General features: G+C 35.1%; 1 long non-coding RNA gene across 7 annotated transcripts; it reads left to right on the top strand.

Annotated features, from left to right (window-relative positions):
* The first annotated feature begins 16429 nt into the window (after nucleotides 1-16429).
* On the top strand, nucleotides 16430-49742 carry LOC149576606 (uncharacterized). 7 transcript variants are annotated; one of them, XR_016361883.1, is made up of 5 exons: nucleotides 16685-16823; nucleotides 17024-17096; nucleotides 48221-48447; nucleotides 48598-48746; nucleotides 49520-49742. It is a non-coding gene; the product is annotated as an uncharacterized LOC149576606 (long non-coding RNA). The 7 variants fall into 7 exon arrangements; XR_016361893.1 differs by lacking the exons at nucleotides 16685-16823; nucleotides 49520-49742 and adding an exon at nucleotides 16430-16612 and having other exon boundaries at nucleotides 48598-49128; XR_016361886.1 differs by lacking the exon at nucleotides 49520-49742 and having other exon boundaries at nucleotides 16591-16823; nucleotides 48598-49128.
* The last annotated feature ends 22347 nt before the right edge of the window (nucleotides 49743-72089 follow it).

The raw sequence follows: 72089 nt of genomic DNA, 5'->3' as shown, positions 1-72089 counted from the left end.
GTTTGGCATATCTCATGCCATCCTAACGGATAATGCCTTGTATTTAAAAAATCAAATAGTTGACAAGTTGTGTGAGAAGTTTCAAATTATACACCATTCATCGTCAATCTATTATCCCAAAGGAGATGGCCAAGAAGAAGCCACCAACAAGACCATCATCAACATTCTGAAGAGAATCATCAATGATATCGGTAGAGACTACCATTTACAACTAAACCATACCCTATGGGCCTACAAAATAAGTGTTCAAACGGCTACGGATGTCACTCCTTTCTCCTTGGTCTATGATAGTGAGTCCATTCTTCATTTAGACGTTGAGATACCATCTTTGCAAATCACCCTCCATGATATCTTATCAAATGAAGACTATAGAGTAGCCCATTTAGAGCAGTTAGAACTCTTAGAAGAATATTAGCATACAACACATGAGCATCTCAAAGTGTATCAGAATAGGTTGTTTAGACACTAAAACAAAAAGGTCAAACCATGTGTCTTAGTCCTCCAAGAAAAGCCTAAGAATCAGGTTGCTAGAGAGAAGAAAGGAAAATGAGAGGCAAATTGGATTGGTCCTTACATTATCATAGAATCCTTTGGGACCGATACCTATAGACTTTTAGATTGTGATGGAAAAGAACTAGCAAAACCCATCAACAACATCCATCTCAAGTAGTTCTATGTCTAGAGCTTTGAGGTAGCACCTCATTACTAAAAAATCCCAAAAAATCAAAAACTAGAAAACATACAAAAATAAATAAATAAAATAAAACAATTTGGTACAAAAGGAATGAGAAATATCACCTTTGGTTTACAAGGAGTGAGAGATAACACCTTTGGACTTCCCTAAACAACACAAGTCCTTTGATGTGACAAATTAATAGGAAATGGCTTAAAAAACCCTCTTGGAGATAAATTTTTCTTATTTGTGGCCTTTCCACTTCATCTCGCCACACTACCTAGTACAATTGAGTTCATTTTACACATACTCAATTGAGAAATACTTGTAGGTCACAGTTTAGTGGTTTCTTGGCATCAAACACAGTTCTTGGTAGCAGAGATGATCAACAAAATAGTAACTAGGGGAAGACAAACAACTCAGAGGCAAACATGGAGTTTGATTAGGTTCCAAAATATCACAGACATGAATTGCAGGAAAATCGGTGCACTTCTCAAATATTTGTCGTAGCCAATAGCTCCCACCATCTATTTTAGTCTTCTTAAAATCCATTTGAAGTCCCAAAAATCCTTTTTCACCTCCATTATCTCAAATGTAGCACTCTGAGTTTCTTTTTAGCCTTCATAGCCCACTTTTGGTCTCCTTGATGCTTCATGCATTCCAACAGTCCCCAGTTATTTCCACATTCCAACAAATCTCGCTCACATCCTCCCTCACCTACCATTGAGTCAAAGATTGTCAAAACCATTCAAAAATTATCAAAAAAAGTTAAATATTGTCAAACATTATCAAAAGCATTAAAAATCTGTCAAAAAAATATCAAAAACATTAAAAATTTGTCAAAAAAAAAGTCAAAAAATCTTGAAAATGTCAAAAACAACCCAAAACTAAGGCCAAAAAATAAAAACCTCATCCTAAATGGGATATTTAATTTTGCATAGATTATTTTTTTATTTTTCAATCCAATGATCCATTGATTTTAAGTCAAGCTGGTGTCCACCTATAATTGTTGCTCCTTTGGGATATGTTTGCGTACCTTGACCAATTTTATATAAAATCAATGGTGAGGCCCACTATATTAAAAAATATTTAAATGTTTTATGGCATATTTTATTGTTGTATCACCTTCGACAAAAACAACAAACAAGAACATCCATTTATTAAGAAGTAGCATGGTTATGTCTTAAAGCATCTCTTTGGGCTTTGGAAAATCTGGCACAATGCAGATAGTGAAAAAGGTTCCGACAAAGTCTCCTTTCTTTCCTCTTATCAAGAATAACACCTCCTAATGGATTTATAGTCTTATTTATGTTGCAGAGACCATAATTAATCCAACAACCTTTCAAAAAATATATCAATGCTATCCTAAAAGGCCCAGATATCCATTAGACTCTTTCGTCGTCATCTCACGGGGGCTTAGAATAAGTAAGTGTACATTTGAGAGACCGCAAGATCCTCAAATGCCCCCAAATGCCTTTCAAGGCCCCATTTTTGCCTTTTTTGGCCCAAATGCCTTTTTGAAGGCCCCATTAGCACCTTCTAGGCCCAAATGCCTTTTTTAAGGCCCAATTTCACCTTTTTAGGCCCAAACTCCTTTTTTGGCCATCAAAGCCTCCCATAGGCCCAAATACCTATTTGAAGGCCCAAACACCCTTGTCGGGCCCTCAAATGCCTTTTTCAAGGCCCTATTTTCGCCTTTTTCTACCCAAATACCTTTTCCAAGGCCTCGTTTGTGTTTTTGAGGCCCAAACACCTTTTTCAAGGCCCCTCTAGTGCCTTTTTTGACCATCAAATCCTCCCATAGGCCCAAACACCTTTTCACAGGCACCATGAGTCTCCATCTCTGCACACACCTAGAGAAAAATTCCCAACTCTAGCCCTAAGCTCATCTGTAAAGGCTATCCATATATATATATATATATATATATATATAATTATGCTTTGTAATTTGTGCTTTAGCACTTCCTTCTTTTTCCACCTTGAGCACCATGACTCTCCAAATGTTACACAAATTTGTACTCATCTTTTATTAAGATCCCACATCGACATTCAGTTCCCACACACAAGTGAAGGTCAATCTTCTTCTACATATCTCATTGTTTCCACTTTCAAGGATATTGACAACCTTTAGGAAATACCAAAAACATCCAAATATTCCCAAAACATCCAAAACATATCCACAAAATGTCGAAAACAAAACTGACAATGTTTATCCAATGTTTTCAATCACATGGTTCATTAACATGAACCCCAATTACCCTTTTGATTGCCACAAAAACAACACACTTTTTTCTTATTATCTTATGATGGCAACAACAATATTACGTTCAAAATAACAATTGGTGAATCATTTATTCTGGCCTCCCTTGGGGAGGTGTCAAGATAGGATGTATGATTAGGGGCATTGTCGCAAACCTAGTCCTAGAGGATGAGACCCCTAGCTTCAATCCTCCTCGCACCCACACAACATCTGTGGGAATTGGAAATCTCCCACCACGCAATTGAGCATTCACTAGTTGTGTAAATTCCTTATCTACAAACTGAATCTCTTTTCACTTCTCATTAGGGAGTGACTAATGATAAAGCCCCATATAATATGCGACCTCCCAGTGCACTTTTGTAGTCTATTGCATATCCACAAACACGTTCTCCATAGCTTGTCTATCCCTGGTACAACAATTGCTCATTGGGCCACATCACACTCCAATTGAATTTGATCAATCACCATTCTCCAGTGCTCCACATCCACTTTTGCTTCACTCAATTGCTATTGTAACTACCTTACCTTTGACTCACTCAATGCTAACCGCTCTTACAACTATAATGATAAGGTGTTCAATTTTGCAATTGTCTCCCTATAAAACTTGGATTTTGCTTGCAATAACACTAGTTCATTCTGCACACTTTCCAAACCCACTTGCATCATTCTTAATGACTTGTGCAGTCTTTGCGCTCATGATCACTCTACCTGCGAACCCACATCATTTCCCTCTGCTCACAATTGTTCCACTCATAGTTCTGCTTCCAATGACTGCACTTGAGCCCATTTTGAATTCACCACCATCTGGAGCCACTTCACTTTTGTTTTTGCTCCATCCTCATGAGCTTTCTCCATTAATCCTAGCAAAAATGCAACTTCTTGTTCAACATTTTCTGCCCAAACTCTCTCCACTGCTAGCATTTCCTACCAATCCTCCACTTTTCTTATCGCTTGAGCTCTACCCTCCACCTTTGGTTGTGGCTCCACCACGCTCAATCCACCCTCCTCCTTTTTCATTGAATTTTGCCTCGAAATATCAAGGCTAATCAATTGAATTACTATGCTTGTCACTTCACCCACATTGACATCTTTTGTCACTCTTTGAGTTTTTCCCATGGTCTTCTCCAGAGAGTCCATCTTCCTTGCATCTGTTACTATTTTTGACACACTCTTCATCACTCCAAGTGGACTATTCTCTACCTATGTCATCAGTTCATCCCCCAACACTGCCTGTAATGCCTATTGTATTGTGCTCCTTAACAACATCATCAATGCTAACAATGATGTTTCTTCCACCTTGACTCTTGAACCCTCAGGTTATGCTTGTGCCAGTCCTGCATGACTTGATTCACCCCGCACATGAATTAATGCTTGAAGTTTAGACTGATACACTAGTTCCTCAAAGGTCCGCTGAATGTGATTTACCCTCCGTCTTTGCCTCACCCATCCTCCCTAGCTAACATCACCCTCATGTTGCGACTAATGTAGTGAGACTGACATGCTTTCAATCATACACTTTCTAGACTTTTCAAAATAACTAAGTAGCTATGTTATCTCCTTCAATGTGCTTCCTTTCATGAACACATTACTCATATATTTATAGTCGTCAGTCACCACACCTTACACTTTGCGTGCATTACTACACATTCACTCTATACATCTTGCCATACCAATACCACATACACTTGCCACTCGGCTTTGACATTCTGACACCCTGATCCCCACCGGCACATATCTTCTACCACAATTTCTAGATCTTGTTGCTAAATTGCCATTAACACACCCCATGCTTTATTACTAGCCTTCTACAACAACTACACCCAGAAAGAATTGAACAAACTTGACACTATTGCACACAATTGTTAGTACTACTAGTTTGCGAATAATAGTTTTTCCATTGTTACGAGCTTCTAGTACCTCAATGATGTACTTGACTAGAGTTACTGGGATGAAGCCATGATATCTTATTTGCCTTTGGTTTTCACTATTTTTCTCCAATGATCCTTTGATTTTGTGCATTATTGGTGTCCACTTGTAAGTTCCTCCTCTCATCCGGAAGGTCATATGTACCTCAACAAGTTTTGCATGATGTATTAGGTGAGGTTCTTTTTCTAACATGTGTTTGTTTACATGCTTGTTTTTATTTACTACGGTTGTATTTTTTTTTCTTAATGGTTGTCCTATCTTTCATGTACATTGTTTTTGGTCATAATTCTCAGTGTGATATGGTATTCATATCACCATAGCTAAGCTAGTGGTGGTTATACTATGTCACTTTTATTTAGGAGCTCAATGATGATATTTAATTTGCATCTCTTTACAAAAAGTGATAATTGGTTGCATTCATCTAGTTTTCATTTCATCTTGGGTACCTAAAAAACAAATGGTTGGCACATAAATCAAGATTACACACAATCATTCAACAAAACAACAACACAATTCAAGACTAGTTATCAAATGACAAACAACAACATCAACATCAAGATGAGCTTTTAACACTCAACTATTGTGGACTTTGCCTCATTACAACACCACCACCATGCATCACACTTCATTATCTTGTAATATTCATTCCACCTATTGCATTGCATAACCTTTGAATCTCAAACAATTTCGATCACTATTTCCTCTTATCACCCAGTGCATTGCATGACCTCCAAATCTCAAACAATTTCGATCACTACCACGCTTCTTTTTCTCCCACTTTTTTCATATTCTATGCATTCACTATTTCACCCTCCTCACTGGGATCTCGAGGTTCCTTGGTGGCTTTCGAATCTCAAATGTGGAGTTACATCTCTTCACATCATTCCACCCCTAACATCATTTTTTTATGACATTTCTCATTGCATCCTCATTTTCATCCATTGCAATTCCTCATTTACATTTCATATTCATTCTTATTCATTTTCATTTTTTGTCTATTTTAATACCATTTCATATATAGTCCATTAGTTCCTTTCTCATTTTTCATTTTCACTTTCTTCTTTCATCACATTCCATCTTTCTCACATATCACACATTAAACACTTGCTTTTTATTTTTATTGTTTCCTTCCATTTTTCACTTTCATTTCACTAGTATCATTTTCACCCTTCTATTTTTTGGTTTTAATTCCATTTCATTATTATTATTTCATTTCATCACATTTTATTTCATTTCATCACATTATCATTTAATTTCATTACATTTCATTTTATTACATTTCATTTCATCAAATTATCATTTTATTTCATTACATTTTATTTTATTATCATTTCATTACATTACATTTTATTTTATTACATTTCATTTTATCACATTATCATTTCATTTCCTTACATTTTATTTTATTACATTTCATTTCATCACATTATCATTTCATTTTATTTTATTACATTACATTTCATCACATTACATTTCAGATCATCACATTTTATTATCATCTATTCTAGTACTTTATTTTTCATATCATGTCATTTGCTTACATTTCATTTATGCATTTCATTATATAATTCCTTCACACATCTTATGATCACATTTCATTCATACATTTCATTTATCTACTTCATTTCTACATTCATTATCTACATATCATGTTAAGCATCTATACACTACATTAATCATCCACATCTACAACTATCATATAAATTAAATCATAAACATCACGTACATTCATCCACCACATTAGATAAATAAAATACATGATATAACAAGTGCACAAGTTTGAACATCAAAAAGCTTAAATATCTCATATATCAACGAAGATCAAATCATCCAAGAGTCAAAAGGTCATCAACAACGACATCAAAAAGTCATTATCACAAATGACATACATGATAAAACAATGAAGAGCAATACCAAATGATACAAAGAATCAACATTGTGTCTCACCACCTGCATCATCTGTCTGTGTTTGATCGTGTAGTCCCTACTCACTGGGGGTACCCCTCTCATCTCGAGGAGCCTACTCTCATAAACATCATGTACATTCATCCACCACATTAGATAAATAAAATACATGATATAACAAGTGCACAAGTTTGAACATCAAAAAGCTCAAATATCTCATATATCAATGAAGATTGAATCATCCAAGAGTCAAAAGGTCATCAACAACAACATCAAAAATTCATTATCAAAAATGACATACATGATAAAACAATGAAGTGCACTACCAAATGATACATAGAATCAACATTGTGTCTCACCACCTGCATCATTTGTCTGTGTTTGATTTGGTAGTCCCTGCTCGCTGGGGGTACCCCTCTCATCTTGAGGAGCCTACTCTATTTTCAATGTCATTGGAATAGTTGTGGTCATTTGACTAGTAGTAGCCCCATTTGTCCTTGGTAGTGGTGGTGGCGTTGAAGGCCTTAGTGTCATCGTAGTTGTAAAAACATGTATCGTACTAGTCAACTCACGCATTTGTACCTCCATAGAACTCATCCGAGCCTATATATCTGATGACCCAACTAGTCTCTCTAGCGGTAGCTGCCCATGTGGTGATATCTGTTGTTGCCCCCGCGGCTATAAACCCTGTGCACCTAGGATCGGGACCTATATACAAGGCCTGTAATGACGAATAAATTGCGCATCATTTGGCAATCTAGCCCTAACCTACTTTGTTCTGCTCTAACCCAAATCGTCTGCTAGTTGCCTAGACTCTGCACCATTGTCTTTACCCCCTCTCATAGCCACCCCACCTTAGCCACAAACCTCTCTAGGTCTCTTTGTTGCAACCTCTCTTGGTCTTTGCACTAGGCCTTGTACAACAATCTGTCATTGTGGTCCTATTATTGCCCGACCTCACCCTCCATATCTCCCCCGTACCCTAGCTCCACCTCTGGCTATTCCTTCAACTTGGCACCTACCTCTACCTCCCCCCCGACTACCCTTATTATCCCCATCCTCTCCTCCACTCGACTACTCCTCAATCCCCAATATCGGCTCAACTGGATCTATATATCTCAGGAATGGATGCTCACGGAACCATCGTGCATAATGTCCCTCCATCCTTGCATCTTCCTCCCCATCTCTCAATGCCCATACTTGCGGTGTCTCTATCATCTACAAAAATTCCTCCCAACAGGCCTCATACTCCAAGGTCGGCCCCTATATTGGCCTCTCTGAATAAACTTGTGCATAATGTGTTGATCCCTGTGGCATGCCCTATTGCTAACCAAATTGACTCACTACCCTCCTAAAGAAAAATCTCTTAATTGCTGAGGGAATTTGGCCAAGCAAAAACTAGAGACAAAAGAAGTATACTAGCTCATCATTATCCTTGACCCATACCTCAATAAACATGTATGACCTCCATACTACCTCATCAATGTCATCCAACATCTGCTGCCAATACTTTGTCTTGCTCAGATGGGGCTAAATGATCACACCAGAGTATGCATATATATATGACATATCCTGTGGTCATTTTCATACACATATCAATCGGGTAATTGGAAGATTCTCCCATGTCCATATCTATAATAAGACCACACCTATTGACAATGATGAGGCATCAAAATACACAACCTGGTGCAAATCATGATATAAATGGGCCAATATGTAGCTGCCCCATGCAAGTCTCTGTAACTGGTCAATCATATCTTGTACAAGGCGACCCCATCCAACTAGACATCCTCATCCTTGTCTATCTAGTAGCAAAAACCCTCCAATTAGTCCAACCAACACAACAAGCAATGGCTTGTACTATAGCATTTGAAACCAAGATACACTATCATCATTGATGCTGTCATTGCCAAATAAATCTTTGAAAGTAATCCCATTTGTAGTCTGATCATAGTACACAAGATCTCCCACTGTAGGGATATGTAAAATCCAATATACATCCTTAGGAGTAATAGTCGTCTCCCCCAAGGGCATGTGGAAGGTGTTGTGGTCTAAGTGCCACCGCTCAGCCACACTTGTCAATAAACCTCTATTCACTCATAACTGAGGCATCTATAAAAGATAAGTGAACCCATATCTGTTGATCACTTGACACTTCACCATAGTTAGTCTTCCTATAGACTCCAAGGGCCATGGGTACAATCCCCTAACCATGAGCTTGCACCCACACACCTGTTCCATCAAACAATCAAACAATAACATCAATTTTTCATTACAAGTGGTTACCCTATATCAATCAACAACAAACATTCAACTATTCAACTAATGGTTCTATCTTGAACATGTTATTTGTCCTACTCTGCATCCTGAGATGGACCCACTAGTTTTCCCTACTCTATATCCTGAGGGGGCACTATTTTCTACCTATCCAACATCAACCAGTAGGTTTTCCATATCACTTGGCAACCATCTCGATTGATCCTAGATTCCTCACTTTCACACCAAGATCCTATCCTAGAATCTGAGCAATGATTACGTACATCTAAACTCAACTAAAGTAATCAAAGGACCCATAACCTAGCCTTGTATGATTCATTAGCGTTACAACAATGTGTTCCACTATTTCATTCAATATAAGTGTTATTAAACCACTTAAAAGTGCTTAGAAAGTCAATTGCACAACTCCATACATCAAATGCGCTCTTAAAATGAGTATAGGTGCTACTAAATAGGTCACATGTGCTACATTGGGTGTAAGCGCTATTTAATCTATTAGAAGCACTACTGAAACCTATGAATGTGCTACATGCTACAAAAACACTATCGAGTTTTACATATGCACTATAACCCATGTATTCAATAGGACATACACCCATGGTTTTGACTCATTTAACCCACAATATTAAATGTGTTATTTCACGCTTCATATACACTAACAGAGCCCTCACATGCACTAAAAGATTCAAATGTACTATGAAAATGTATGGATGCACTATAATTTGCAGTTATGTGTTATTTAGCTACCAAGCTAGGGTTTTGTATGCACTATTTCGCTATGTGGATGCACTATTTTATTAGTCAGAGATGTTAAAATAATTTAAATGCACTAAAACAAACATTAAATGCACTAAAACACCAAATTTACTCTTTCATTCAGCAAATCCACGCAAAAATTCAAAAGTCTGTGTGTAAATTCAAAAATCTTAAAGTACAGAGGATCTTGACAACTCACAGGGGCAACATAGTCTATCAAACACTCAAATCTGTGACCCTTCTCAAACCTAGGCTCTCGCAATGAGACCACCATCCTCGCTAGCTCAACGCTCCAAGTCACTAACAGTAAAATGGAAGTGTAAAAATGAAATGGGTAAAAGGACTTTTTGACCTATTTAAACCTCTTTTAGGGCATTTTATGACATTTGCAAACATTATCAACCCTTTATAAGACCATTTGACCCATTTCCGTGAACAAGGTATTCTTTAAACATTGCCTATGCGACCTACAATTAAATTTCCTATCAAGTGTTTCAGAAATAAAGTTGGACTCTCCATATTTTTCAACATCCAATTATCCAATTTTATTTTTGAGGGGGTAGTATACTCATATCACACCAAGGCATCAATTTATTTTCCAAATATAAAAAACATTCTACTCTAACCAAAATTTTAACATTAAATCAAACTGGGGCATCCAAACAAGTTATCTTAAACAAAGGATTTTAAAACATCATAGTATTAGATCAAACATCAAATTATTGACAATTAGGCACCATATCAATCTCGAGTCAACAAAACACCATTGATCAAATATTTAGTTATTAGAATTTAGCCTAAAATCAGAAAATCAAGATATAATTTGAACTAATATGCTTCGCATATTATCTCAAAGAGGGGCATTTGTAGACACGTAAAAATTGGCAAAGACCTAAATTTTAATCAAACAACACGAATTAAGGATAAAATCAGAAGAAAACAACAAACTTTCAAATCAATTGTTACATCAAGTCATTAGTCAATCAAATCACCTATCAAATAAAAAAGGACTTAAATCACTTTAAAAAGAGGAAAAGCAATTCACAAATCATAAAATGAAATAAAAAAAGGAAAAAGGAAAAGACAAAAGTTGAAAATAAATGGAACATTTAATAAATCAATAAAAGTCATTTATCCTAACAAAAGTGAAAATCCTCCTTTTTACATTTAAAAGAATTGGAAAATCCTCATTTATCCTCACAAACTAAGTGTGTTGGACTCCTCTTGGTGCCTTATGATATATTTACAGTTTCACCATTACCCTCCAGTGAAAAGTGAAATCTTGATCTTTACCCCAACCCCTTATGAAATCCTGTAAATAGGAGGGAAATTCAAGAATAAAAGGGACCCAAGTTTTAGGCATCTACACTATAGACACATTTAGAGTTATCATCTCTTTTAACATTGTTATTATAGCGAATTCATGTCATTTTGACATCATTTTAGCACTCATTTCATGTCATTTAATATCATTTAGGCTTACATATGCACATGTTTCTAGCATTCTAGTGTTGTTATCTTTGCATAATCTACATTTTCATATAGATCTAGCATATACTTTGATAGATTTTCATTCATGGCATACTCTCATTCTAGAATTGTCACTAAGGTGTTGGTCTGAGAGGAATCTTAGTGTTGTAGTTAGGGAAACATGGGATGTTCATGGAGTTCTTGTTTAACAATGATTTCTTGAGTTTAGAATAGGTCATTGTTACTTCGATAACACTCTGCATTAAGGTCTCATGAATACACGATTCCACCATGTACATAGACTATAGTTTAAAACCAAATTAATTGGCTTTTAGATATTTGGTCTAGGCAAACATTTAAATAATTTAGCCAAAATGCTCAGAAGGGGGCTAATAGTCTAAATGACCATTTTTGGGTGATTACAAATATTATATAGTTGCATAAAGACAATTTATAATACTTTATAGTGGTATAAAGACAATGTAGAATTTATTGGAAGTGAAGAAGCAAATTAGGAGGATGAAGTAAATTAACTAGTTATAATCAAAGTTAGAAAATAAATTATATAATGTTTAACCATTTTTTCAATAATTTAAATTTATATAATATTTAATTATAAAATCTAGCTTGAACCTCATCCAAATTGTATTAACAAGACAAAGCTTTTTACATGAAAAAAATACATGCAAAATGTATGTTAATGAAAAATAGATATTGTTTGATATTATGTATTCACAATTTTTCTTAATTTGAAAATCTAACACTTATTATTTCTAAATTAATAATATTCTTAAGCTTATAAACATGATTTTTTCTTTTTTGGTTGAAGGTTGAAAGCACCTCTTCGCCACAATCTAGACTATAAATGGACTTATTCAGAAGCATTCAACTTCACTATCACACCAATGACCCATTGACACAAAATTGAGAATTATAAGTAATTAAAAATTCAAACCAAATTTAAACCCTTTGTATAATAAAGAAAAAATTTAATTTTTTTAATAATAATTACTTATAAAATGTACACACACACATGCAATAAGTAAAATAGTGAGCAATGATTCGTATGCGATTCCATGAGTAACAAGATTGATTCAAATGAAGTGCATAACTTTTTTTATCCCAACACAATCCTTTGGAAATAACTTAAAAATATAAATATGCTCAATTCAAAGTATAAAACTTTGAATTGTGGGGATTGCCAATTAAGAGATTGGAGGGCTTAATATCTCTTTGAACAATCCTCCTGCATCAAAGTTATTTTAATCCTTCCATCACTTGATAAACAAAACCATACCCAAGAACAATTCACACATCCATCCATGTATTCCAAAGTAGACCAAAAGTGCTTCCTCCTCAATGGGAAGATACCTCACATTTCACAATATGTTGTGAGGTGAGAAACCACAATTTGCTTGCAACTATGTTCGTTTGCTACTAGAAATCTATGAAATCAAATTGACCCTCTAAAGCCTCTAAAATGCCATAAACAAGTTAGAAATATCTGAGGCATCACAGTGCACTAAATCCCTTAGCTTTGTTCCACAATCGACTATTTTGCAGGCTAAATTGAAATTATTAACAAATAAAAATTATAAAAAACTTATGAAATGAATAAAAATAGTTCTTCAATAAATAATGTAAACAAAACAAAATTATTCCTTTAATCATAATTATAAAGTCAAATATAATAATTTAAAAGTAAACAAAATTAAATAGTTTTATGAAATAAGATAAAATATATTTATGCTTAATATCATTTTTTATATCAACCTAAATTGAATAATATTAACACTGAAAGTTTAATTGATATAAGCTTGGTCATGAGATCAAAACCCAAGGAAAACACAACTTTGAACAATATAACAAATGTACATGGTAACACAATATAAATACATGGCCTTGTTGCCTTAAAGTGGTTTTATAGGCCAATATAGTAGCTTTCTATGACATGGAAAATGACCCTTAACCTTTGTATCAAAAATTTGGCCATATGGTCATAATAGGTATGGCCCTTGCGAGTGTGTGTTAATTGTAAAACATGTTTAATGTTGGGAGTTTGTAGTTTTGAATGAATTTTCCCTTATAATGGTGTTTGAAAGCATGAGCTTAGAAAAAAGGGGGTCATTAGGGATTCATAAATAACATTAGATGCATCCAAAGTATGATTTGAGGCCTACCAAGTAGCTATAGACAACCAACTCTTGCTTCTTGAAATTTGTACGAATTCTCCTCAAGCCAATGATGTCTCCCATGAAATGTTTCCCCTCACGCTACATAATTGGCTTTTTGCTCCTTTAAAATCTTTTGAATGAACCCCATTCTATGACTCTGATTACCTCATTGTCCTCAATTTGAATCTAGCTTATGCTGGAGATGGAAAAAATTATGACTTATAGTCACAAAAAGAGGAGAACATGAGTATCATAAATGCATGAATGCTAACCATTTGGCCATCAAATTGAAAATTAACGCTTTAGCCAGCCCAAGAGCCATTATTGCTCTTCAAATGATCACTATGAGATGTGTGACCTACTTATTGAGGGAAATGAGAGCCCTCAAAATTATCTTACTTTCTGGATTGTTTGGAGAGTCTATGAGCAAGTTGACGTGTTAGGCCCACACTACATAAATATGTAAAAACAAGTCCAAATGCTAACATGTCATCCATTGCTGCATATAAAGGCATTGTACCAGTGAAAAGGAAACCAAAATTTAGCGGCTATGAATGCTTAAATGCTTGTCTATCCTTTTTCCATCACTACAAGCCCTTGGTCATCCATATTAGGTTGAGCATTTCATATAGGAAATGCTTATAGAGTTGCACATAATTCAAACATAACACATCATTAAAGAAAAGAAAATAAATTGAAAAAAAAACTCTTCATCTTTGTCGACATCAAATGAAACATTAGCCTAAACTTGAGTTGGTGTTGACAAAAACTAGTATGTTGTGATAGGGCTAGAGGGATGACTATCGAGAAAGAGGGACATAGAGAGGATAGGAGAGGGAGGGAAAGATAAAGAAAGTGGGGATGGAATATATAAATATACAAAGAAGAGAGATTGAGAGAGGGAGAGATATAAAGTTAGAGATAAAAAGTTTTATATTAAAAAAAGGTAAAGATGAAGAGATATATAGGGATAGAGAGTGATGGAAAGAATAAGATAGAGGGAGAAGTAGGGGAAATGAATATGAAGATGTACAAATTTAAATGTATTGCATAGATAGATACAAAAGTGAGGTAAAAATCTTGCTTAATTGAACTCCCATATTTCTATGATTGCTCATTACACACTAAGATGCAATTACTAGTTTAAATAGAAATAATATAAAATCCTTAAGAAAATAATCCACTTGAACCATCTCACAAATATAAATATATATATATATATATATATATATATATATATATATATATATATATATATAACATGAATATACAATTTTTATAATAACATATTTACATCTCTAAAATGAAAAGCAATGCGTCATAGTTCCTGTCTAATGCATAATGGTTGTAGATGTGTAGATGAGTGAGTAAAAGGTTAAATACTTCTAAATTAACATTGCGAATGCATTAATTTTTGCCTAGAAATGCACTTGTGATTTGATAGGATGGCTTATATTTTGTTGTTAAATTCTTGTCTTAGAAATGCACTTGTGATCTAATAGGATGGCTCATATTTTGTTGTTAAGTTCTCGTGTTATATTATTATATCTTTGGGTATTTAAGCCCAAGAATAAGAGGCCAAAGTCCCCAATATTGCACTAAGTACTTAGTATCACACTACAATCAATACATATGCTTTAGACAAATTTGCACCTTCTACATTGACAATTTAAAATATGTGCAATGAGGAAAGATATCCATACCAATATTTGAATTATACAACTTGAAGAAGTGATGAAACATTTGGAGTATCACATAATATGTTTAAGCATGTTATGCATGCTAGGAGAGAACCATAAGTAGTTGGAAAAACTCTCCCAGCTATGTATTATTCTCATCTTGATTATCAAATGGAAGTCACACTATTTATAATCATTAGATAGAGATAAATAGAAGTATAGAACAATAACAACATAAACATATATGCAGAGGAAAAAATGATAGATAATATAGAGGAAGAAGATGAAGAGAGATAATATAGTAAGATATAGTTATACCAACATAAGTTGTGCGTGTGAAAGAGAGAGAGAATTAAATATAATTTTTTTTTTTAATAAAACAAATAGTCAAAATAAAATCATGGTTATAATAAAAAATAAAAACATATTATATTTTAATTAATGAAACTAAGAATTTTGTATAAGAAAAAATGAAATGTATTCAAATAATAAAAATATTTTATAAGTAAAACTAATTGTTTAATTTTTACACAAGTAGAGAAGGCTCACTATTTAATGTTTTGTATTTCCAAAATTTTCACAAAATTAAATAATTTTTAATTATGAAATAATATCTATATAATTTAATATGTACATTTGTAAATAATAAATAGATATAATACATATAAATTTGATGTTAATGAATAAATATGATGTAATAAATAAGAAATAGAATATAACTATTTAATTTTAATACATAGTCTATAAAAACTTAATAATAATTTATATATATTTTAGAATTGAATTATTTCTTTTTTGTGGTTATTTTCTTTAGTATATTTTTTTGATGTAAAATATAATTATTAATTTAATATTAAAATATATATTTAAGTTTTAAATATATTTAAACTAAATGATAAACTGTTTAAATACAAAATATTACTAATAATAAATGATATAATTTATAGATTGTAACACTTATCAATTATACATATTACAAACACTATTATAAAATATAATTAGAAAATAATATCGTTTAGTTTATTTTTATAAAAGTAAAATAATAGTAATAATTTAACTATTTTTATTAAAAAATAAAAGTTTTAAAAAAATTAGAAATTCAAATATAAAGATATAACATATTGAAATTATATTGCTATTGAGAATTAATATTGATTAGACATATTGTGTAAGGTGGAAGATAAAATGATTGAAAAAAAAATCTTGTCAATTTGTCATAAATGTAAAAAAAATAATGTTGCAATTAATGCATATATTAATGGTTAGAAAATATTTGTAATTTTGTTGAAAAAAATTAATTTTCTCCTCTACCAAAGTATGCGTATTAATGTGATGTATGAATGCATAAGCATTCCTGGCAGAACTTAAAAACTGTATTTTAAATAGAAATAATGTCAAAGCCTTTCGCTTGGACCATTCCTTCAAGTGAGCGTGATTTGATTAATATATACAAAGCCAAACCTTCTCCACGGGCATGACTCTTAACTTTCGGGTATGATTAATTTTTTGCCATTTTTTTGGGGTCTGGGATAAGTATAGGGGAAAGGCGGCGCTTTCCGTTTTCCTTGGTTTTCAAATTTATAAAAATAATAATAAAATTTTGAGCTTATGCGAGTTCTTGTTTCCCAGGGCTGAAATATCTTACAGATGTTATCTCCCTAGACTTGCTTATGGATTTGCCCTTCAGATAGACATTTTTTTGGGTGAAAACTTTGGAAAAAACATTTTGTCGTGTATATTTTAGATTTTCTTAATCTGCGCTTTAATGTTGTTTGTTAGTTGAAAAAGAGGATGTCAGATATTTGATTTCTTGGTATGGAATGTATCCATATTGTTTGCAGATTTTTTTCAGGTGAGTGCTTATTTAACAGTTTATCAATAATATTGTGGCTCTTTTGTGCAGATGCGTATGGTGGCGAAGTATAAATAATCCCAAGGTCTCATTTTGTGATTGAAGCTCTAGAGTTTTTATTCAGGTGAGGCACTGCAGCGAATGTTCCCGGATTTTAGAGATACTTCTTGTGGTAATGCTTGCTAATGGGATATATGTCCCATTTCCCCCCGAATAATGTGCAATTTGAAAGTATTTGAAATGAAGAACCATTCTTTCTGCAGATCAACCATTTAAAAGATCCTCCCATTCTTTTATTTTTCCATTTTAAAGTTTGAGTCCTGCCGAATCTGTCCATGTTATTTAAAGTATTTGCCAGAATTTCGAAACTTAGAATCATCTAGAGTTCTGTGAAGTTGTTATTTTATATTTGACAGTTTTCATTTTTGGAACTTTACTTATTGCTATTTTATATGCTCATTGAGTGGAGAACTGTCACTTTGTCTGCGATTCCTTTATTATTTGCTTGGATACGGCTTTCTTGCCATGTGTCTTTGAACAATCAGGTTGGGAGTTTTTTAAAAATGTGATATAATCCTTTAGTGATCTTAGGTTTTAAGGATTCTGTCCTGCTTTGGGATCACCCACCAATGTGTATGTGCATGTGGTAGATTAAAGAAGCTTCCCATACATTTTTGGGTGTTTATACTTGCTAGTTGATCTCAAACCAAGCTTTTTTTTAATAAGCAAAGGGGTAGGGAGCTGGTTGGTCTCTAACTGGAGATACTTTTGTTGAGTTACCTACGAAGAACAACTGTTTCATGGCTTTGCAACGTTTTATGTACATATGTCCACAGCTACGTATCAGTGTAGATTGAGCTAGTCGAAGATAGAAAGCCACATGTCTTATTTGAAAGGATCACATGAACAGAATAGACACATTTATAAATTATCCCATATCACTTATGTGATTTTCCCTTTGCATTACTCTTTTAAAGCTCTCTATCATTTGCGAATCCCTTTTAAACATCGCTGCCACAGATAATGTATTTAGGATCTAGCAATTATCTTTTAGATCCAAGATGAATATATAGGGTCTTTTTCCCTTTTGGATACTTTTGGTTGAAGAGTTGACAGAAAGTTGGCAAAGCAAGCTTTTCAACCAGGGTGGTTCTGATCAGAAATTCTGCCAGTTTTAACCAGATATAGTAGGTTGAAGCTGGGTTTTCCATTTTCCTTCTTATAAGCAATAACTTTTTCTCCAGATTTCTATTTTTACAAGCATATACGCATTAGAATCTTGTTGGAGAGAACTACACAGCTCTGCAATCTTATTTTCAGGATTTATGCCATATTTATTTTCGATCAAAATCAAACTTTTGACCATTTTGAGCCTTATCGATTTTGTAATTTGGTAAAAAGCTTTGTAACCACACTAATTATAAAAGATACCAGTGGAAGATGCTGTGGCTTTTTTGTTTTCCTTGCATTTTATATGCTTTTTTTGTGCACTCACAAACAATCTTTTTTATTTTTGTTTGCCTAAAATCGATCAGTTATTCTAATAGCTTACAACTACTTTGAATGGAAAAGTAAAATGGCAATCTACTTGAAAAATCTGTTAATGTTTGCCCCAGAATTAATGATAAACAACAATAAGGAAAAAGTAGAATAAAAAGGCACAAAAGACTCAAGGACTTATCCTGAGAAAACCATTCCACTTGAATGGAAAAACCCAGCCACAATAGAAAAATATCTCTTTTATTGATAACAAATGTTCAAGTACAATGCTTTCCACTTGATGCGTTACCCCTTCACACAAGGCAAGACAAACATGTGTATATATATAGAATTGAAAGATCCTTTGTATCACAACCGAAGGTCTCTTCAATTTCCAAATACAACATCCTTCATATTTCCAAATGCATGATTCTTCGTATGATACATATCTTTTCATATAATATTGTCAAATGTTATCATAAATAGATTCTACAGCTATTGACCCAATAAAAAGGTATTATTTCTATTAGAGACAAATATATTGATCGCAGCTGCAATCTTCAACACTCCCTCTTAGCAAGAGAGAGATCTTTAGTAAGGCGGGCACACATAGCTGCAACCAAAGATGACAAATTTATAACACATGTCATCTCAATATAACATAATTCACCATAGTTACTTCATAAGCACATAAAATTAAAGTCATGGAGTCATACACATGACTTCCACCATGCCTACTTGCAGAGGGTGGTCCAACATACCTACTCGTAGAAGGCGATATGAGGGCTTTCACCTCAAATTTCTTCCAAAGAAGAATGCATTTCCACCATGCCTACTTGTAGAGGGCGGGCCACTATACCTACCACTATACCTACTCGCAGAGGGTGGAATGAAGGCTTTCCTCTCAAACTTCTCCTAGAGAAGAATGCATTTCCACCATGCCTACTTGCAGAGGGCAGCCCGCCATGCCTAGTTATAGAGGGTAGGCCACCATACTTACTTGCAGAGGGTAGAACAAGGGCTTTCACCTCTGACATCTCCTAGAGAAGAATGCATTTCCACCATGCCTACTCATAGAGGGTGGATCCAACATAGCTACTCGTAGAGGGTGGAACAAGGGATTTCACCTTGAACTTCTTTTGCAGAGAACTCATTAACAAGTGTTTAAAATATAGCTCAATCAGAGAATAATATTGAAATCATATCTTTGATATATTTATGTTATTATATATATTTTATTATTTGTACATTTTATATTTAAATTGTGATCTATATATATATATATATATATATATATCAAGTGATCGATTATCCTTTGTGTTTTACAAAGACTGACTAATCATCGTTGGTGTTTAAGGATGTGACTGTTGAGTCACGTCTATCGAACGTGAGTCACCGTCACATATATATGTGCATATCACTCTCTACTTAGAGGTACAGAACACATACAAACTTCTACTGCAATCTTCAACGCCTAGTAGCAGGTTCATAATTTTCTTTTCATCATCAATGGTCAGAACAAAATTATACTAGAGTAATCACAGGCATTTATATTTGCATTTGAGCACCTTTAGATTTCAACAGTGAAACTCAATCTTGTCTTAATTGAATGCTTTGATTACTAATACTACTACATATGCTCTGAGATAAATAGAATTTAAAATCAATTGAAAATGATATCTAAGTCTGATAACTTTAACAACAAGAGATTTCACCTTCTCCTTCACAAAGAAGAACTCATTAGCAACCTGTTTAAGAATGGCTGAGATTGTCTCTCAACAAGGACCCCCTCTCAATAGGGACAACTTTGATCACCAAAATAGGATAGCTGATTCCAATTTGATCAACCAAGGAACTTTAGTAGTTACACTGCCACATAAGAATGTAAAGAATTAGACATTTCCCTTTGTCATGCAACCTCCCTTTGAAGTTAACAAGTCTCCCTCTGAATATAATTTATTCCTCATTTACTTCTATAGTCTGCATGACTTTTGCATATAATCTCTCATCATCTCATTTCTTCTCGATGCGTCTTGCAACCAAGAGAGACTTATAATAACTCATAAAATCAGCCTATCATACTCTAATTAAGATATAATCACATAATACTCATCTCAAAATGCGGACAAATAAAAATTAATAGTGATAATTCATATCATAGAACTTGCTAACACTTATTTCAAAACGTGCACAAATAAGAATTAATAATTATTATTCATATCATAGAACTTGCTAAAACTTATTTCAAAATGCGCACAAATAAGAATTAATAATGATAACTCATATCATAGAACTTGCTAAGCAAAATGCGGCCGTATCAACCAAATCTCCAAGTTATCTTGACATATACATGAAGCCATATGGGACAACCTAGTTAGAAGTCACAAGCTCTTTGCATAATATCAAGTCAGGATATATAATAAATATGTATATATAAATCAGAAAACCAATTAAACTTTATGCTAAAGAAACATACTCGACAAATGCACCTCACTTTAATAAAACATACGTTTAATCTTCATATTCGACACACAAATTATAAATTGTACATCCTTCAGATTTGAATCCACGGAAAGGAAAAAGAATCCAGTCTATCAATAAGGACTTCTACATGTCTGAAATTCGTCTGTCTTAAGTCATAAAACTTACCAAGGAACACAAATCAATCAAATTCAATAATCAAGACTCATTATTAAAGGTAAACCCAATTATTGAAATCAATACTTACCTTGACCTTGATCACTTATGAGCATAGTTTCTTCCAGAACCATACGAGAAGATAAAACATGTCCACTGAAATGGTGACAGTACTTGATGCTGTCAAAAATATGGGAATGGTGTTAGTTGGAGCTTGGCTTAAGGTCATATTAAATGATCTCTACTATTGAACGAAAAAGAGACCTATGTAGACTCATGACAATACTGAATTATCACGTCTGCCATAGTATGGTGACATCGACTGACCCCTTTCATACCATACACATCCTTGTCTATTTTATTTACTCCAAAACATGAATAGTACTAGATATAGTCCCCTCACAGAAATGATGAAAAATAATGCTATTCTTTGGAGCGTTACAAACAAAAATGTGTATCATTGTCACACATATAAAGAGAGAGTGTTGTTTGAGAAAGCTAAGAGAACTGACGCTGCCAAAAATGTGAATTGATGAGGTGGAGAGGATTTCCGACGTGTGTGTCATGTCATACATTGAGTAATCTCTTCCCTTAGACACTGATACCAAACCAGAGTGATCTCCCTTGTATTTACAAAGCTGTTCTGAATTTCTTTAAATGGCCTTGATAGTCCATGAGGCACAAATTGTAGAGAAGGACAATAGTCTCACTATATTGCTGCCAAAATTGATCACCTGTGTCTATGCTGCATCAACAACGAGAGGCAATTTTCAGCAAGAGCTCCCTAGCTAATGAAGGTCCATAACTGACAATTGGATCGAAGTGTAGAAACATCATTGAGAGTTGCAGAGCTTGGATATTACTTGCCTCCCATTAAATTTGAAGGTCGGACTACTCTCCGTAATCAAGACAAGATTTGCTTGCATCAACGGTCAGCCAAACAATTATCCACGATAGTACTGATTGGACACAAAATGAGTCTGTCGTGAGACACTTTTTTTGACTTTTGTTTTGTTTTCCATAAGCCTATTTCATGAAACTTCACGATAATTGAAGAGACTCCTGCAGAATGCCAAGAGACAACAATTACAAGCACGATGATGACTCTTCAATAAATCATTGGTAAGACATAAATGGTGCCCAATCATTACGCACACAATGCCCTTATGTTCTTTCTCAGCGGTAAAGGAGACATACAATAGAAGAATAATATAAGAGGGGAAACCGATCATAATCGAACAAGTCAGTTAAGGTAAGGGAACTTCTCGACTGGGTGGTGATACTAAAGAAACAAGATGAAACACTTTTTGAATAATAGATAGACTATTTTGTTGTGAAATAAAGAATAGAACCACATACATGATAGCATATCCAATTAGGGAGATCATAGACTAGAACTCAATATTCATTGTAATATAGATGAAGAACACTGAAGCATCAAACATAGGTATGAAGTTCTCTTGCTGCTCCTAGATCTTGAATACTCCCTTATTGCTGATACCATGTTAATGTTTTGCTCAGATTTAATGATAAACAACAATAAGGAAAAAGTAGAATAAAAAGGCACGAAAGGCACAAGGACTTATGCTGGGAAAACCCTTCCATTTGAAGGGAAAAGCCCAGCCACACCAAAAAAATCTCTTTTGCTGATAATAAATGTTCAAGTGCAATGCTTTCTACTTGATGCAATACCCTTTCACACAAGGCAATCATGTATACATATAGAATTGGAAGACCCTTCATATTACAACTTAGAAGTTCTCTTTAATTTCCATAAGACTCTTCATATTTCCAAATGCGTGATTCTTCATATGACACGTCTTTTCATATATATTATCTCAAATATTATCATAAATATCTTCTCCAGTTGTTGACAGAATATATAGGTATTATTTCTATGAGAGATAAAGATCTCACTTGCAGCTACAATCTTCAACAAAAGTTAGGGTTGCATAAGGTAACAATGGGACTTGAAACTAAATTTACAGTAGATGCACAAAAGAAGAAAAGAAAACAAGAAAACGGTATAATAAATGATGAGACTTTTTGAACCTTGTATTTGTCAATTTATTCTTTTTATACTGAATCTAATTCTACACCAAATGATGTATGGACCACATTAGAAAATTTCCTTGGTCAGCAAGATGAGTCAAGAGGTCTCCAGCTGGAGAATGAACTCTAATGGTTAGGTCCTATCAGTTTTGATTCTATTCGAGACTTTTTAAACCAAAATGAAAGCCATAATTATATTTGAAACAATGTGGTATTGGGAAAGAAGATAGACAGTTCTCCTTAAAGTTGGCCTAAACTTTCAGTTTTTGTTTCTATATTTTGTGCTATTGAAAGTGCTTTGGGAACTAAAGATAAACAACAATAAATAAAAGAATAACAAAATAGGTACAAAAGACATAACTTATTCTTGGAAAACCCTTCAACTTGAAGGGAAAAACCTAGACATATCAGAAAAAAATGTCGTGTGTTAATATAATAAATCTTCAAGTACAATGCGTTCCACTTGATATAGTATTTTATCACACAAAGCAATCATATATATATATATATATTGAATTGAGAAACTCTTCAATCACAACCCAAGGTCTGTTTAATTTCCAAAAGTAAGACTTCATATTTCCAAATACATGACACTTTGTATGTCACGTCTCTTCTAGCACACTTTGAATGCCGCATTGTGCTCACTTAATTTGATGGAAATATCATAATAAATATCTTCTCTAGTTGTTGTCGCAATACAAAGGTATTGTCCCAATTTCAACATATAGCAAAACTATAGATAAAGATCTCTATCGCATGTATAATCTTCAACACTCCCTTTTAGCAAGAGAGATCTTTAGTATGGCAGGGACACAGCTGCAACCAAAGATGTCAATAATAAATTCTTATCACATAGATTCTCATCAAAACATTGTTATCTTAGCATTACATTATTCACCATAGTTACTTTGTAAGTGCATAAAATTAAAAAAGTTATGGAGTGACACTATGACTTCCACCATGCCGACTTGTAGAGGGTTGATCCACGGTCCCTAGTCGCAGAAGCTGGAACGAGGAATTTCACCTCAAACTTCTTGTAGAGAAGAATGCATTTCCATATGCCTACTTGCAAAGGGTGGTCTACCATACCTATTTGTAGAGGGTGGAATGAGGGATTTCACCTCAGACTTCTCCTAGAGAAGATTGCATTTCCACCATGCCTACTTGTAGAGGGTGGTCCACCAAATCTACTCGCAGAGGTGGAATGAGGGCTTCCACCTCAAACTTCTCCTAGAGAAGAATGTATTTCCACCATGCCTACTTGCAGAAGGTGGGTCCTCCATACCTACTTGCAGAAGATGGAACAAAGGATTTCACCTCGAACTTCTCCATAGAGAAGAACTTGTTAACATGTGCAAGAGTGACTGAAATTATCTCTCAACATAGACTCCCTCTCAACAAGGGTAGCATTTTCATTGTTTTGATTATCATTATGAAATCACTAATTTCAAGGTGACCAAACATGAAACTTTAGCAGTCACACTACCGCACAATCTTGCAGAGAATTGGACATTCTCCCTCTGTCATGCAAACTCCCTCTAAAGCTGAATAGTCTCCCTCTGAATATCATTTGTTCCTCTTTAATGAAGATATGTATCATTGACTTAGTCCCATGATTGCAAGCAATGCCCCCTTGTTGACTCTCCATATAATCTCTCATCATCATATTGCTTCTTGATCCGTCTTGCAACCAAGAGAGATTAATAATAATGGAGAGAAATAAAGAGATCAATGCTAAAAGCATACGCCATTCCTAGTGATATAATGATCAATATTCAAAGATATAATCTTAGAATACTTCTCTCTTTGTGATCTACGCAATGATCTCTTTTAACAATATGGAGAAATAATGTAGACCAGTATTCGTATAATGATAATAGCACTTGCTAAACTGAATGCAGCCATAATAATAAATGATATGACCTGAGTGCATGCTTGGAGATCTGCTCCATGATTTGGTTATATATGGCAATCTTACCTCCTATAGGTTTCAAATTTTAGTGCTGCTAAAATCTTCAAAATCAATTATAAGATTGTTGCTTATGAATTGAATCCTTCAGAATTGATCAATCGATAAGCCTGATAATGAATTAGCAAACAATCTAAAATGTAACTTCTACGATTATTCGATATGAAACAATAGTCTTTCTTAGAAAACATCTCAGAATAACACCATATATAAAACAATATTAAAAACATCACAAAGTTTTTGCATATTATTGAGGTTTGTTGGTTTTCCTAGATCTGCTACAAATGTAATAACACTGCCATAATGGTATGTACTTTCCAAATGATAGCGTCCTCTTGTATTTGTACGAGGAATAAACCAAGAGAAGAGACATGTTCTTTCATGAGACATGTTTATTTATCAATATAATTAATATAACGGAAAGCTTATATATATATTCTCTTTGATCTCACAAGTTTATCCTACTTAAGCTACCAAAACATCAACATATCCTCTTAGCTAGGGAGGATAAACACATGACACGTATTACACCATTGGTAATATTAGGTATAGAAATTTTTAAAGATATCTATGATTAGAATATATCCACCATTTTGATATCACATATGATATCAAGAGTATTGGCCTTTAGAATATCAACATATGGTATTCACCAAAACTCTAAGTAATGGTCTCTAGAATATCAACACTTGATATTCACCATGTACTCAATAAGGTAATGGCCTCTAGAATATCAACATATGATATTCACCATTTTGATATCACATTTGAACATTGGTCTCTAGAATAACAGTATATGATATTCACCAAATACTCTTTGACTAATGGCCTTCAAAATGTTGAGATGCAAGATATTCACCAGGTACTGTGAGTACATTTGGTCTCCTGAACATCAAGTTGCATGATATTCACCAAGTGCTCCATCTAATGGCCTCCAAAACATCAATTTGCATTACATTCACCATGAACTAAAAAATGTTTATAAGGTATGTGCACACACATTCTCATAATCTGTGCCATATAAACATCCACCATGCAAAGTATAATCTATCATGATCTGCATAGACATCGTAATATATCCATCGTAATAGAAAATTAAGTTATTGTAAGATCGTCACCTTTCAATAACTTCTGCAAATAGAAGTGACATCATTTGGAAGTCGTCACTTACTCATGATGTACACAAGGGGTAGGCCCATTAAAATCACATAGTTACAAGGTATATTAATGAATCATAGTCCTCTTGACTACTATAATTTATTGATCAGTGGAGAATCTATCTCAGCATGTTTACTCCCTCTGAGTCAATATGAACGAGATCACCGAAGGTTGACTGAATCATATTCTCTATCTGCTCCCTCTCTTTCAAGGTTGCCTCTAATGAAATGTTAGGCTCCTTTTGAATCACAATGTCCCTCTTCCTTGTTTGATCAGTGCTCGATGCCTCTAACACCTTATAATCATATGTCTATGTCCACTTATTATATTGACTGATGTACTATTCAATTATGACTGACTGAATTTGTATGGGATATTGCATCCCATCTCTAATTATTTACGATTGATCATTTGTCCTCAATATTCAATTGAGCTCCTCTTCCTTTGGGCATTCAAATAGCATGTTTACATACAAATAACGAAGGGCCTTCTAACCATTTTCTTTTATCCCCTTGTTTTAATTCATCTCCGCTCTTTTGACTTTGTTATATGTAACTTCTATTTTTCTCTTCCTTTTACTGTCGTTCCTTCCAATTTGTACAGTCTGTGTGCTCGATGTGTGATTCACCTATGCAGTTTTTAATCCACATCATCTGCTTCCTTGGTCTAATCTTCAGTTTATATATGTTTCCCTCAATGTCAATGTAAGTGGATAGCATTCATTGATTTATCTGCCACCAACTCCTATTGTTCATTGTTGACTATTCTTCAGTCTACACTGCTTGGTGTTTGTTTAAAGCTAAAGCTGATCATCATACAGAGGCGCAATAGAGATTGATAGTAAATCTCTTCTTTATTCCATCTTACACCTATCATTCTCAGTATTGCTTTGTTCTAATCTTCGCTTGATGGTCGGCCCCTTAACACCTGCATGGCATGTGAAATTGCATTTATCATATATCTTGACGGGTGATGTCAAATATATGTGTGAGATTAATGTGATGGTCTGCAAGGTATATACGTAACAGGTGGAAGTAGCCGTTATAATGTATATTGGGTGCTGAACAACTCCATGTATTTAATTTTTCTCCTTGCTGACTGCGTTTATCCCCATGTTTTTATCCTTGCAGTTGATCTGACTTGTTTGCACCTGTTTAGTCACAATATTGGCAGGGGAACTTCTTGATTCAATCAATAGATACACACCCAAACAACACTTAGAAGTAAATTTGTGCTCTAACCCTTCTCTTGAAATGATGTATCCAATTGTGGCGAGTCACAAATGTTGATAGCATTATACGCTTATATTAACATTTGTGTTTGCTTGCAATCCTAATAATATATTTGCGATGATAGAATTTCTCATCTAAATTTGTTGTGATAAAATATAAGGTAGATTGCTGTAGTCCCTAAATAATGTCCAAGAGATAGGCAAATGGTTATTTTGTGTTTTATAACTCTAGATATGAAAGACACCCGCATAATAATTTATGTCGATGAACACAGAGAGTCCATTGCTAATATCATGGTTCTTAGTCTCAACCTGACAGCGTTATTTGAATTGCTCCTTCAGACACGTATACATATGAATATATATGCAGTTACTTAAGGTACAATAAACTTAAAAAACATAGAAGATATATGTCTCTCTTTCAAATTTTCACCTCGTTCTTTCTTCTGAGCATTCTGAGTCACATGCAATAACAAAGAAGCTACTGTTGCAGTGGTGAATATTTAGTTTGATAGAAAATTCATTGCCAGAGTCAAATTGGGCCATGTAGTCCATAGCACAGTCTACTTTCCGGGGTAAGAAAGTGCTATATAGAATCTTCTTCTTCTAATCACTTCTTACATTTGCGACGTGGCTCTGATACAATGTTGGTTTTCCTGGATCTGCTGCAAATGTAATAGCACTGCCATAATGGTATGTACTTTCCAATTGACAGCACCCTCTTGTATTTGTATGAGGAATAAACCAAGAGAAGAGACATGTTTATTCATCAATATAATTTAAATTAATATAATGGAAAACTGATATATATATATATATATATATCTTGATCTCACAGGTTTATCCTACTAAGGCTACCAAAACATCAACAAAGTCTTCAAACAGACAGTCAATGTATTAGATTTTTATTCCAACCAATATCTTGCACAACTAGAGATCAAAACAATTTAATAAATACAGAATGGAATATAGTTCTCAAAAATTTCCCTCCAAGAGAACTATTAAAGCTAGAGTATATATCAGCACTCTCAGTGCTGAAGAATAATATCAAACAAGACTAAAACAGAGATAACACTTCAGAGCTACAGCACTGATAATGAAACAAGCTGTAAAAAAAAACTGACACTCCTTAGAAAAGAACAAAGAATGATTGGAAGTTCCAACACCTTAAAATTGTGAACCTAGAAGCCAACACTATTATCATAACTGCAACAAAAACAACCACGCGATAAAGATTTTCCAGCAAATAAAAGACCTGACAACTCAACTGCTGGTAGATGAATGGTCTCACACAAGTGTTAGAAGTAAAGAGACCTCCACAACAATAAGAGAATGAACTAATGCCACAAATAAATCGACGCTCATTAAGAATAAGATAACTGCTGACAGTTTGAATAAAGCATGTTCACGATGCCAAGTCACTTCACACAAAGTCGGGAGATATGCAAAATGAAAAGAACACAATAGATAGAGGTAATCACACGATATGAAATTAAAAGGAATGCTCCAACTCGAGCCCTGAAGCCATTGAAGAAGAAACTGCTTAAAAAAAACACCTCATATACAGAAAGAAACAGCTACAGGCTCAACAGCTATGACAGAGCATTTCCAGCAGGCCAACCATAGGCAAAACATTCTCTCACAATCCAAGAGGTTCAATCATCATAATGTGAATAGAGTTGAAGATACAAAATTGAAAAGACACCGCAAAAGGGATGATGGCATATCATGACAGTTGCAAACAAGATGATACATATTCCATCAATCACATAGAAGAGACGTTAGATAGCCTGGCTGAAGGATACAAATAAATCCCAATTATAAATGTTGATGTTTGATAGCTTCAGTCAGATAAATTATATATATATATATATATATATACTATTATTAAGGAAATCATTTGTAGTTGTTGAGGGTTGAAACCCAATTAGAGATCAGGCATGAAGAGGCACCTTTTCATGAGACATACCCATGAACGGGTGGAGACATGTCCACTCATGGATATGTCTATTCATATCCTTTATAATGCACATCTGATCTTGAGGAAAGACATCGAAATCAATATATGTTCTGCCTTTTGGAGTTCGGTGACTACAATTATCAGATTCAGAATTACAAATCAATATTCAGTATTTATCAATATTGAATTGTCATTTTATACTCATTTGCAGCCATCCTAAAATCTAACATGGTATAAGAGTCAGGCTGCAAATTCAGTGAATAGTGAGTTGAGTAGTGGAGGTTTCAATGGAAGTAAGATTATAGAGCTTAGGTCAAACCTACAGATTGATCTTTAAGCAATACAGAGTTAAAAGAGATTTTGAATTAACACCACTCATAGTATGTATTTCTGCATAGCGGCGAACTCATGAGGGTCATTACTTCTAGTTTTTAGTGCTCTAAGTTTATAGTGTCAATGCCATGTTAGAAGCAATTTGGAATGTAGCGGCAATTCTAAAATGAATTCAATCAACTTTTTTGTTGGATTTATTGAGCCTAGTCTTTGTCAGTCACTACTTGTGTGGAAGCTTGACAAAGGCTTGGGAGTTACAATGATATACGGTAAAGTGTTGGCAGATCTACCTCCATCAACAATTATAGAAGATTTCAAAATCCCAACATAGAGAACATTGGTATTGAAGTTGGAGGAGTAGACACTTATAGTTTTTATTGCTGGGATTGGCCATTGCAACGGTGTGATCAACCATAAGTGGTTGCGGAAGAACATAGCTGACCACTCCAAGCTACCCTAAAACTAGTCTGGCTTGACTTTTGGCGAGTACATTGATTTGATCAAGACGTTGAGTAGAATATTTGGGATCCCACAATCCTATGCATTTGAACATTGGTGTGGCTTTTTGTTGAATAAGTGATCTAAGGATTCAACGATATGGAAATGAACAACTTGGTAATCTTGAGTAGTTAGGATAATTCTACTTGAGCTCCTATGTCATTCATATGTTGGCTCGAGTGACCATATATGATGGGCTAAGATGCAAAGGGGCAATATAAAGTGGTTTGTGCCACTTGAAAGTTCATGAGTGCTACACTAAATCATAATTGTATGCCAAGGACAACTTAATGGGAGTTAATGCTTCTTTTTCCATGCACATTGTCAGGGCTCAACAAGGAAGATTACACATGATGTTGTTAGTCGAGGGTATGAAGTCGATAAAGAAGTATGTAGCATGGTTCATCCAGTTCTCGACCTTTTCCTACATCAGGCTGTAGGGATTCTCGTTAGAGCAAGGTATCCAATTGACAAGATGGTCCTTCTAAAGGTTGCAAGGCAACTGGTGAGGTATGATAAGATTCAAAAGAGAGAGGAAGTTGGGACTTGAATTCCCAATGACAATAGGAGATTAAGTTGAAATGTGTCCATGTTTGCAAGTAGCCAAAAAATCAATAGAGGAGCGTGATTTCTATCGTTTGACACTTTTCTTGAGAAGATCGTTTATGATCCCTATAATATAATTAGAGTAGTGGTGGGTACGGAATATCAATGCAAGGTGCGCCTTGAAGATTTATGGGTCAAGGCTATAGATGATCACAAAATCAAATGGAGAATTTTTTTGACTCATTCATCATGATTAGTGCATGCATCATCAAAGTACTTGATCAAGTGGAAGAGGATACAAATGTGATCTAGGCAGGATATGTGGTGCAAAGGGAAAAAATCACCCAACCATATGATTGGTCCAAGAAAGAAGTATTGGAGATCGATTCAGTATTTGCATTAATTGTAAAATTCTAAAATGGTGTGTTAAACATCAAATCAGCAAAATGGGGGTGTCTAAGGATAGCTTGACTTATATATTAATAGGGTGTGAACCATTGTGGGTTGATAGACCAAGGTAGTTATTAGGAGTTAGAACTAGATGAGGAGAGATCGCACAAGAGAGTACTGAACAAGGAAAAGAGAAGAGTATTGCCCAAGAAGTAGGCCTGATCTTTACAATGAAGAAACCCAATGAGAGGCAAAGGTCAACAACAAATCCTTCTTCACCCTGTAGGACTCCGTGCTTATAGAAGATTGATCCTCTCACTAAGGCAGAAATTGAAACAAATAGAATAAGGATCTTGTAGGATGAATTGATGACTAGGTCGATACAAGATAGAGAGAGCATCAACCCGTATCAAGAATTTGCCCAAGGAAGAGATAGAGAGCAAGAAGTTGTCATGGAGGAAAGCCTCAAGGCCATATTAGAACAAGAAATGATGGAGTTAGAAGTTCCTATAGTAGAGACGAAAATTCCTACTGCAGAAGTAGAGGTTCTTGATGCAATTACAGCTTGATGCAATTACAGAAAGTCCTTTCGTCATTTAAGAAATTAATGAAAGAGCCATTAGGACAAGGCCAATTGTTAGTCTGTGATTGAGGTGCTTCTATTCTAGATGGGTCAAGGCAAAGGTTGTTTAGAATTCATGGGAAAGAAATTGACCCAGAGATGGAGTTGCATGAAATATTGATAATTAGAGGAGAATTTGGATCCAAGACTTTACAGTGTGCAGTACCTACAATTGACAAAACAAAGGATCAAATTACTACAAATAGGTACAATGTTGTGAATTGGGTTTGAGACATGTCTCTAGGAGGTCATTGAAGAATTTAAGGATTTTACACAAGCAATTAAGGAAAAGATGAGGAGTATGGAAAGAAAATATCAAAAACTGAAAAGTGAGAACAAGGTTTTGTGTGAGTATTTGAACAACTTATCCCATATGGTGAGGGAAGAAAGTCAAACCTTTGGTCCTACAATTCTTCCAATTGAGTCAGTGGAAGATATTAAGAGAATAAGGCAGAATTCTCAAAATGCAGAAGCTTGGATAGAAGATATCCACAGGGAAGCACATAATGTTACCGAAGATGACTTAAATATATTAAAAGGGACTAACCATCCTCTTTAGAATACAATGCATAGATGCGTCCTAGGATGAGAGTTATCTAGATGAAGTAATCTCAATCCTGCAAGCTTTGATGGAGACTCCTAGATAGATGTTGGCTAACAATGGAGTGGTTAGGGAAGAAGGGTATGTCTTTATTCGTTGGTACATCGTAGTAATCATGGCAAAGGAAATGTTTGAACATTTCAATGAGGAATCCACACGATTGAGAAATGTTGTTGGAAATATTCAGCAAGGAATCTCTAATGTAGATGCAACCTTTTTATCATTGAGATTGATGAAAAATGATATAACTGTAGACAACCTAAAAGTAAACTAGAGGAGTTTTCTTGGTTGGATTTTCGAATGAAGGATGACTTTGTGAACTCAATATTCTCAAATGTCATGCATATGACCTAGGACTCATTGCATGATTAGGAGAGCAATTTAAGTGTAAGCGAGAGATGATAGTGTTAGAGTTCAAGTGGGGAATTGATGCCATTTGTTGGCATATATGATTTGGAGACAATGTCGTCCAAATTCTGTGCGTTCAAAGAGAAAAAGCCAAGTTAGGCTATTATCGACAAAGGAGCATTAATGAACAGTGGTTGTTTATCACCTCCCACCAAGGTGGTTTCCTATTGATTGGTTTGAATGGACCCATGCTTTAATTTTAGATTCTCTTTCTTTGCCCTAACCCTAATTAGGATTGATGTAGCAAAATATAGGTCATTGGCTTTGTTTCAATTCAGTCCACTCATTGTAATTTAAGACATATATAATGGACTCATTTCTTATTTGTAAGGGACAAAACTTGGAGATTGTTTCTATGAGTTATTGAGATAATGAAGTTGTTGTTGAAGTTTGGTGATTCCTTGATGTATCTTAGTGCTTGCATGTTCTTTTTGTTTCCTCATTTAGTTCAGAATTTGCTTTCAAGTACTTAGATGAATCTGATTGCTTTCAAGTCTTAGATGAATCATATTTGACAATATTGTTGTGTTGTGATATTGCTATCAGGATTTAACTGTGTGTTTTTTTGAGTCAAACTCATCGACCCATATTTCATTAGTAGTGATTCAACATGAATCCATCTCATGGAACACTTAGCACTCATTGGCTCTAGGTGATGCTCACAGGGGTGAAGCACCGGGACTTCTCGGGAGGTCACCCATCGCAGTACTACTCCAGCCTGAGCGCGCTTAACTACGGAGTTTCCTCCATGGTTAAACCCAAAGCTTGCAACCCCATTTGCAGAACCTTCACCAAGTGTTGTGCCTTATGAACCATTCATTAGAAAGCCCCTTAAGCTCATCAATTGATAAGTAGGAGATAATTTCCACAAGTCAAATTGTGATATTGCTATCAGGATTTAACTGTGTTTTTTGAGTCAAACTCATTGACCCATATTTCATGAGTAGTGATTCGACATGAATCCATCTCTCATGAGAATAAATGGAACACTTAGCACTCATTGGATCTAGGTGATGCTCACAGGGGTGAAGCACCAGGACTTCCCTGGAGGTCACCCATCCCAGTACTACTCCAGCTTGACTGCGCTTATCAATTGATGAGCTTAAGGGGCTTTCTAATGAATGGTTCATAAGGCACAACACTTGGTGAAGGTTTTGCAAATGGGGTTGCAAGCTTTGGGTTTAACCATGGAGGAAACTCCGTAGTTAAGCGCGCTCAGGTTGGAGTAGTATTGGGATGGGTGACCTCCCGGGAAGTCCCAGTGCTTCACCCCTGTGAGCATCACCTAGATCCAATGAGTGCTAAGTTTTCCATTTATTCTCATGAGAGATGGATTCATGTTGAATCACTACTCATGAAACATGGGTCATCGAGTTTGACTCAAAAATCACACAGTTAAATCCTGATATTCACATCACAATTTGACTAGTTGTGGAAATTATCTCCTACCTAGCAATTGATGAGCTTAAGGGGCTTTCTAATGAATGGTTCATAAGGCACAACACTTGGTGAAGGTTTTGCAAATGGGGTTGCAAGCTTTGGGTTTAACCATGGAGGAAACTCCGTAGTTAAGCGTGCTCAGGCTGGAGTAGTACTGGGATGGGTGACCTTTTAGGAAGTTCCGTTGCTTCACCCCTGTGAGCATCAGCTAGATCCAATGAGTGCTAAGTGTTCCATTTATTCTCATGAGAGATGGATTCATGTTGAATCATTACTCATGAAATATGGGTCAATGAGTTTGACTCAAAAAACACATAGTTAAATCCTGATAGCAATATCACAATTTGAGTTGCTGTGGAAATTATCTCCTACTTATCAATTGATGAGCTTAAGGGACTTTTTAATGAATGGTTCATAAGGCACAACACTTGGTGAAGGTTTTGCAAATGGGGTTGCAAGCTTTGGGTTTAACCATGGAGGAAACTCTGTAGTTAAGCGTGCTCAGGCTGGAGTAGTACTGGGATGGGTGACCTCCCGGGAAGTCCTGGTGCTTCACCCCTGTGAGCATCACCTAGATCCAATGAGTGCTAAGTGTTCCATTTATTCTCGTGAGAGATGGATTCATGTTGAATCACTACTCATGAAATATGGGTCAATGAGTTTGACTCAAAAAACACACAGTTAAATCCTGATAGTAATATCACAATTTGAGTTGCTGTGGAAATTATCTCCTACTTATCAATTGATGAGCATAAGGGGCTTTCTAATGAATGGTTCATAAGGCACAACACTTGGTGAAGGTTTTGCAAATGGGGTTGCAAGCTTTGGCTTTAACCATGGAGGAAACTCCGTAGTTAAGCGCGCTCAGGCTGGAGTAGTTCTGGGATGGGTGACCTCCCGGGAAGTCCCGGTGCTTCACCCCTGTGAGCATCACCTAGATCCAATGAGTGCTAAGTGTTCCATTTATTCTCATGAGAGATGGATTCATGTTGAATCACTACTCATGAAATATGGGTCAATGAGTTTGACTCAAAAAACACACAGTTAAATCTTGATAGCAATATCACAATTTGACTTGCTATGGAAATTATCTCCTACTTATCAATTGATGAGGTTAAGGGGCTTTCTAATGAATGGTTCATAAGGCACAACACTTGGTGAAGGTTTTGCAAATGGGGTTGCAAGCTTTGGGTTTAACCATGGAGGAAACTCCATAGTTAAGCGCACTCAGGCTGGAGTAGTACTAGGATGGGTGACCTCCCGCATCACCTAGATCCAATGAGTGCTAAGTGTTCCATTTATTCTCATGAGAGATGGATTCATGTTGAATCACTACTCATGAAATATGGGTCAATGAGTTTGACTCAAAAAACACAGTTAAATCCTGATAGCAATATCACAATTTGACTTGCTGTGGAAATTATAACCTACTTATCAATTGATGAGCTTAAGGGGCTTTCTAATAAATGGTTCATAAGGCACAACATTTGGTGAAGGTTTTGCAAATGGGGTTGCAAGCTTTGGGTTTAACCATGGAGGAAACTCTGTAGTTAAGCGCACTCAGGCTGGAGTAGTACTGGGATGGGTGACCTCCCGGGATGTCCCGATGCTTCACCCCTGTGAGCATCACCTAGATCCAATGAGTGCTAAGTGTTCCATTTATTCTCATGAGTGATGGATTCATGTTGAATCACTACTCATGAAATATGGGTCGATGAGTTTGACTCAAAAAACACACATTTAAATCTTGATAGCAATATCACAATTTGACTTCTTGTGGAAATTATCTCCTACTTATCAATATTGTTGTGGTGAAGGTGCTTTGCTCATACCCTTTGTTCTTAAATGATTCTCAAGTGCAATGTATTGTTGGTTCTAAGCCTTTTGTGGAAACTTTACTTCTCTGTGATGCATATTGTTTATTATGATGGCATTCATTGGAATATGAAAATCCTTTGCCCACCCCATATCTAGTATTTTTTGTAGCTGACTTGAGAAACATTACGTAAGGCCTCTCATGATGCCAACATATCACATCAACCGTTGAGCTTAACCATGGTCAATATTTGACAAAAAAGGAACCTTGGAATCAATTGTATGATCTTTCTCAATCTTAGCATATATGATTTTGATGAAGAGAGGAAAATATATCTCAATATTTTGTTCTACTGTTGGTAGGTCATAAAACTCATCAATAGGTGTGTGAATGTTTGCTCATGGAATTACCATCAATTATGAGCATCGACTTTATATTTGTCTTGAAGAGAATCAAACTAAAGTCATTGTTGCATGCAAAATCCATGAACTCAAGTCTCATTGCACCTCGCAACTCATGACCAATAAAGAGTTTGCAAAGTGTTGTTCAACATCTTTGTAGGAGTGTCACTATTTTTTAGTTAGGCTTGAGACTCTTGATTCACTTATGAAATCTTTTAGCTTCGACATGGCAATAGATGAACATCTAGAGTATTATGTTTTGAGTTTTTTTCCCTCTGTATATTACTTTTCAAAGTTAGGTCTACGTTCACCTTTGAATGTGTCTCAAGCTTAAGTAGAGAAATGTTGTTTGGCATTTATGAGTCATCTTCAACATTTAGTATTGAGCAATAATGTTTGATGGAATAAATCAGACATTAAGAGAGGCACTGTGTTTTATCCTTATCCATTTGAGGGAGACATGTTTTCTCTATGTATACATAAAGTAGCCATACATTTTCTAGGACCAAATCCATCCCACCCTCTTAAGTTCTGTTTATGAGGGGTTGTTGGTATATATTTGAATTGTTGCATTTAGTTAATTACTTGTCTTAATCGCGTTATATGCACCTAAAATTTCTTAGGTGAGTACCTACATGGGTAGGTTGTACTTTTTCATGTGAGTTGTACTAGTGAAGATTTTGTAAACTTGACTACATTTTCTTTTAAACCATATTAGTTTTATATTCACCTCTTTTGGTATATATCCTTTATATACCTGTCACTTGCACTCGCATATTTGAGAGTAATTTTCGGTGAGACTTATAATATTTGGGAACTGTCATATACCTGGGCATAAAGGAAGCTCAACCATCTCTGGCAATGATTGCGCCTGGAAAAAAACCTTTTCTTGACCATTTAGATAGATGCTTGGTGGTACTTGAATGTATCAAATACTGTGAAACAAAAAGTATATGAATCTTGCAATCTCTTCTTGACCATGTGAAAGCCGGTTGGTAGTTGTATACAATGGACACTGAAACAAAAAATGTATCTTTTGTGATATGTTCTCTTTTGGTCTGTCTTGGAATAAAACCATTTCCATTTCATTGTAGCTTATGAGGAGAGCTTTCCAGAACTTCAAACAGGGGAAAAAGTGATGTAAGGACACAACAGTTATGGCAAATTAGCAAGGAATAGGTAACATCTCAGAGACAAGTGGAAATGCTTGTTTGATTGGACAGTGTGTGTTATGAGAGTTTAAATGCCTCAAATCGAGATGCTACAAAGATGATGTGTACATGGTGAGGACTGAAATGGTGATTTCATCTGGAAAGCATGCACATGACAAAGCCATGTATCCAAACATTGCTAGTTGCCCAAGCTTGAAGAATGTAGACCCTAAAGATTCAAATGACCTGCAATTGCCCCAAACTAGAGAGCTTGGAGGTTTTCCAGGTTTGAGTATCAGTTCAGTGCTTCACTTATAGAAAACGATCCATATGTAGGATATGCTGGTTAATAAGTCAGTTGAAAAATTAAGGGAAGTCACTGACCCTAATCTTACTACATTAGTTGACATTGCCTTGAGGTAAATATTTTTGCTACAAATTAAGTGGAAGGACAGATGCAAGAAGTTTTGAATGGGGTCATTTTGTTTCCCATTATACTGCAATCTTGATGCTGATATTGTTTTCCTTTGAACTCAAAAAGGTGGGACATGTTATTGGATGATGCCAGTAATCCTTTCAGAACATTCACGAGAATCGATGTAATCACAAAAGAAGATTACTTTTAAAACAATGAATTAGAGATGCCTTTGAAATAGATAAGCATGCAAATAATCTAAATACAGAGGATGATTTTGTATGGAGTAACTCATGGAGGCCCTTAAAAAAGACAGTTACAAAAAAATCTTTGTTGAGCTTTGCGCAGCTATTGGATTAAAGAATGCATAAGAATAGAATATTAAACTATTCTAGTTTCCATAAATTCTACTGTTTATGGAGTATCTTTGTTTATAAATGGCCAACTTCTTGATCTCTTGATAATGATTTGTGGAGGACACAAGGCATCAAGAAATGAAGTTACACAGGAAATATAGAAACAGGCTGACAAACAAGAATACTGTGAAAACCTTAACATCTTTAACTGACCCGCAATTGTTAACTACCTTCATATTACTTTTCTGGGTCCGCCCTTAAAATGGTTCATATGTAGAGGAAAAAACTTTCAGCAGAAGAACTGGAGCTTCCCAATATGGACGATATAGTTCTTTTAATCCTTTTATTATTTGTTGGAAGGAATAATCTGGTTTCTTTGTCTTCTATCCTCCCCTGAATTATCTCATGCATCATTTGAATTATAATATTTACCGATTTGCCATGTAATTAGCAAACTCCCAATTTATTGAATAACCAGTATATTCTTATTATAGTACGGGTAGGCGATAGACATGAAATATTTGGATATATATTTGTATTACCTCTGAAGATAGAATCTTGGAGAAGTGAAAATATATTGCCTATCTCTTGTAAAATGGTTCATATGTAGAGGAAAAAACTTTTAGCAGAAGAACTGGAGCTTCCCAATATGGACGATATAGTTCTTTTAATCCTTTTATTATTTGTTGTAAGGAATAATCTGGTTTCTTTGTCTTCTATCCTCCCCTGAATTATCTCATGCATCATTTGAATTATAATATTTACCGATTTGCCATGTAATTAGCAAACTCCCAATTTATTGAATAACCAGTATATTCTTATTATAGTACGGGTAGGCGATAGACATGAAATATTTGGATATATATTTGTATTACCTCTGAAGATAGAATCTTGGAGAAGTGAAAATATATTGCCTATCTCTTGGAAGGTGTCATTTTCGTCTTTTTGAAAATTGAAAACATGAAGGTGACTGTAATGGTACTGCCACAGCTTTGTTTTAGGCTGCAAGCAGAGTTGAAACGTGAACCCTGATATATTACATTCTAAGTTACTGCATTGGCAGACATACATTGCATTTCTGGGTATATTTTGACTTGGAAATAGACTCATAATCTAATTGACCGTGTTATTGAGCAGGGTTCAATATTTTGAGGTCAGTATTGGGTGTAGTTTTCAATGTGTGTACTGAAATGATTCTAGATTGGGCTTGGTGTTTTAAAAACATTTATACAATGATTCTTGTGGCAAGTGAACTTTTAGACATGTTTCATTTGATTTTTTGACCATCAGAATCCCTAAAAGACCATCCTGAAAACATTTTCTGTGTTGATGAATTACAAATAACAATAAAGGAGCCACAAAGGAGTTTCTGTTTCTGCCCTCATCTTTCTTTATTGAGTGGGTTCTTGGAAGCTGAAAAACAACTGATGATTCCCAATTGTAGGGGTGGATAAATAAGTAATTGATTGTTGGCTAAATCCAGACAGCTCTGATTTATTCCACTTATTTATTTCTTTTTCTTGGCATCTCTGTAGTCCCTTTTCAGCATTATTCTCCTTCCAAAAAAAACGAAGATAAAAATGGTTGAAGCCCCTGCCATGTTTTCCTTTGATGATTTTAGGATCGCTGCAAATGTAAGAGCACCGGCTATAATGTATGTGTTTTCCGAAGGCAGCGATCTCTTGCATTTATATTGAGAATGACCTGAGGAGAGACATGTCCTTTCATGGGACATGTCTATTCATTATTATGTGATTAATATAATGACAATTACAATTATATATATATATATATATATATATATATATATATATATATATATACATAAAATCTCTCGAGTCATTATTATATTAATTTCTCTAATATTTACATAATAATAATATTCATATATATCTATATATATTGTATGAGTTAAGCATATATATATATACACACACACGCACATCTCGTATATACTAAATATACATACATATCTTCACTAGTTTTGACTCATAGTATTTATGTGATTGAAGCTACAACACATCAACACTCTCTCTTAGCGATGGAGGATAAACACATGGTTAGATATTGCTTCAATGTAAATCAAGTTGGCATGATTAAGGATATCTTTGATCAGAAGATACCCACCATTTAGATATCATCTCATGATATCAAGAGTGATGGCCTCGGAATATCAAGACGCATGATATTCACCAAGTACTCTGAGTAATGGCCTCCCGAATATCAAGTTGCATGAATATTCACCAAATATTAAAAATGTCCAGAAGGTATGTGCACATGTATCCTCAATAATACTTACCATAGGAACATTATATTCATGGCCTATTTAAGGAAATTAATCCACCATGCAAGATATGATCTATCATGATGTGCTTAGACATCATAAGATATCCATCATAATAGAAGATTAAGTTATTGTAAGATCGTCACCTTTCAGTAACTTCAACCAATACAAGTGATAATCGTTTGGAAGTTGTCACTTCCTCATGATATACACAGGGGGCAAGTCCATTAAAATCATGCAGTCACACACATGACATCAAAAGTTTACACAAAGTCACCATAGATACTCTCATGTGGTGTTGTCACGATATCCACCATGAACCATATTAGAGAATAAGGATTTTCACCCCAAACTTCTCTCTCATAGAGAAGAATGTATTATGAGGGATGCACTTTGAACTTCTCCTTTACCAAGAAACACTAACCTTTTGACCTCCTCGTCCAATATTACTTCTAATGAAATGTCAAATTCTCTCTAAATCTGATATCAACTTTTCTAACCTCTTCGTATAAGGTTCCCTGTGATGGATTTTCATAGTCCATCTGAATATCAATCTTCTGAGCTCCTCATCCAATGTTACCTTTGGTGAAGTGTTAGACTCCCTCTAAATTTGATATCAATCTTCCTTTTCTTGCAAGAACATCCCTAGAGGGAAAGGAAAAAATCAAGGCAAATAGTTTTTATAGTACGCATAGAAATACAAATTAGAGAGAAACTACAGTGAGTAAATAAATGAAATATTTAAGGATATTAAATACTTATCTGCACAAGTTGCTCCAATGACGGCCCATATGCATCAGATAAGAAAATGCCTCCATATAAGCATTTGTCAAACAATAGGAATGGAACTCCATTCTTATTCCACTATAATGACCCTTGTACCAGTTAGTCTTTTTTTTTGTAATGTTATTTCTTCAAATTCATAGGTCCATCAATGTTTTGAAGCTCTAGTATCAATAGCTCTGGTAATCAGAAAATGCGTCCATAATAGTAAGTTGTCGATTCAATCTCCAAATATGATACTAGACCTTCCTCACAACTAGGCTCCACTATTAATCTTTACAATGATTAGCAACCTCTTGGTTCCAATGAATGAATTAGGCTTATGAATTTATATTAAGTTATAATATACCTTACTACCAATACTAATCCTCTCTATAGTTTTCTTGGTAATCATACATTTGATATTATATAGATATGTCAATGAACTATATGTAGTTCGACTGATATTATATTTTTCAATTTGAATGATCCTGTCCTATATTATGTCGATGATTTTTAAGCTTTGACTAATCGTGTATCGGTTCTTATGATAATACACGTTTGTTATATTACTATGACTCGTCACATGCACATCTCTCTTTGAGTGGACGTCTCTTGTTGTTTCGTAATGTCACTCTTTGGCACAACATAGGTGGTGTAGGATTCCTTGGATGATTGGTAGGTTTGATTCTTCTTAACCACTTACCCAATTATAAATTATAGTTTGAAACCGATTCCTATAATGACTATATTTATTCCCCCAATTGTTCCTATGGATGATTGAATGCTTGATATTCTCTTCCCTCCTTCCGTATTGATCCCTTCGACTGTCTATGAAGGCCTTGTCTTATTCCTTGACATCGTCTTCTATTTTGTTGTTGCTGATGGCTGCTATGTCAACTAGATGTGGGGTTAGATGATTTGATTCATTTCTCCCCTTTGACTAGATCTTAAAATGCTGTTTGTATCTTCCAATTAAGAACTGAAATCACTGCTTCCTTTTCCTCTCCATGTTATTTTGTTATTGTTCAAACTGCCGTCTAATTCATCGTCCTTGAAATATATTAAGCGACTGATGAACTCTCTTATATATTACGATAATACATAATTGTCTATTATTGATTAATGGTAATCTTTTTCTAATCTATTGTAAATATTAGAATGTTTCTAATATTTAGTTAGCTGTAGTTATTCAGTTAGCTTTTTTAGCTTTCTTTCAGCTAGAATAGAATGTTTTTATTCTTTACGATTGTTTCCTAAGGAAACATCGCTTTATTCTTTTGTATATATAGACCTCTTGGTCTTTGTTAACAACAAGCAAGTATTTTACCAACTACTTCGTGATATGGTATTAGAGCCAATACTTGAATTTTTTTAGAAAAAAATTATAATTTCTTTTGAAATTATTTGCTAAGATTTTTCAAAACAATTTTTATAGATTTTTCTCAAAAACCCGTCTAGGGTTTTTGTTTTTGAGAGAGATTCCTATGTTCAAACGTTGGTTGCGGCTAGATTTTTTAGATCAATGATTGCAAAATCGCGGCAACAAATCAAGCCCTGTTTGGTCAATCTTGGTCTGCAACTCCCGTTTTTCCTTCCAAGCACATGATTTGATCAAATCTCCATGAAATTGCGTGGAAGTCTTGGTATGAAATCACGTTGAAGCCCGTGATTTTGGTGATCTCCAGGAACGCGTTGAGTCTACTCATGCCCAGATTCCAGAAATCACGATTTTTTTGTGGTGTTTTTTCAAAAACAGGTTTGCCTCATTTTCGGGCCTGGGCCTGCAAAATCCATTTAGAAGGATAAAAGCAAGTTTCAACGGTCGTCTTAGCAGGAGTCTTATGCTCCAGCTTTGGATTGCTCCCGGAAGAACATTCAATGCAACTATTTGCCACAAGTTTGGTCACATGAAGGTTGAATGTTAGAAATGCTTAGCTGCACAATCTAAGCAATCAGGTTTACAGCCTAAAGCGAATAGTGCAGAGCACATTGAGCAGACAAAATCTACCTTTTACACCTTCATGGCTAAAAGACTTGCAGATCATGTGAAGTGGTCTTTTTGGTACATTGATTTAGGTGCCTCTCGTCATTTCACTCACTATAGAGATTAGTTTACTGACTATCAACCTTATTTAGATTGTATTATTTTTGGTGGTGGAGAAGAGTACACTGTTGTTGACGAAGGCAACATTCAGATTCAGTCTACTGGGAGGAATCTCATTTTCCTTGATGTGTACTACATTCCAGGGATGGAACTAAATCTACTCCCAGTTAGTCAGTTACTGCGACATTCTCCACACTTGGATGTCACCTTCAGTTCACATCAGTGTACCATCATTGATCGGGCGACTTAGTCTACTGTTGCAGTGGGTCTTGAGGATTATGGTCTTTTTCGGCTTATTGATTTAGTGATTCTCGAGACTTAGCTATGGTTGCTCGACTGTCTTTTGTTAACACAATTTGGCATCATCGATATGGGCACTTAAATGTGCATTATCTGTCTCAGTTTGTCCTTGGATTGCCAGAGATTCAGACTCAATAGCTTGGATTTTGTGATGCATGCTAGGTTGGGAAGCAACATTGTACACTTTTCTCCAGTGGCGATTCATGGCAACCTTCTCAAGTACTTCAGCTTGTTCATGTAGATATTTGCGGCCCTATGGCCACTCCCGTTCTTGGGTCCAAATATTTGTTGTTGTTTGTTGATGATTTTAGTAGAAAAATGTGGGTGTATTTCCTTAAAAAGAAATCAAATGCATTTCTTGTATTTCAGAAGTTTAAACCTTTAGTTGAAAAAGAGTCTGGGAAATCTATTATTACTCTTAGATCAGACAATGGAAGGAATTTTGTTCTAATGATTTCTCTAGCTTCTTGGATACTCATGGCATCAAACGCTAGTTAACCACACTGACACACCACAATAGAACAATGTAATTGAATGTCGAAATAGAACAATCACCGAAGTGGCTCAATCCATGCTCGAACACTGAGATGTTCCGAAGAAATTCTGGGCAGAAGCAGTTAACATTGTAGTTTATCTTTTGAATCGGTCACCCACAGTGGTGGTCAAAGGTAAAACTCCAGAAGAGGTTTGCTTAGGTTGCAAGCCTAGAATTAGTCACTTGAAGGTTTTTGGATACCTTGCTTTTGTTTGGATCCCTATTGCATCACGCACCAAGTAGGATGCAAAGAGTTAGAAACTCATGCTTGCTGAATACAGTAGTCTTCACAAAGCCTACCGCTTGATCGATGTTGAGACATGTTGTTCATCTACAATCGTGATGTAGTCTTTGATGGGCAACGAGGACCTTTCATACTTGTTTCTCCTGTTCTTGATTTAACAAACTAGCCTACGAGGGCTCATGATTTGGGAGTTAGGCTTTCATTAGGTCCACCTGATGGGAGGGCTCTTGTAGCTCTAGTTATACCAGTGATCCTTGTACAGACACCTCTAGCTTCTCTTGCAAGATCACCTCGATTTGTAGATGCTTCTTCTGAGTTTGATCCAAATTCTTCTGATGAGGAACCTGATCACCAAGGATCTCCTGATACTAATGTTGGTCGTTCTCCTCTCCGGCCTAAGTGGTGGGCTAAGACACTTGTTGATCTTCGTGATGATGAGCTCATTGATGGGAGAACTGCTCGGAAAAAGAGCAAACCTACAGAGTCTGTTAACTTTTCTCTCATGGCCAACATTCATGGTGTGTTTGAACCTCAAACATATTCTAGAGTGGGAACAGGTCATGACATTTGAACACCGGAGCTTGCTAAAGAATAGCACATAGGTCCTTTCTGATCTTCCACTAGGGAAGAAACCCATTGACTACAAATGGGTTTACAAAATCAAATACAAATCTGATGGTACTTTGGATAAGTACAAAGCTCGTTTAGTTGCGAAGGGCTTTTCTCACTGTTAGGGCATTGATTTTGAGACCTTTGCTTCTATTGCAAAGATGAGCAAAATCAGATTAGTCCTAGCCATGGCACCATAGTTTGGTTGGAAGGTCTATTAGATGGACGTCAAGAGTGCTTTCTTGAATGATGATCTCTATAAAGAGGTCTACATGACACAACCTCTTGGTTTCAAGGTTGCTGGTAAAGACCGTTAGGTTCTTAGAGTGGTAAAAGTTCTCTATGGCTTGAAGCAGGCCCCTCGGGCATGGTACATAAAAATTGATAAGTATTTCAATGATCAAGGATTCAAGAGGAGTTTTTCAAACTCAAATTTGTACATCAAGATTGTTGACAGTGACATCATTCTTTAGGTTATTTATGTGGATGATTTGATCATCACAGACAGTTCAACATCTTTGATTCAAGGAATCAAAGAAAATTTATGCTCGTCTTTTGATATGAGTGACCTTGGGCTCAGGCATTATTGCCTAGGTGTTGAGGTTTGGCCACAGTCCTCTGGTATATTCATCTCTCAGTCCAAATATGTCAGGGCTCTGTAAGACAAATTCCGTATGTAGGATTGCGAGCCTGCATCTACAACTATGGAGAAAGGTCTCAAGTTATCAGCCAAGTTTGATTCTCCTCCCATTGATGATACTACATACAGGCAACTAGCAGGCAACCTCATCTACCTCTCTGCTACTAGGCTTGACATCAGCTTCCCAATCAGCTACATCTCACGCTTTATGACAGCTCTTAAGGTTGATCATTGGATGACAACAAAGCGTGTGCTTCGTTATGTGAAGGGCACTTCAAAATATGGACTTTTTTACTCTCGAATTTCTACTCCTAGACTCAGTGGGTTCACAGATTTAGATTGGGAAGACTCTGTTGATGATAAAAAGTCAACTTCTAGATGTGTTTAGTTTGGGATCCGGTGTAGTCACATGGACCAGTGAGAAGCAACAGGCAGTTTCTCTCTCCTCTACAGAGGCCGAATACAAAGGGACAGTTAAGGAAAGATGTGAAGCTATTTGGCTTCGTTGGATGCTTGGGGATATGCCGATGTTACTAGCAGGACCGACTACTCTGTTTGTTGATAACAAAGGTGTTATCATGTTAGCCCAAAACCCAGTCTTCCATGAATGAACCAAGTATGTGGGTGTTTACTATCACTACATACGATAACTGGTTGAAGACGAGACAATATATTTGCAATATGTTCCTACCACAGATTAGACTACAAACATTCTCACCAAGCCTCTTTCTCCTGATAAGTTTGTCAAATTTAGAGTATAACTTGGTGTTGTAGATAGATTAACCATTAAGGGAGGGTATTATGATAATAGATAATCGTCTATTATTGGTTAATGGTAATCTATTTGTAATCTATTGTAAATATTATAATGTTTCTAATATTTAGTTAGCTGTAGTTATCAGTTAGCTTTTTAAGCTTTCTTTTAGCTATAATAGAATGTTTCTATTCTTTACAATCATTCCTAAGAAAACATCGCTCTATTATTTTGTATATATAGACCTCTTGGTCTTTGTTAATAAAAAGCAACTTTTTTACCAATTACTTCGTAATATTATAGAGGTCACTCATTTTTAATGGTTATTCAAGATGGTTGGTTATTCTATAACACCAGATTGATGTTAATTATGTGGTATGCAATGCCACAAAATATGTCTAGCACACCAAGGTATCAAAATATATTCATGTCGGTCAAGAAATGAAGACTTACGTAATGGAGATGTTAGGAACGCAGGCTGCCTATTATATTTCATAGTCAACAATGTTTAGTGAATTTAATAAATATTCCAATCTTTGTTTATTTTTCCAGATGATGATAAATGCCATGGAAACTCGTGCATCCTTGTTTTCAATATTCTCAATTAAACTTGGATTATAACCTTAGAAACATATTAATATTCTTGTTTTCAATATTCTCAATTAAACTTGGATTATAACCTTAGAAACATGAGGTCTGCTGTATATATATGGATGTGTAGAACACAGCTCGATGTTCGCCCTCATTTGGTGTGCTTTCCTTTCTATTTCATTCTATTCATTTGCAACCTGACTCTGATATGATGTTGATTTTATGATTGGCGCAAATGTAATAGCACTGCATATACATTGTCATCTTCATCCCTAATGAAAACAGAAGAGTGAGGAGCAAAGAGGTGTACTCAACAAATGACACAAGCTAACAAGTGGGATGCAGGCACTGTTTTGTGTAGTTTTCAATCTTTTTTCGTTGTTGGCTACAGGTTAGATTTATTATAAATTCGTAGTCCTATTATTGTACAATCAATTAAATATGGCAGTAATGTCCTCTATACAGTATGTTGTTTTATGTTGATTTCATCTCAATCTTGCTTTTGAGCACTACCGAGTTACCTTTCTGTGAAATGTAAGCATCATGGATTAGTTATTTGGGAGACCAGTGTTTCTCAAATATTTGTAGATGGGGGCTTAGGTTTTTAATGACTAACTTTTACCCAGATTCTTGGGATGAGTGGAATGGTGATTAAATAATAGATAAAATTAATATTTGAATTTTGAAGTTACAGATAAATAAAAAATACCAAAAATATCATAAACAAGCTAAAAGAAACTGAAATTCTAAGGAGCAAGTATAAGAACAATTCATTGATTCCATAAATCATTTGATAGGATGGTAATTATTAGACATAATATGAAAATGATTTACTATTGAGAGACACCCAAAAAAGAAATGTTGAATTATGCATGGGTATTGATTTTGTGTTTTTGGTTTTAGACGGCATTGGGCATGGATTGCTTTTTTGATGTAATAACACCTCTACTATATTGCAGGAAACATTAGCTAAATAAGGACTATTTATCACCCGTGCATACCATATTGGCAGTAAATGGGTCGGAAAGTAAAAAGTTTGTTTATAAATTCAAAAAAATTTGGCCAAAATCGCCCCCCTTGTACAGTGGAAATGGTTTCATTTCTGTCATGCTTAGCATCAAATTCAAATGATGATGATAAATGCACGAAGGAAAAGAACCTTTTGATGGCATGTGTGGATGCACAGGTACTAGTTATATTTTGTTCTTAGTCATTATGTCTTATGTATCGATGATATGGGCTTCATTCAGACTTTATATGAAAGGATGTCTTCATTGCTGGAAGGGTCCCATATTTTTCATTGTTGTCTTACTTCAAGTTCTTCAATGTGGAACAGTGTGGGAAGAAAAAGAAGCCCTGGGGTACTGTTAACTACCATCTACAGAGATTAAGCAAAGGAAGACGATTTGACTAATGCTAATTTTGGACTAGTTTAAGCAACTTCTATCTAGCCAGGATGATGGTACTTTTGGCTAACATAACAAGGTGAGATATTGCTGGAAAGCATTTTTCCATATTCAGAATTTAAGGCCTAGTTTGGATCCAACTGTTCTAAACTTTGAAGGTGGTTTACATCATTTCATAAAAATAATTTATCTTTTGGGTCTGCAAAAGTTGCCAAAGAACGCCTGAAAACTGAGATTCCAATTGTGTTGTTATATGTCTGGATCTCAGATTTCAATTGTGTTTCTATATGGTTATAGCTCAAGTAGTTGCAGTTGCACAGTATTTTTTGAGGGTTTCTATTGCTGTTTGCTGAAGTTGCTTGTGTTCTTTTTGGGTATTGAATTTGAATCTGTATCCTACCTACTTCATGTTAGATGAAACTCTCCAGTGTATAACATCGTATCTTTTTTTTTCTTGTTAATCATTTGGTATTATTAATACTCTCTCTTGTATTCAAGCAGCAATTTCATATTCTATATATAATCATTATTTACCGAAGTTTTGGCAGCTAGTAATGTGCTTTGAAATAGGTTTATTAATTAGAAGATGGGCAAAATGATTTAAGTGCAATAATGCACTTTATTATTCTACCTATAAGTGGGAGATACCCCCAATAGGACAATTTTCCCGATTGCAGTTATGGAAGGGATATGCTAGCATTCATTTTGCAGGTCATTCAAGACTGCAAAGTACTAATAACTGGTAGGTTGGTAAGCAAAGGATGATTTTGACTAGTGTTAGTTGTGGCCCATTTTAAGAAACTTGTCTATCTTGTTAGGTTTTAATGATGTCATTTTGGCTTAACATTACAGGGCAAGACATGGATGAAGTAAACTTTTTCTATGTTGAGAATTCAGACGTATTTTAGATCCAATTGGTTTGGACTTTGAAGGTGTTGGCATGCATTTCAAGAAATTAATTAACTTTATGGTATGCAAAAGTTGCCAAAGAGCACTCAAAATCTGAGATTCCAATTGTGTTATATGGTTATAAACTTATAACTCCTAATTGCAGTTACATGTTACTTTGTTGATATTTTCTATTGCAGTTTGCTGAAGCTTGATGCCGTCTATTTTTGTTATTGATTTTGAATTCGTGTCCTGCCTACTTCATGCTATACAGGTCTCTACAATGTACAATCTTGTACCTTTTTTTGCTAGTTAATCATTTGATATTTGTGCTGCCGCTCTAGTATCAAAAAGTAATTTCATTTTCTATAAAATCATTATCTACTGATATTTTGGCAGTTCATATTTTGCTTTGAAAGGTTTATTGATGAGAGCACAAGCAAAATGGTTTAAATTCAATATTGCTTATTTATTCTATCCAATGTCCCCAAGATGGCAATTTTGGCAATTGCAGTTACGGGAGGGGTATGTAAGACTACATTTTTCATGTCATCAAAACTGCAAAGCACTAATAACTAGTAGGTTTGTAGATCTCTATCATATACAATCATATATATACCTCATCATTTCTATAATTAATGATTATAAATATCCTGTTTCGCCTGCACATATGCATGCACAGAGTGCCAAAGTACTCGATAAAAAACTATCTATTGAAGAGTAACAGATTAAATAGATAAATTATTTTTACCTGAGTTGCAGAAGAGTTGTAAAATGCTATCACTATTGTTTTAGTTTATTTTCAAAAATTGGAATCATGCAATCTTTTTTTCAAAGACTTAAAGTAGTTTTATATACGTTCCTTGATGTTTGCTGACAACTATACAAACCTTTTTCATTTTATTTACAAGCTAACAAAACATAAATTACAAACTAACAGAACATAAATATACTCTTGGTGATCACTCAAAAGTAAAACATAACAAATGCAAACTATATTATCAACATTACCCCCTCTGAGGAACTTTTAGACTGCAAAATGAGTAACACTATTGGTGGTAGGGGAAGGAGATATCTTTGGAGGTGCAACCCAACAAGAAATAGAAGAAGGTGAGTCAAACGGTGATAAGTAGTTTATTGCATTTTACAAACGTTTTCTATTTGCTGCTTTAGGTGGTGAGTTGCTAGTTCTTATTCCCCAGAGGACCTAACCATTTGCATGACTTTAGCATTAGCTTTGCCTTGGACTTTTATGTCTAGCTTAGATTCCATTTGTTAAGCTTTTTCAGAAGACTTATTATTCTCTATTTTCATGCCTGAAGTCTTTAAAATTAAATAAGGAACTTGCATCATCTTGTCTATGTTGTAGTCAATGAAACCTATAATAGATGACTTGTTTAGTTCCTTGCTCGTCATAATTGACATTTTATAGTAGTATCTTTTCCGAGTCTGTTTATACAATACTGGTGCCCTTGGTTTGTGATTCCATTTCCTTTGTTCATGATTGTTCTTGTATACCACCACCCTAATTTCAAAGGCTGTCTATTGCCCATATAAAAACCTTCAATGTATGAAGTGAATTTTTTGTCATTTGCATTTTTTTCACTATTTGAACTTTTCAGTTTTCCTTTTCCAACCATGATCAATATTGCTTGAGAAAAGCTTGAATTGCCTCTAGCAAAATTTGAATTTGTTTAGTTTGAACTAATTGCTACCTTTTTTAATTTGTGAATTGGGATTTTCAGTAACACAAAGCCACTTGTTTTTAATAGCCCACAACCTCTTTAATGAATGAATGAAACATAAACTCTTGGTAGTTGTTTGAACCAACTTCAAATTATATTTTTTCATTTCAAATTCTTTAAGCTACTTGCAAAAGACAATGAAAAATTATTGTCAATATAGTTATATAATAAGTAGAGTTTATTAACCTTTCAATTATATGATAGGCAAGGATCAACTTTCTTTCATCGCTCGATGGATGTCAACATGGTTGTATGGTGTGACACAAATGGTTAGTATGTGGCTATAGCAAGAGATTGTTGCATAAAAAAATAGAATGGAGAATATGAATAGTTCTCAAATGTACAATATTAAAAAAATAGTTAGGCATTGTACAACAAAGACAGAAATAAGATTAAAAAGTAATATGATGATTGCATGTTATTGAAATCAAGTAAATATGGTGGCAAGTGCAAGGTTGAACAAAAACAAGATGAAGAAGTAATATGATGATTGTGTCATTCAAAACAATTCGCATGGTGTAAAGGGCAAGGTTGAAAGGTTTTACAATGAGCTATAACAAGTTTGGTGCATTAATTAAGTATTCACTATTTTGTTTTTGTGCATTCTATGGTGAAGAATATTTTTTATTATTAATAATTTCCCTAACTTGGTTCTAAAATATTAATTTTTTCTTAATATTTTAATCCTATTTTTCCTTCTAGAGTATTCCTTTTCTTTTTCCTATGTCTATGTAATGCCCCAACTACTAGGGCTACCTTGGGGCAAATATTGCGTGCAAAATAAATTTTAGAATTAAATAATAAGTCTAAATATAGTATTCTACTCTCTTAACCTCAAACCTTAAAGACGTCTATCTTTGGGTCCTAAACTATATATCATCATCCTCAGTTACTTCTTTGTCTTCTTTGGATTGCTCCCTCTAAGGTTCTTCTTGGAAGAGGTAACCTCTATCCAAGGCTCTTAACATAGGCACATGTTGACATCAACATCAACAAAATATTTCAGCCCATGGTCATGTCAGTCAGATGGAGATCACTTTCACATACCAACATTGTTTAATCAATCTCAAGCATGTCGGTCAGATAGAGATTATATCACTCACATACCAACATTGTTATACCAATGTCAGCATGTTACTCAGATGCAAATTATATCAATCTCACATATCGATATTATAGAGATAATATCCATCTAGATGGTGTTTGTTCAATAAGGAGTTTGGCTAATCTCTGACACTAAAGATGTTCACTTCATAAGGTACTCTCTTGATCTTTCCATGCAATAAACATTTCAATAACAATATCTTCATCCATACCTATTATCCATTTGATGTTTCTCACGTTTACATTTTATATGAATAAATGAACACACACATTCATGTGCATGCGCACACACATCATTTTCTTACATATATTACGCAATTATAATATCTAATTTAATATTTATTTACATTGAAAACAATAAATACAAAAGTAACACTAGCAATATAACATAGCTTATACATACATACATACATTTATAATACCTTTACGACTAGTTAAAGTTGCTTCTCACATTAAATACATGCCAAGAGCTATGCAGTTATATCTCTTTGTTTTTTAATTATATCTTCTATTTTTGACACAATCTTCTTTATTTTCTTATTCATTGGTGATTTATAAATTTTGTTTTATTTGTAATCCATGTCCTTGAAAGTGACAACTTTTCCTAATCATAATGCTTTGAAAAGTCGCAACACTACATAATTATAATGCTTTTGAAAAGTCACAACACTTAATAATTAGAATCTTCTCTAATAGTCACAACCATTCATAATTACAACCTTTTGAAAAAGTCAACCATTCAATAATTACAACGTTTTTGAAGAGTCATCATTTTATCATTGCAACCCATTGAAAAAATTACTTTCTTGTCATTCTTTTCTTCTTCCATTATTATTTCTTTAGCTCTTCTGTTCTTTCTTCCTCTTTAGAATGAACTCTACTCCCTTTTATATCTTAATTTGAAAGAGTCACATCTCTTTATTATAAATATTTTGACTTTTCATTAGATTTAGTTAATTTATATTATATTATTTATTCACTTATTTATTTTGTGTTTATTATCATTTATTGTTAACTCCTATTTAGAAAGGTAACACACTTTTTACAATATTCACTATTGTATTTGATTTGATTTATTTATTCATTAATTAAAATATTATTTTTATTTAAATATTTTAGAACTCATACTAAATATTATATTGTTGGTAATAGATAATATAAATTTAATTATTATTTATAATTCTTATATGATTTTATTATCATTTTATTTATTTAATGATATTATATTATAATTATTGTTAAAATTCTATCTTAAAATGGGGACATGGTAGTCTTCTTTTCCTTAGATTGCTCATTCTCAAGCAATTAGTTAAGTTCTATTGATTTGAAAGATCTGCATCTTTTGGTGCAAACTCTTAGGTGGTTGTCATGCATATGATTTTAAACCTCAATTAATCTATATTGGCTTTCCACATTAGTCTTTTATATAAATTATTTTTCTATACCCTCATTTACCTTACATGATGTTGAGATCATGCTCTGATACCACTGTAATGTCTCTACTATAAGGGCTAGTTTGGGACAAATATTACCTACAAAATAAATGTTAGAATTAAATAATTAGTCTAAATATATCATTTTACCCTCTATCTTAACCCTAAATCTTGAAGACTCCCAGATCGAGATTACCCTCATAAGGATCCTTGGGTCCTAAACGATATATCATTGATTTTAGTACCATCCTTGGCTACTTCTTTGTCTTCCCTATAGTGCTCCCTTAAGGTTCTTAGAAGAGGTAACCTCTATCTAGGGCCCTTAACACATATGCACATGTTGACATCAATAGAATATGTTGGCCCATGGTCATGTCGTCTAAATGGAGATCACTCTCACATACCAACATTGCTATATTGATTTCAAGCATGATGATTAGAAAAAGATTATATGAATCTCACATACCAATATTGTTATATCAATCTCATACATGTCAGTCAGATGAAGATTCTATCAATCTCACATGCATACATTATAGAGATGATATCCACCTAGGCGGTGTTAATCAAATGGGGAGTTTGACCCATCTTTGATACTGACACAAAAGATGTTCTCTTCATAAGGGTCTCTCTTGATCTCTTTATGAAATAAACATTTTAGTAACAATAACATCATTCATACATATTATCCGTTTGAAGTCTCTCATGTGTACACATTTGATATGAATAAATGAATATATATGTATGTGTAAGCATGTATATGTGTGTGTACGTATGTATGCATATAATCACATATATTATGTAATATAATATCCCATTTAATATTTATTTACATAGAAAGAAAAAATTATTGAAGTAACACTAGCCATCTCTTAGAGTTGCCTTGCCTATTTATTTAATATATACATACATTTACAATATCTTTACCATCTTGTAGAGTTGCCTTGCTTCTCAAATTAAATACATGCCAAGAGGTACACAATTATATCTCTTTGTTTTCTTATTATAACTTCTCCTTTTGATACCATTCTCCTTCATTTTCTTATACAATGGTGACTCGTAAAATTTGTTTTACTACTTGTCTATTTTCTTCTCAAAAGTCGCAACATTTCATAATCATAATCCTTTAAAAAGTCATAACACTAAATAATCACAATCCTTTTGAAAAGTCACAACACTTCATAATTACAACATTTTCAAAGAGTCACAATAATTCATGATTACAACATTTTCAAAAAGTCAATATCATTCATTATTACAACCCTTTTGAAGAGTCACATCATTGCAACCCTTTTAAAAAGTCACTTTATTTATTTATTGTCATTCCTTTCCTCTTCCCCTAATCCTTCATTAAGTGTTCTCTACTTCTCTTCTTTCGTCCTCGTTAAAATGAACTCTCTTCCCTTTTATACTGTACATTTATATATATTACTCATCTCTTAACTTTTTATTATATTTAGTTTTTGAATAAATAAACAACCAGAGGGTGTTGGCCTGTGGTACAAAGCACATACAAATACAAGCCCTAATGAACAGGTCAACAACAAAACATGCCGTAAATACTTAACACAAGGAGTGTTGACAGTGTTGGCTCCTGATTTGACAAAATTTCAATTACCTTTTACAATGTTAGAAAACCTAGGAATTAGCTAGAAGCCATAGTGGGTATTCTAAATGTCAAAATAAAAGGACCAACTAAAAAGAACTTGAAGTCTTCTCCACTTTGAACACAAGATAAGTTGTGCCACTTATTAGATCAAATATATTAGTTCTATTTCTCACAATCACAACCATGTAAGCTCTTAATTGAGCATGCTTCATTACCAAGCACTTGTAAATCATCTAACAAGGTACCTCCTAGAAAGAGTGTTGTAAATCCTCTTACAAGATAGCTTTACAAACTTTTGTAATTCACAGATTATCAACATTCATAACTAGATGTGTTCTCATAAAGAATAACTACAACCTTTAATCATACACCCTTTTATCTACAATAAGATGCTAGTGGGTATATTACTCCCAACACTGAGCCAAACAACAAACAGATTGGTTTTGAGACAAGAAGGAACTAGTAAGTATAGAAGGTGATACACGGTGTTCACTTTGCAAGAAAAGGTACAAAGAGGAGATAAGGGGATCTTCAAGGTTTACACAACAAATCTACAAGGAAAATTGTGCCACTTATTAGATCAAACTTTTTGATTTTCTTTCTCACCATCACAACTATTTGTAAACTCTTAATCAAACATTTCATTAGCAAGCACTTGTAAATCGTCTAAGAAGGAACCTCCTACAAGAAGTTTTGTAAATCCTCTTACAAGGTAACTTTGATAGGCTTTGGTAATCCTTACAAATTATTAGCATTTATAATTGGATGTGGTCTCTAAAAGAACAATTGTAGCCTTTAATTGGGCACTCTTTTATCTGTTGTAAAAGGCTAGTGGGCATATTACTTCCATCGCGCCTTTCATCCTCTCATTGAGGGTTTCCACATAAAAAAAATCATGCACCATTGATGTATGCTTTCTTGTGTGAATTTGCATAGTTTTATTCTATTATTTTTATCATTAAATAATTACTCAAGAAATTAGTATTTAATCTATTTGAGTCTGTAGCTAAGCTAACTGGTTTGAAAGTGTGTACTAATTCACCCCCTTCTCCATACCAATTTGGGACAACAATTGGTATGAGATCCTAGACCCTGACAGTAACGAGCTTGCCAACATGGGGGAATATCTAATGGAATCTTTTAAACTTTAAAAGTAGCTTGATGAGGCTCTCGCCAACATTGAGGGTTTAAAAAATAAGGTAAGGACTTCCTTGACCATGAGAAAGAAATTGGTAAAGAAGCTCAGTGAGAGTTAAAAACCCATCCAACAACTTGAAGACCAAAGTGGTTAAGATGAATTTGAAGAGGCCATAACAGATCTCATGGTTGATAATGAGAAGCTGACCAAAACTAATGCATTGTTGAAGAAAGAACAAGAAGATACAACAATGAGAATGAGTGTGGTACTTGAAGAGAAAGGTTTTGCCTTTTAGAAAAAACATGAAGCTTAAAAAGCACTAAGAACAATACTAGAGGCTAAGCTAGCCATTGAGGAAACCATAAGAGAAGAAGATGAACAAATTGTACAAATGGAGGAAGAGCATCACTACATAAGATAGGAGAACAATGTCTTGCATGAACATGATCATGACAACAAGGAAAAAACAACTAAGATTTATGAAGAAAACATAGCTCAGTGAAACATACACAAGCTAATTGAAGAGCTCAAGAGTACAAATGAAAGGAATGAAAAATTGAAGAATTTTAATGACAACTTAGAAATGATAGATGAGCATATGAAAGCTCAAAGAAAGATGAAAAGCAACATAAGTATGAGATATGAAGGTGATAGAAAGACTAAAAAGGGCAAGTCATCTAGGACAAAAGAACTAAACTTCAAGAAGCATAGAAGGAGATCACCTAAAGGTATGAAACCCAAGAAACCCACTTGTTACTATTATGGTAAAGTAGGACATACTTCAAATGTATGCTAGCAAAAATGAGTATCACCTAACATCCAATATACCTTTGATGGGTACTATCACAATTGACACTGACATGGCCTTACAACACAAGAGTGCATGTCTCATCTTAATGAGAAGAGGATTGATGTTTACTATTACTACTGTAACAAGTATGGACACAAGGCTAAAGACTATAGATCAAAGATGAGACCAAATTAGTTATCTCATAAATTGGCAAGTCCCAAGGGAAGGGACATGTTCACCATACAAGTGTGCTCAACCTGTGGAAACCATGGCCATCTTGCAATGTATTGCAATTTAAGGACATGTTAGAGAAACAACACTGGACCATAAAGAGGTTCAAGAATGACATGTTACAACTATTAAAAGATTAGTCATCTTGCTAAAGACTAAAGTGCAAGAAACAAGTCAAATAACCATCTTCCAGATAGGAACGGGAAGAGTAAGACAATAAACACAAAGGAATTTAGGAAGGAATTCTACAAAACTTTGACCAAGAAGAAATATGAGATAGATGCATAGCCTATAGAGGTTGTAAACTCACTAGTTAGTGGTGAGATAAGATAAGATAAAATAAGATAATTTTATTAATGTCCAACAAAAGACCACAACGTGGGTCTATGGGGTTGGAAGCTTACACCAAGAAGAAAACAGACAAACGGAGCACCAAACAGTGTCCAAAAAAGAACAAGTACAACAAAAGAAGAAGAAAGTAGGAGACATAATTGAAAAGATTAGGTATCTATCCTCATAGGGAAAAAGTCCAATAGCGACTGATCTGTGTGGCTACCGGAGGCCTTATGATGAAGCTGAGTGCTACGAGAGGAGTGTTGCTGGTGAAGAGATCCCCTACAAGGTCTCACAGATCTAGAATGGCCTGTGTTAGAGAAATTTTTTGGTTGCTTCACACCTTGAGTTGAAGCTAAGGGTGAGAAGAAGGTCATAATAAGTTGTGCCTGGGTCTGACTCCTAGGAAATGATAGTTGTAAAGTATGGTCACGAAGCTATAAGGACTCATAGAGATATAGTGCAATGCAACACTGATCTTTGTACCTAAAAAAATTTAATGGGATCTGCAATCTCTAAACAAACAATAAAATCTCCCTCTAATCTCATAGTATATGGGGCATTTGAAAAGGAAATGGATCTCATATTCTGCCTCTGCTAAGGTACAAAGTCTACACACCCGATCCTTTTTAGCAATATGGTGATCAACCTATATCCGAGGTCTGTGTGAACCCACCCTAAAGGAACCAAGGGAGATACACAGGGCATGTGTCCAGTATCTCTGTAAGTACTCAAGGCATATAATAATCCCATCCTGAATATCTAAGAAGTTCTCGATGTAGAAAGCCATCCTTAGATGTAGTCCCCTTGGAAGATCCACCTAGGTCTGTATGATATACTGCCTATAAATTTCAAGTTTAACATGCTCATTCAACTCCTACCTAGAGGGGAGTAGATGAGAAAGAGCATCCAATGAGAATTGGTAGGGAGGGAGACAGTCAATGTCGATCCCAACTGAACTCAATAGGATATTAGCTTGAGTATACCAACAATGAGCTCTAGTGACTACATCGAAGTCTGCAATAGCAATTGAGGAGTAGTAGGCTAAGTAAGGGTATCTTTGTTGGCCTTCAGTCGAGTTTGCATAGCCACAAAGACGATGGAGAAACCAAATTAGGTCAAAAATAGCTACAAGCCTAAATGGATGAGCTCCAAAGTTAGCCAAAATTATACTGTGGGGGTTAGATCTATGACATCTGATAATTCGATGGAGGAGCAGAGTCTAGGTACGCTTGATCATAGTCCAATTTGAGTCTAAAAGGGAAGGACCCCAAAACACTGAACCATAGAGCACTGTGGGTCTTACTAAGGAATCTGAGAGGGATAACTTAGACGATGTGTCCTAAAAGTGGAGTCTGAAGCACTGTCTCTCAAGCATGGCAAGGGAACCCAACCCTTTACTGATTTGAGACTAAATGGATGGTGTCAAGTTGAAACAAGATTTGAAAAAATTAACCCCAAGGTATGTGTAAGATGATGTAATCTCAACTTCTCGACCCTGGAAGTGAAAATAGAGATGTGAAATCTTCAGACCATTGAAGACCATAACACAAGTCTTCTCAAGGTTCACGAACAATTGTCTCATGTCGCAAAAAGATGCAAGTCTATCCAAAGGCCTCTGAAGACCCTTAGGAGAAGAGGCAAGAAGAACCACATCATCAACAAAGAGAAGGATGGAGATCAATACCTGGTCTAGATGACAACCATCACTCAGAAGTGAGGAGTCACTGAGAAAAGCCTCAAGCTCATCAATGTAGATCTTGAACAAGGTGGGCGAGAGGGGGCAGCCTTGCTTCACCCCAATGGTGCTTTGGATAGGGTCAGAGAGGCCCATAGTTGTCCTGATTCTACCAATCACTGTCTTATATAACCTCATGATAGCTATCAATAAGATCTCAAAAATACCAATATCTCTTAGTCTTTGAAAAAAGGGCCACTCTAGGGATGGAATCAAAAGCATTATGAAAATCCACAAAACAATAGTAGACTTTCTTTGAGTGGTGTCGAGCATCCTCAATAATAGCACATAGTGTAAAGATATGATCCATGGTCTGGTAGTCTGCCCTGAATCTTGCTTGACCCTTAGCCCTCCAATTCCTCCTATCAAGCTCATTTGATAAGATAGTATTCAATGCTATCACATAAAGTTTGGCAAATGTATGCCCAATCATGATGGTCTTATAGTTTCCAAGATCAGAGGCCAGCCCAGATTTATGGATTGGGTGAATAATGTGTCTCAACCATGAGTCCGAAAAACCAAAACAAACCACTCTATTAAAGATTGTAGAGAGATAAGGGCTTAGGATCGTGGTACCAAGCTTGAAGAGCTCAGCTTGAAAGCCCTCCTCATCACCCGCCTTGCTGCATCTCATAAGTTTGATGGCCTCATAAATGTTGGGAGGTGGAGAATAAGTGACAATGTGGGAGTGGGTTGGGAAGGGGAGCGAGCTGACTTAAGGTGTTATACAATGTGGAAACATGGGAGGCAAGGAGGTGAAGGTCGGAGGTGGATTGGGGTTGGCTATGTTGGGGGAACATGATGCACCAAAACAACTTGGGATATTGAATAAGCATGTTATGGAGTGATCTACCTTGTGAATCAATAAATAATAGTTTCTTATGGTGAAGAAAGCGTTTGTAAGAGAGTCATAAATTGGTGAAAGTGGGGGAATGAGTATCAAAAGCCAAGCGCAAGGAGTGGTGGAAAGTTTTACAGGCATCATCAAACCACTGGTTCATGGGAAAGTATTCCGTCGAACAGATTTGGAGTGCTGGGAATGGAGCAACGAGGGATAGAGAGGAGAGCCGACTCCCAGATTGTAGTAGCTAGTGAGTGAAACATGGTGGACACCTGAATGTGATTCGTGAAGCTAGTTGGGTAGATGAATCTTATCAAATGAAAAATGAAGAGGTCTTGATCATTATCCTAAAAAAAAATGGGTATGGGGGTGGATCTAGGCAGGGTGACTAGAGGTGGGTGGTAGAGGGTGGGAAGAAACATGAACCAAAAGGCTGAGGAGGGCATGATCAGCCAAGGGAAATGAGAGATAGTACAATTTTGGACGGAGGGGAGGAAAGAAGCAACACTGAAGATATAATCAACCATGCTTGCACCCCTACTATGAGGCCAACACGTAAACAACTCAGAACTCAGAAATCAAGAGAGGTCATTTAGAATCACCAGATTGGAGGACTCACAGAGCTAGAGAAGGTGGTGATCATAGCAAGTTAGAGGTCCACTTTGATCCTCAGACAAATGCTGAAGCCCCATACTAGTATGATCCCTTTTGGTAGTACAAATCAAGTCAGATCCACGATCATACTGGGGGGTCTGGAGATCTTTAGTCCGTGTATTAAAATCTCCTAAGATGATGATGTCACTCATAGCCTCAAACTTGGAGATGCTCTCAAATAGGTCTATAAAAGGGTTCCCATCCTCAACACTATGAATGGCGTAAGGTTAGGAAGTCAGTGAAAAGTAACATACGAAAATGATACACCTAAATCAAACTAAATCAAACTAAATCATAAGAGACCTCTAAATCAAACTAAGCTATCATAGGTCAAGGGGTTGTGAGAAAATATAAAATTATACACTACTCTCTGAGTCTAAATCATTAAGTTGCTTGTTGTGATGCCAAAGGTAACTTAGTGTTGGTTACAGTAGTGAGTAAATTGTACCTATAATGAGACTAGAAAGCAATGAGAATATGTCCATTGCCTGAAAGGTCATGAGCATTAAATGGGGAAGTCTAGTGGTAGGTAAGCATTTTGTTTACCATGGAAACCCTAACGCTACCCTAACATTACAATTTTCTCATTAAAGATAGGCCAATGAAGAACCATTTACCACTTTGTGAATTAAAACTCTCTTGAGCTTCCTTATTTGCATAACCCTAGCTTTCCATATATGATCTCTCTATAAAGTGTGTGTGCTAACTTGAGCAAGGAGTGAAAGACAATTTGAATGGTGTGTTGTTGAGAGTATTGAAACTAGTCGATCATTAGTTATTAGTTAGATCAAAATAGTTGAGGAAATCAATAAAGTAATGTTGGTGGGTGCAAACGTTACAAAACATCTTGAATATAAGGTTCTCCCATTGAAGGTGGATGAGAGAGACATGTCAGGAGCATTACCATTGCTCCCAAATGATGTCCTTACAGAAAATATAAGTGCATGTCTGAAAGTTTTTGATTAAGGAAAATAGGTTTTGAAGGGAGCCTAAAACCCTTTACAAATCATAAAATTTTAATGAAGCCCAAACCATACAAAACTACAGACCAAAAGAAAAACAGGTCACCCAACAAGGCATAATGACTAGGGTGGCATCATAGATAATACAATACTCATCAGCCACACAGAGTTAAGTATAGTGCATGTCTGAAAGTTAAGAATTTGGTGATATGGAAATTCATGATCTATATGAATTTTTTTGTAAGGATGGGGTTATGATGAGTGAACACAAGCACTTGGAGGAATCAATCTTACATCATGTTGTGGATATCCCAAATTTATTCCATGAGGACTAGGTCAAGTTCATGCTGACTAAAGTGCATGACCAATACATGTGGCAGGAAAAGTCCTACAAGATCACAAGTGATTCAAAGTGTTATTGGCTTCAACTCCACTAGAATGAAACCAACCAAAAGGACTATTTCAAATAAAAGAGCTAAAGACCTAACTGGAGGTCACCACATGGATGAGCTTGTGTGGTGGATGACATAATGATCCCTAATACGAGATTTGTGAAAATGGTAATTTCTTTTCGAATCAACTACTCGAGTCGAGACAATAGTGTTGGAAATAATCAAGACTAGCTAGGTTACTGAGAGGGGAGGGGTGAATCAGTAACCTTAAAAACTTTCATAAATTTAGCACTTAATAATGTAAATCATTCACCATTAATTGATCTACTTTATTACATGCATAATAAATTGAAAGACAAACATTCATGACACATGAACACAGAATTTGGTGACCTAGAAACCTTCCAAATAGAAAGTAAAACTGGGGTGGGGATGATACCCACAAAACTTCACTACTGCAATATGAAGTTGGCCTATTAAGGTTTACATTGACCACTTCTGATGATCTGCCCTGTTAAGAGCAATTTGGATTGCTAGATCCACCTTGTTAGAGGTTTTACAAACATACAATGATATATGCACTCTGTTAAGAGATTTGAAGAAAGATTGTTAAGTCTACCCTGTTAAAGGATTTAGAAAAATAATTCACTTGTTAGGATGAAACAGTAGATCTGACTTACAACTTGATTGCTGATTAGATCCTTGAAGTATAGATCACCTCTTGTGATTGATATAACTTTACTGCTCCTTGTAGACCTTGCTGAATACTTTGCTCTATTGCTGATTCACATTCACTTTTTTCAAAACATTACATATCCATCCATCCATATACTCATATGTTCATTCATATCTTGCAAATGATACAATACATTACATATATATACCATTCCAATATTTACAAATACAAGGTTGGCTAAAACACAAGTAAACAAAATATTACTGAGTCGGCCAAATAGTAGAAACTCAGGTTCTGTAAGCTGACTTGGTGAATTTCTGATACTCGGCATCGTCATGCACTCAGTAGAAGTAGAGGCTCGGTCCATACTAATAACACAATGTAGCTTCAAACTTGGTAACCATTGGAGACTCAATAGATATAGTGTTACTCGATAGATACTGAATCCTTTGTTTACCTTGCTTTCACTCGGTAAACACTACACATCCATCACTCGGTAGACACTAGCTTCTCATCTCACAAACTGATGACTTGGTAAGTACTACGAAGCTCGGTGACCACTAACTACTCAGTGATAACTGCTAAACTGTTCATTGTCTATATTCACTCAGTAGCTTCAGGAATGCTCGGTGTGAACTACTTAACTGATGAACTTACTTGGCAACCAATGAATGCTCGGTATAAACTGTAGACTGAGTGATGAGCTTGGTAACCATGCACAATTAAATAAGTGTTGTCACTAATGACAAATATAACATAATGCCAACAATCTCCCCCTTTGGCATTAGTGACAAAAACACTTATAAGCCAAGACTTATGTACATTGATATACTGATTTTGATTTTTCAAAATTTATCTTTGTAAAGTTGCTGTATATACATTTGCACATATCTCCCCCATACATAAGACATAATATATACATTGTCTCTCTCTCTTATTCTGTACATATATCAAACTATTCTCTCCCCCTTTGTCTCCACATATCTCTTACTCCCCCTTTTTAACAATAATGCCAAAGAGTTATGCAATATACTCAAATAGAGACATCAAAATGTGAGAGAAACTTGGAGTGTACCTTGAGAATAAGAGCTAATGTCTTATCCTAGTTGCCTTGCAAAATTTTGTAGGTGGAGAGTGCCACTTGAACTTCTGCTGAAAGTTCAATCATATGGTCTGCAATTGAGAAATTATTATCCTGGATCAATGTCTTTGAATATGCAATATGTTTCTGCATTGAGTCCATGATTGGAAGGATCATGTTTTGGATATCTATTAATGTGGATCTAATCCTTGCTTCTTCTCTTAGCAATTATGCCTACATATCTAACAAAAATCTCATCTTAATGTGATGTGCTGAGCTTGAGCTGGGGTCAAGCTCTAGCCTTTGAGCACTAGCTTTCATATCTATATCAATCTTATTCAGTTTCTCTTTTATCTCCTTGGTGTACTCGGTAACATCACATAGTTTGCCAAAAAGAGATGTTACATTGGTGAAAGAATGTTCAAGACTACTCAAAATTGAAGATAGCTCTACCTGGTTAGTAGCAATGTGCTTAGACACCTTATTATCAAACTTTTTCTCTGCCTTTTCTATTAACTTCTCTTGGCCAAAAGTATCCTCATTGAACTTATTAACTGCTTCTTCCAACTGTAGAAAAATGTGTTGAGATGAATCCACATCAACACCTATAGCCTCTGTTATTATATTTTTTGCATTCTCAATTGTTGTAAATTCTCTGTCTCTTTCCGCTCTTAGCTACTTCTACCTTGCCTTCTGTTCCAAAAGCTGGCTAACCAGTCTCATTTCTTCAACTGTAGCAATATCCAGATACAATTTAGGAATTACAATTTCTTTGTCCAGATCTATGTCTTCATCAATTTCCTTACTGGTAAGTAGAAGTTATAGGGGTGTCCTTGGTTCTACTTCTAACATTACTACCTTGGACTTAGGAATAGAGACAATTGTAGAGATAGTTGGACTAGCTGAAAAAACTTGAATAGGTCCAAATGAAGAGATACTCACAGGTGTGCTAAAAGAATCCAAATTTATGTGCTACCCAAAATTGAAGTGATAATAGGTGGAAAATTGACTGGAGCACATACAATAGGAGCACTAGTAGAAATATTTACAAGTGATGTACTTACAGGTGTATGCAAAGCTAAAGTTGACAAAATTGTAGAAGTAGATGCTTCACATACTACTAATGTAGTTGACTCGGGAGATGATGAAGAGGAGGGCTGAAGCTTGGTAGATGAAGTGGTAGACACTTCCATTATTGATACTTGGAGCTAAGAAGGAGCAAATAGTGATTGAACAGATGATGTGCCTATTGTAGTTGCAATCACATTTGCTGAAGCTATCTCCAACCCAGATAATGTAGCAATCTTTGTTGGAGAGTGAGGAAGGGAGGCTATAACTTGTGCTGCTATTCTCATTGGATTATTCTCTTCATCTCCTTGTCTTCCTCTTCAACTTCTTCCTCTTTCTCTTCATCATCATTCTTTAATGCCTGATAGTCCTCAACATCAAAAGTGACACATGGAGTGTTATTTCTTCATCATTGTCACTGTCATCACCATCATCCTTGATTTCTACTGGATCTTCACTAGGCTTGTGGAAATGATAGATGTTTTTCCACATGTTTGAAGCATCTCTAACCACATGCTCAATGTCTTTGATCAAAATCAAACATGTATGATAACTAATCATCATTTTACCTTCATTTTTTTTCATTGCTGCCTTAACTTCTGCATCTGTAAGATTACGTAGTAACTTTTTCAAAGATTGCTCATATATATCTTTTGCTGTTTGTACAGCTGATTCCCACCTTGGCTACAATCTTGCCAATAATTTGAAATTTGAGGGGCAATTTGATCAAGGGAATATTTCCATTTTCCCATCTTATTGAGTACTAGCTCCTGAATTTGCATTTTCTCAGCATTTGTTCTAGTTTCAAACTTTAGTGCCTTGAAGTCTGTGATGCCTACACCTTCTTCCATTTGTTTTAACCTTTCTTGAAAGGTGAGTGGGGGCTTGCTCAATACAACTTCACTACCACCTTTCTTTTTAGATCTCCTTGTAAATACAACTGTGGAGGCCTTGGGTGGCTTGGTAATAATTACCCTGCCCTTCTTTTTCATTGGCTCTTCCTCCTTTTCAAATTCTTGCTCTTCTTCTTCATATTCTTCTTCATCCTCTCCCTTTCCCTCAATAAGCATGAGTGGGGCACTTGCAGTTTTCAACTTGGCTACCTTCCTCTTACCTTTGCTTATTGCCTAAGGTAGCTTGATTTCAAGCTCTATTCTTGCCTTTGCCTCATCATATGTTCCAAAGACAGGTAGCTTTGGATCTACTGGCTCATTTACCAGGGCTTCAATAATGTCTTTCATTTCATCAATGTTAACCTCATATGGAAGAGGTTTCACCCATGCAATTCTAGGCCTGACTACTTGGATATACACTCTATCACAATCAACTATAAAACATACATCATCTTTATAATCTTCAACTAGCTTAGGAGGAATTTTGAACCTGTTGTTCATCTTCTCCTTGAGCACTTCAAAATAATTATCCATTATACTATCAAAGTTTTCACCCATTTCTGTAATAAATTCATTAATCTGATACAAAATTGGAGTATCTTTCCTCCATACCACTAAACCTTTTGATGGAAAAAACTTTTAAACATAAAAGAAAAGACATGTTAACAAAGAGCCAAATTTATAGGGGTTGTTCTTTGATGTCCTGATATTGTCCATATTCTTGTTCAACTACTTCAACAATAACTCTGAAAGATCAAATTCTAGTTTTTTCTTTACAGCCTTATATGCCAGATCAGTTGCCTCACACGACACATTGTTCAAATGATTGGAGCTATATATCTTGTGTGCAATGACGTGAATACCAAACCTTAATTCTATGTCAGATACTATGCTAATCTTCAGACCTCTACTATCCCACTCGGCTAGGGTTTTTTTTTGAAGCTCATCCCGACCTAGGGTTTTGGTAGTTTTGGGCTTATTCAACATAGGGAGACCCATGATCTTATGTATCATTTTTTTCATGATCAACACTGGTTGTTCTAACCACAACTGACCATTATGAACACCGCTCATAATATACCTAATCCACTTAATTTGAAAATTTCTTGGCATATGCGGGATATGGGTTAACCCTTTGACCTCTAGATGCTTATGCTCAGGTTTCAATGATCCACCAACACACATTTCTCCTAGGGAACTATCCATCTCTAAGGTTTCAATTTCTTGCATAGAACACTTAAAATGAGTGTGAATATCGTTAATTAAGAGTACCTTTGGAGAAATTTGAGATTGAGCTCCATTCGAGTCACATGACTCCACAACTGTTGGTACTATCTTGAAATTTGGCGCAATCTATTCCACACCTTTTACCAACATTTTAGAACCTCTTTTTGCCTTGCTGCTACTGCTGCTTCTAGATGCCATGGTTGCTTGGTAAATGAGAATTTTTTTTCGAACAAATCTTCACTAAAAATTCACTCGAGATTGCTTGGATGCACCTGGAAATTGCTCTGCTTTGAGTATTCTAAAGTTGTGGTGAAAAATGAAGTCAAATTTTGCCCTTTTTGATGAAAATTGTCCATTAATGCTTGGTACCATAATGACATAGTGCGTGACAGACTGTCATCCACTCACTTACTCGGTAGAAGCTTGTGACTCGGTGATTGAACAAATTTTTTATTACTTCCGACCTAGCTCGGTTGAGTCTATGACCAACCTTGCTCAGTGAATGCTGATCTCATGTGATCCCTCTGTATCTTAAATACTTAATTGGATCTTTTGCTTCCTTTCATTGTAATTTCTCAAGGTATGACTTTAAGATACAGTTCCAATTCCTCTTTTAAGAATCTAATTGGAAATGGTGGAGTCACCCACTTTTTGAGTGACATGGTCATTATTTGAACTGTCTTGCTCGGTAGATTTGACAATCCACTACTATCTCATTTGTTTTCTGATATTATCAGCTTTAGGTTCTTTTCATCTTCAACCTTTCTTATATTCATGCAATTCTTAACTATATGACCAAGTTCAGTACATGTATAACATCTTATGGTTGTATCCTTCTTTCTCAAGTGATGCCTTGCACAGTTTATGCCAATGTGTCCATATTCTCCACAATAATGACATCTACACCAAGTATTGTAGTCCCAACCAAATATTTTCTCGACGAGTTTTTTAGCTGAATTGAAAGGTTTAGATCTGCATTTAGATGCCTTGTGACCTTGTTTCTTGCATTTGTGACATTTATCTTCAAATCTTGGCTTCTCCTTGCACTCATTAGCTTTATGACTAAGTTGACTACAATTGTAATATTTTCCATTAAATTTTGCCTTTCCATTGCTCCAACATTTGTTTGATGTATGACCTAACTTACCATAGTGATTGCAAGTAGGTCTTTGATTCCTTTAGGCACCTTGTTTTGAAGATTCACCTTCTTCTTTGTATCCAAGTCCTATTTTACCTTTTTGCCTATAGAGATTTTTCTCACTTTGTTGATTCAATTGATCCATGACTGCTTGAGATTTCATTATCCTTTTATTGAGTTTCTTTTCAAAATTTAGATCAGCCTTCAATCTTTCATTGATTTGTCTTTCAATGATTAAATCATTTTTAAACTTTTATTTTTAGATCTCAGACTCATGATTTCTCATTTGCATTGGAGAGCTGATTGATAAGACTTTCTTGCTGAAGGGATTGACTTTGAGTTTCATTGTTCATTGTCTCTAAGTCTTCATTTGACTTATTTCTTTGTTCCAAGATCTCACATAATCTTATTGATTGAATTTCATGTTCTCTTTTCAATTTTCTTGCTTCTTCTTGTAGAGAGCCATTCTTTTCTAGGAGTTCTTTGGTTGCCTCATTTGCTTCATCTGAACTGTTGGAGGAGAAAAAGTCTTCAATTTTTTCTTCAACATACTAGTGGTCATTCATTTGTTTTGCAAGTTCCTTCCTTCTTTTTAGGGATTGAGAAAAATTCTTTTTTGCTTCTTTGAGTTGAGCTATGACCATCTCCAGATCTAGCTTCTCATTGTCAATGGCTTTGTCAAGTCTGAATATCTTCATTCTCCTTGATCTTTGCTCAAGCTGTCAAACTTTATCCTGAGAACCACAAAGCTCTGATACCAATTTTTGGAAATAATCAAGACTAGCTAGGTTATTAAGAGGGGAGGGGTGAATCAGTAACCTTAAAAACTTTCATAAATCCAACACTTAACAATGTAAATCATTCACCATTAATTGACCTACTTTACTACATGCATAAGAAACTGAAAGATAAATATTCATGATGCATGAACACAAAATTTGGTGACCCAGAAACCTTCCAAATAGAAAGTAAAACTGGGGTGGGGATGATACCCACAAAACTTCACTACTGCATTATAAAGTTGGCCTGTTAAGGCTTACATTGACCACTTCTGATGATCTACCCAATTAAGGGCAATTTGGAGTGCTAGATCCACCTTGTTAGAGGTTTTACAAACACATAATGAAGTATGCACTCTGTTAAGAGATTTGAAGAAAGATTGTTAAGTCTACCTTGTTAAAGGATTTAGAAAACTGATTCACCTGTTAGCATGAAACAATAGATCTAACTTACAACTTGATTTTTGATTAGATCCTTAAAGTACAGATCACCTCTTGTAATTGGTATAACTTTACTGCTGCTTGTAGACCTTGCTGAATACTCTGCTCTACTGCTGATTCACATTCACTCTTTTCAAAACATTACATATCCATCCATCCATATACTCATGTTCATTCATATATTGCAAATGATATAATACATTACATATATATACCATTCCAATATTTACAAATACAAGGTCAGCTAAAACACAAGTAAAAAAAATATTACTAAGTTGGCCAAATAGTAGAAACTTAGGTTCTATAAGTTGACTTTGTGAACTTTTGATACTCGACATCCACTACATTACTTGACATCATCATGCACTCGATAGAAGTAAAGGCTCAGTCCATACTAATCACACAATGTAGCTTTAAACTCGATAACTGTTGGAGACTCAGTAGATATAATGTTACTTGGTAGATACTGAATCTTTTGTTTACCTTGCTTTCACTCGATAAACACTACACATCCATCACTCGGTAGACACTGGCTTCTCATCTCACAAACTAATGACTTGGTAAGTACTACGAAGCTCGGTGACCACTAACTGCTCGGTGATAATTGCTGAATTACTCACTGTCTATATTCACTTGGTAGCTTTAGGAATGCTCGATGTGAACTGCTTAACTAATAAACTTACTTGGGAACCATTTAGTGCTCAGTATAAACTGTAGACTGAGTGATGAGCTCGATAACCATACAAAATTAAATAAGTGTTGTCACTAATGACAAATATAACATAATGGCAACAAATAGTGTGTCGAGCATTATAGTGTATGGTGAACACCGGATAGTTCATGATCATTCCACACTTGGCCTAACTGGGTGGCTTCACGGGTAGATGATAGAAAACTTAGGTAAGATCAAGAAAGACTATAGCAAGCAATTCTAAAATATGGAGCTATCCTTGTGTTGGTGTTTTGAAACATCACAGTTTCAAATTACCTTGATGAGAACATAATACATCTAGGGGCAGCTACTTCCCATCTGTAACATATCCTTTCAGACACCGGGCCAATCATAAGGCTAGACCTGCAGGTGGAACTATTAGATTCTTCATATGGTACCAGTGCTCCAAAAAGCATGCAACTAAATCTAAAACAAATTAGATTAGAACTCTTATATCTTCTGTACTTATGAAAAGATCATAGACATGAAATAGCTAATAACATGACCAAAAAAAATGATAACCTAAGCGAGGGCATCCTTTCAGCTCTTAAACGAAAAGGAAATGGATGATTATAATTTTGATTTGAGAAAATCTCCAAATATAAAATAGTAAGAACAAGTTCATCCTGTAGCTAATCAGTGCCTTATCTATTGGAAAATTCCATAAATTATGCACATACATCTATTATACCATTGACATATTCCATACATCAAGATATCAGATCTATCTTATCACTTTGTGAATCAAACATTAGTATTCATGGAGACCTCATTCTCATGAAATATCCTTCTCAAATAACCAACCCCCCTAACAAATACATCAAGCATTTACTTGGGTCTTCGTTCCAACAACAAAACATACCAGACATACAATCTTATGGGGATGAAAATGGGTTTAAGTTCTTTGTCCCTAAACCACATAACATTGCATATTACAAAGATAGGAGATGAGAATCAAAATGAAACTAAGAAGATTCTTGATCATTATATTCATTTTTTTGAAACTATACATTCAAGATGCATGTAAACATCTCATAAAACCACTAAATAGATCAGAACTATATTAGCTTAACTATTGCTATTCATACAAGAGAAATATGCTGAAGAATGTGGTGGAATCACAACTCTAGATCCAACAATGTGGTCTCATAGACAAACTGGAACCAACATGGTATCACAATAATGAGAAATTTTCTCTAGAACTGAAACCTATACAATGGATGAGAAAGAGAGAGATATAGGAAAGGAATGTAATCCTAGATCTAATTTGGAAGCGACGTGTGTCCACTTGAATCTTCATTCTCTGCTGTTGCAAAGCATCTCTTATCTTTCTACAACTGAAATTTGATATGATTCTCATCATTGTCTATAACAAACTTGGCAATATCTCTTCTAAATGATGAAAACCTTTGTTTTGCCAAAATATCTAAAATGCTGATAATACCTTCATCAAATTGACTTGATAATGAGAAACCTACCCCTAACTGTATTCTTATTGCCTTTGGCACACATTCAATCCATCGTTTTGCTAGAAATCAAATCAGAACTT

Source organism: Cupressus sempervirens, chromosome 1 (assembly GCF_028749045.1).
Source record: "Cupressus sempervirens isolate cs-2001-9-10 chromosome 1, ASM2874904v1, whole genome shotgun sequence".
In the NCBI taxonomy this organism is placed as follows: domain Eukaryota; kingdom Viridiplantae; phylum Streptophyta; class Pinopsida; order Cupressales; family Cupressaceae; genus Cupressus; species Cupressus sempervirens.
The sequence above is the reverse complement of the archived record's forward strand: the minus strand, read 5'-3'. Positions and strand labels throughout refer to the sequence as shown.